The 72,089-nt window shown below is 31.9% G+C and overlaps 2 protein-coding genes across 2 annotated transcripts; both read left to right on the forward strand.

Moving 5' to 3' along the window:
• The first annotated feature begins 32,459 nt into the window (after positions 1-32,459).
• On the forward strand, positions 32,460-33,906 carry LOC132756332 (serum amyloid A-5 protein-like). The gene is made up of 3 exons (XM_060747379.1): positions 32,460-32,775; positions 33,068-33,178; positions 33,504-33,906. Exons 1-3 carry the CDS (start codon positions 32,519-32,521, stop codon positions 33,646-33,648), a joined length of 513 nt encoding a protein of 170 aa, XP_060603362.1. The 5' UTR covers positions 32,460-32,518; the 3' UTR covers positions 33,649-33,906.
• A 7,690-nt stretch (positions 33,907-41,596) lies between these two features.
• On the forward strand, positions 41,597-43,389 carry LOC132756333 (uncharacterized). Its single transcript, XM_060747380.1, has 3 exons — positions 41,597-42,199; positions 42,509-42,619; positions 42,958-43,389. Exons 1-3 carry the CDS (start codon positions 41,613-41,615, stop codon positions 43,100-43,102), a joined length of 843 nt encoding a protein of 280 aa, XP_060603363.1. The 5' UTR covers positions 41,597-41,612; the 3' UTR covers positions 43,103-43,389.
• The last annotated feature ends 28,700 nt before the right edge of the window (positions 43,390-72,089 follow it).

Here is a 72,089-nt window from a genome sequence, read left to right on the forward strand (position 1 = left end):
CACCATATTATGGGATTGCTAGTGCCATTTGCAATCGTTAATTATTTTCTTTGTTCACTGCACAATATTTTTTTTAATACATTGTAAAATTTTCCTGAAAATTATAATGAATCTGAAAGCATGACGATTAAGGCTTGAGAGATGTTGCACTTGTACATTATCTCTCGTGAATAGACTCAATCAAATCGAGTCTGCAATTTTAACATAAGTTTGTTTCCATTGCCCACGAAGGATCTCTGCTGTAAAACAGTTGTCCCGTTCTTCACATATTATGTAGTAATGTATGTGTACACAAAGCATTTCACAAACATGTTTAAAAACTGTTTAACCTACTTGCATACTATGTTTGGATAAATGACACATGTTAAAAACTGATATCAACCGGGTCCTTGTTTTTCTTCATGTATTCAAATACATTTTTTGTTTGCAAGTTCATTTAGATAATTTCTTCAAAAGTATATTGTTTTTATTATCGCAAGTTGATATAAATACCGCATATTTTGATGAACTGAAAACCCAGCTCTTATATCGCTTTATTGCATGCCTTTGTCAGAATTACAACTTTACCCTGCTGGAACCGTATGTGACTTAAATAACTAGCCTTTGCCACCAGTAAAGAGCCAGGACAGTCTACATGCAGTATGACCAGGCTCTATACTGTAGGCTCATTCACATAAAATTTTCTTCTTGATATCCCAAGAACTATAATGAACAGTTCTAAAAACCAGAAGCAGGACAATTCATTTTAGAAAATTTGGTCGGTTGAGGATTGAAAGGAACACAACCTCGATTGTTATAGTTGGAGGTTAAAACTTTGCGAAGTTGACAATTAATACAATGCAAGAATCAGGTTGTAGGTTGTAAGGAAAATCAAACTATATGTATTCTAAGCTTTACATCTGGTATGTAAAAGAACCAGGGCCATCTTTTAGAACGGGGTAACTACTGTATCATCTGCAGCGGGTGACGCAATATAGAAAAAAAGCACGCGACAGTTGAATAAAAAAACGACAAAAAAAGTAAACAACAACAACAAAAAAACATACAAACAATGTATGCATGTATTACTTAATGTAAGAAAGTATAAACGATCAATACGCTTTTTAACCCTTTAATTTATATAAAATATACATGTACATTTAAATTCATAACTGAATTTTATTCAGCCATATTAATTTTTCTCGCATTTATTATCATATCATGTAAATTTACAAATGTCATTTTAATACAGAGTGACCGGGTGCAAATCTATTTGTTAGATTGTATCGTATTTGTACATGCATCTCATATTTTGCATCAGGTTATTTTTATCAAAATTACAATACTGTACTTGCTTCCTATATCTATATAAGGAAACAAGTTGTACCTAAACTGACAGTCCGATGTTCAGATAAAAGATTTTTGCTAACCTGGACATTTTTTTCAAACAATTCGAATTTCCGTGTAAGCGTTTTAAGATGTCAATCTAAGCTTTAAAAATTCTGTTTTAACCATGCATTGTATAGAAATATAAGAATTCTCTTTTAATGGTATGTCTTGTTCGGTTATATCTTTCTCATAACACAAATATCATTGTTATGTCTAAAGTACATTATTTGTTATGTGGAAGCATTTGTTAATTTAATATATAAATACATTTACTAAATCAAAGTAATCACTAGCAAACTCTTCAGTGTCTTTTTCACCATAGCTGTTTGCATTAAATCAAAGATAAAACGTTCATCAGTATTTTGTTCATTTTATACTACCCATTTTCTTTTTATTCCTATTTGCAATATTTCATATGTGATTCTTTTGAAAATACCTCATTTTTGAATATGATAACAAAATTTATAAAGTCAAACGTAAAAACAAGTAATAAGGACACTGAAATAAATACTGTAAAATAGAAGTTGTCATACTTTGTGGAGTATGCTTATAGTTGAAAATGTGTTTTTTCTTAGCTACAAAAATATAATGTCATTGCTATGCAAGCATTGCTAACATTTTCTATATGTATCGACAACTTAGAAATAACATAAGCAAGTTAACCAGTTTTACTTCAGACGGGTATCTTTTTTTAAAGATACTTCTTGTAAGGAGTTTAAGGGTACTTCTACAAAAGAGGAAAAACTGGGTCAAATGACAAATCTTTTCATTTTTCTAAATTTGAACCTCTAATTGTTTAAAAAAACAATATGACTTTTTGAAACAAAGAAAAACGTTGTATTTGCGATTTAAGGTAGAACGCGACACTTTCGAGTAGCGTAGTACATAATACAAAAAAAAAAAAAAAAAAAAAAAAAAAAAAAAAAACAATGTTTCGGAACAAAATATTATTTTTCTATTTTAAGGAGGTTTTATCCGTTTATCAATGACCTTGTGCATGTGCTTCTCGCTTTAAGGCTATTTATTACCATTTTTATTTCATACAAACATTTTAGAAGTATTCTTTTTTAAAATCTAAACAATAATTTTTGCATTAGATACATAGGTTTATACACTTTAAAACCTTTCGCATCCTCGACGCTGTGGAGAGGTCTAATGACCTCTCGAATAAATAACCAGCCTACTTGTGACAATTTTTAATGACCCTGAATTTTGTTAGGAATGCAATAAAGTTTATTTTTGTCGGCGAATTCTTAGAAGCGATTAAATATATACTACTTAACTTTTGCTAAGCACCATATGTTTGAGTGTCAATATCTTTTTAAAAAAACTGTTTATTATGGTGGCTGATTTGGAACGTTTTTGTGAGTTGTGTTGGCGCTAGCGACAATAGGACAAAGCGCCAAACGGCGCGTTGTCCAACTTTCGTCATGTCGTCCTGTCGCTAACGATGTACGCGAAACGGCGCGTTGTTGTGCGGCGTGTTGTCGCGATGTCACATTGTCGCTCGGTTCGAATCGAAGGATTGGTTAAGCCAAGCGACAGGGCGACATCGCGACAACGCGCCGCACGACAACTCGCCGTTTGGCGTGCTTCGCTTGAGACAATACGACAGCGCGACAACGCGCTGTTTGGCGCTTTGTCGTGTCATGTAGCGACAAGACGAAAAGGCGATAACGACGCTATCGACACCGCAACGTGCAATGTACCAAATCACCCACCATAATTTTAAGCCCTGCAGCATCTCCAAATATCAAATTTTATTAATGAAATTCCTTATTGCTTTATCTATATACAGGTTCCTTGATATTGTATTGCACAACAGTCTGTATGTTGGTCGCATACCATAATCATTAATACACTTGTTACTATATATAGTAACAAAATTGCCTATGATTTCAACTGGGGCCGAGAACTAGTTATCAGCCCGCAGAACATGTGCACGTGCACAAACTGAAACAATGACGTCATATTTTACGTCATCAAACAGTTAACTGTAAAAGTGAAAGTAGGTTGTCAGCACGAATCGCTTTATTTTTATTATGAGAGCTTAAGCGTATTTAGTACAAACACATTTTTGTTACTATTGAAATTTGAAGAAATAATACGACAAATTCATTCCGAAAAAAAAGAAAATAAAATAAAACTTGCTTCTAGATTCTACTGCTTTGAACACACAAACAGTAACCATCTCTGCACAGAATAGTAGAAGAGTAGACAAGAATTTCAACGAAAGAACTTTGTTGTTTTTTTGTTGTTTTTTTTTTTTTAAATGCTACTATTAGATCTACCAAGTGTATTAAAGACATTAATACACGTCAGAGTAGGGCCGGAAGGTGATAGTCGGCCCTGAATGAATAATGGCCCTCGGACTAAAGCCCTCGGGTCCATTATTCATTTTGCGGGCCGATTATCACCTTCCGGCCCTCTCCTGCCGTGTATTAACCTCTTATTATCCATATCAATGATAAATGTCATCACCACTAGGACAATCATCATCATCATCACTACAAAAATTATCATCATAATCATCATTTCATTCAACAGTTCATTCTCTATGATCTCAGTCATCAAAACTTTCATCCCACAAAGTTTTTATGATAATAAGCATGAATCTGGAGATATGGCTTTTAATGAAAGGAATTAAGAGTTTTATAAGACGAACGGTATTGAAAAATAAAAGGGAAATAAGTCATGTGCAAGAGAAAAGCAGGCACTAGTATTTAAGAAGTGAAGTTTGTTTGGTATAAGATGTTAATAAGAGATTACACATAAGTGTTAGGACAGAGGTTATAAATGATTTTATTACCCTTCCAGATTTTTTTCCGCCTTTTTGATTGGATATTGATCACCCGAAAGAAATTGATATTACCGAGCCAGACGGGTAATATACACACTACATTTCCCCGTTGGGTACCCCACGTTGTAAACAACATGCGCTGTGGCGATGCGCTTACGGTTTGATCTTACACGATGTAAATTCCGATTTACAAGCATTTTTTAATTGTCAAATGATAAATATTTACCAAAATAGAGTAATAATACATATTCTCATCAGTATTGAAAACAAATATGACCTTGTGAAAACTTGATATTAATTCCAAAAAAGTGCGTTCAACAGACTACTCCTTTTCTCTTGTTTACATTCGTTACGTTCGAAAGAATATACGTCATGTATTTATGTGAAGTCATGTTGTGGTGAAAAGGTAGCCTAAAGGGAATCTTATTTCGACGTTTCAATCGTCTAAGCTCGACAGGGAAGGGTAATAAAATTATTATTTTGGTTTTGGAGTGATATATGTGGATATATTAACTGTCAAGATTTTATATCACCCGAGCCGTTATAAAAATAAAGTTCATGATTTTTGAGTGGGAAGAAATAAATCGATTTGTGATTTGAAGCGGGAGATAAGCTAATGTTAAGAAGGAAGCAAGAGTTTAATTCAAGTGACATTAGTGTTTGAAATTATTTTTTGTCCAATAGGATTGCAGTATTTCAAATGAATCGTAACACATTTACTTTGGTAAATCGGGTAACTGTTAATCAGTCTAGTAAATCGACTGTTTATAAAAATAATTTAAAACACTAAGCCGGTTAAAATTTATTAGTACGTATTTACAAAATTATATTGGTCGCGGGGCTGCGCCCCGCCTGACCAATTTCATTTTATAAATACGTACTATTAAACTTTAACCTATATCTAATGGCGTATAAGAAGAAATTTATTGTTTGATAGGAGGTAAATTCGGAAGTATCACTGTACGTGTTTAATAAAAGGTTATTAAGTTTTGAATGGAGGGAAGAAAGTATCTAAATAACAGAAAATTATTAAGTAAGGAATAAATAAGGTAAATTTTTAAGTGATAGTAACTGAGATTAATTAGAGGGGAATAATTCATTTAATAGGTATGCATAATGGAAAACGGATAGATTCTTGTGACCACTTGCTGTTGTTGCATGTTTTTTTAATACGTGGCTCAGGGCCGTCTAAACACTAACTTTTTATGTTTGAGCCGTTTCACACTATTAATTGCTGCACCCCCAGCTCAGCCCAGAGATACGTTTACTTATTGGGCTGGAATATTTTTATGACAGTTATAAGCATTATTGGGAGTAGTGTACTCCCTCTTCAAAATATTTATTTGATATCATCCTGTCTGAGATCTGCATCTGTTAACATGCTTGGATGACTGGAAGGTTAAAGGAGCACACTTGATTAGCTTAACTAATTTACAAAATAACAGTAAAAAGTACTTGTAGTAGCAAATAGGTGCTTTACGCAGTACAATATAATTAACTGTCTTTGTTTTTCCGATTCCTTTGCCGAAACCCTTATTTAAATTAATTGTAAGGAATTTTTGAATAACTGGTTTTACTACAAACTTGACTGTTTCTTTCATTTTCCAAGAATCTTCATAATGTAAACGTGACTGTATTCAAGTAACTTATTTACTCATTTCCCTCAGCATTAGTTTCTTGAAAATGCTCGAGACATTTAAAAACATTTGTCACTTCTTTTTAATAATCTTTTTTACATGGCTGTTGCATTTATATGCCATGAATATTCTTAAATTATAATGTTCTCCCTATACATGTATCTAAAAATGGATTCATTGATAGGAAAAATCCTTATTGAATTATAATAATAAATAATAATTCAACTTGATTATGTGAATTATAAATAAACAAAATGAAGAATATAGTTATTAAATTATCAAAAAGCTGCCATAAAAGAATAAGAAAGTCAAGGTCATAACACTATTTTCAACCTCAGATTTCAAAAGTTCCTCAGACTATGGGAGGGGACACCTACCCCGTTGTATATACAAGACAACACTAGATTAGGCTCTTTCTGTATTTGATAGTATATTACTGTATAGAATATAAACTGTGATAAACTCGGGGTACATTCAAGGAGATTGCCGATGCTGGTCCAAGCTTAAAAACACGCTTTTCGTCTATCATGTTAATTTCTCTATCTTTTGTCAAAATCTGCCACCAAGATGTCAGCCTCCCCACAGTCAACCCTGTTCTGTATCCACCCTGACTATTAGTGACTAATATACATGTATTTGCATGGGGTTTTTCAACACTAATTTATATGTTTCGGCCGTTTCACATTAACGTTTTGGCTGGGTCGTTTCAACACTAACTTCTATGTTTCGGCAGTTTCACATAAACGTTTTTGCTGGGCCGTTTCAATACTAACTCATATGCTTTGGTCGTTTAAACACTAATTTATATGTTTTGGCAGTTTCACATTATAAGTTAATGTTTTTGCTGGGGCCGTTTCAACACTAACTTCTATGTTTCAGCAGTTTCACATTAACGTTTTTGCTGAGGCCTTTTCAACACTAACTTATATGTTTCGGCAGTTTCACATTCACCTTGCTGAGGCCGTTTCAACACTAACTTCTATGTTTCGGCCGTTTCACATTAACGTTTTTGCTGAGGCCTTTTCAACACTAACTTATATGTTTCGACAGTTTCACATTAACGTTTTTGCTGAGGCCTTTTCAACACTAACTTCTATGTTTCGGCAGTTTCACATTAACGTTTTTGCTGAGGCCGTTTCAACACTAACTTATATGTTTCGGCAGTTTCACATTAACGTTTTGCTGAGGCCTTTTCAACACTAACTTATATGTTTCGGCAGTTTCACAGTAACGTTTTTACTGCGGCCGTTTCAACACTAACTTATATGTTTCGGCAGGTTCACATTAACGTTTTTGCTGAGGCCGTTTCAACACTAACATATGTTTGGGCAGTTTCACATTGATGTTTTTGCTGAGGCGGTTTCAACACTAACATATGTTTGGGCAGTTTCACATTAACGTTTTTGCTAAGGCCGTTTCAACACTAACTTATATGTTTCGACAGTTTCACATTAACATTTTTGCTGAGGCCGTTTCAACACTAACTTATATGCTAGAACCGTAAAGATGAAGGAAAAGACACATGACTGGTAGTAATTTGGGACTCTTGACTTTGTATTTAAAAACGATGGTGTTAAATAAAAAAACAAAAAAACATGTAGTTTAAGAAGTTAATCAAAGCTTTAATGACAGATTGCGTAGATACTTTTTGCATATGATTTAAAAACAAAATGTACAACAGTTAATAAATCTTGACTTGAATTTAAATGCTCGACAAATAAAATAGAAAATACCATTAAAGATCCTGTATGTTGTAATATAGGATGTAACAACACTTAAGTGAAATGTTATATAATAATGTACATAATTATTCTACTGAAACAATTTTCAAACATTCAAGAATATGTTTAATATGTTCTGCAAATGGTTAATCGCATGATTTGTAATCATTAAAATATATGCGCTTATATATTATTGAAAAATTTGTCTTAAACTTTATATAAAATAAATTTCTAATTACCTCCATTTATTTACATGAGATGTAAATTCGGTAATATCTTTACAAATAATGCTTTTTTGAATAATTCACAATATTGATAAATTTTCAATTTTACTATCAAATTTCTGATATAAAACCATGAAAAATAGTTACAGGATCTTTAAGTTTACATGCATTTTATTTATAGGTTCTCAAAGTAAAACAACAAGATTTGGTTCTGATTCTTTTGATGCTATGCTTTAAAAAAATAAAAAAATAGATTAAATATGATACTGCAATATCTAAGACTAACTTAATACAACTTATTTCTGGGCCGAAATTTGTTAAAATTTATGAAACCTTCATATTTATGCACTCATTGACAATAAGAACAACAGCAAAAGCAACAACAACATAAAAATGATGCTACATTGTAAAATGTTAAAATGATTTCACGAAAACATTCAATGGAGACACTGTAGTGGCCCTAGTGTGTTAGAACAACGTTATTTGCATGGTAGAGTGCCGGCGTAACGTGCTTGGGTACGTATGCAATGATGGTGGTGGTGTTGGTAGTTTTTAGCCACACATTGAATTAACCAGAGCAGAGCTCAGCCACCGCATCGTTCCTGGGCAAGCTGTCAAGCACTTTACCATAACAAGATGCCTTCACTTTCACAAGGAACTGATTACTTCTGCACATGCCAGAAGTATAGTGCGAATGACCGTAGAAGGGATTTCATGATCAATTACAACGTAAGTGGCCTGCACAGTCCTGGAATCGAACCAGAACCGCCCGATTCACATTCCTTCCTATTGAGCTAACCGGACGGCGCAAATGCAGTGAGAAAAAGAGCCGTGAGTGGCGCCATATAAGAGTGGCGCCATATCTAAAGTGCATACACAGCGGTTAAAAGGAAACATTTACATATTTTGATTGATTTTAGGTAATTTTGTCGAAGTAACCAATAATTAAATGAGTAAATAAGGGTATATTTTAATCTTTTTTTTTATTTCTAATATAAGAATCATCATGATTTAGAAAAATGTAAGCGTTTTGTGTGACAGCAGTTAAGTTATTTAATTTTTTGCTGAACAATTGATTAACTATAACTCTGAAATACTTTTAATTGATACATAACAGAATATGAAGATGGAAATGCATATCAAATGCATGGTTGATACTGATGACAAATTATTAAAGAACATTTGATAAAACTGCTAAGTTTGTCTACAAACGATACAGAGAAAATACACTTATTAAGCAAATCGGACAATAATTGATGTAAGCATTTTTTTCGGCAATTGTTCCATATAAGAACTTTTAGCATTACCGATCCATATGTAATGGAGATCTGGACCAGTGACCAGTGTGCAAATTTTCAGATCATTAGCACACTCCGTTTTTTTCCAGAACAATTATTCTAATTGTGAAAATGACCCAAAATTGAAAAGCATTGCAATTAGTTTAACTGAAATCGGGCTAAAAATAGAAGATAATTACAATTTTAAATTCATTACTGAGGATATTTTTTCTGCATAGCTTTCTGATTTAAATGCCCCAAGTGATCAATGTAAGAAATTTAGAAATTCAAGTTTATGCTTTTAGGCTTTTTGGCCTCAGTCGACTTACTTTAATGCAGACACTACGTACTGAGGTCGACCATTGATACAGATACAAAACCTCTTTGTAGACAACATTTTCACATTCAAAATAACGGATAACAAATAACACACAATGAAAGCAAATTAAAAACGTTTGTATAAACGTCTGAATAGAATCACAACTCAACTTGTCGCTCATTAGTTTCTAGGATTACACTAGGTAACTGTCAGTCACACTTTGGACTCGTTGCACTCTCGTCTGCTAGCACTGTAAATAGTATAAGAGAAACTTGTTGGCTAAAACAAGATGCCTCCAGATTCATGCCTTTTTAATGAAAGTTTTGACTTGCAATATACGTAAATTACCAAAGAAAGGTTAAACTATGCAAAAATGGCCCCTACTGCGTTAGTTATGCAGTGGAAATATGGTGATAAAAATAAAATTCCGGTTTCTAAAACCATAATAATAAATATAGAAATAATGTAGTGTTTGCTTTTGCCCCTATGAATTCACTTATTATAGGTGGACTTCTACTACATATATTGACAATAAACTTGTCAACAACTCCCAGCATTAAATTAATATTTGTTTACATGTTTAGTTTCTTAACGTAGGTTAGACCAGAATACCGCATCCATACTATTGTGTTCGAGGTCCTTATCCGAAGACTGACGGAAAGGGCCGAGTAGTTGCGATTGGATTCTTGTTTAAGGTAAATAGCCTGGATCATCCAGGATGGAATGCGTAGTGCACCTCCGACTTTGACTAGAGCAACTCTCAAAAAAGACTAAATATACATTAAATTTAATGCTCTTTTCTCACAATACCATCCGTGTGAGAATTATATGTATGACCAGTCGTTTCTAAGTAATGACATATCCCCTCGTATTACAAATCCAATATCCTATGCAGTGATCTCCCCTTATTTTTATCAATATTTTGATATTTTTTCATATTTTTCATATGGAAAACTTGTTCCGGTTAGGTGGTTTCCTGCTTACATCTGTTGGTGCATGGTTGAACGGGAAACCAGCCGCAATCGTGCCAATCGCAACTTTTCGGCCTTTTCCGTCACTCTTCGGATTAATGATAATAGCCGATGTATTTCCGATTGCAATCGTGACAATTCGGGCGATTCCGTCATACTGCGGAATCAGACGAAGTAATATTACGGAAATCTAAGCTATTTTAGTTACTTCGGTAATCCCAGTTTGTTTATATAAATAGGATTTCTATTTTTACTTGATTTATCGGTTTAAACCGTAAGAAATTGTTCCGTTTCAATTGTTTTTCAGGACGCAAAAGTTAGTTTCTTTTATAATTGATTTTTGTCTGTATTAGTTTTATACGCTGTAGTAGTATTCAGTCTTCAAAGGGTGGTCCTGCTTACCAAATCACGCATGATCGAGTTATATTTAGATCTACTGAACTTCTTGGTGAGGTGATCTAAAAATAGCCCATGCATATCACGTGCTGATCCAAACTCCTCGCAGCGGTTACTTCCCCTAGTCTGTACAGTTAAAGTAGCAAAGCGTGACGTAACAGCTGTGAGGAGTTTGGTGCTGATATCGTCTATTTGTGATCGTGTAACATAGTTGATACATGCTTATTAATTGGTACCACGTAAGTGCATTTACTTGTCTATAAAGCAAAGGAATGATTTCGCTGCGAAAAAGGGGAAATGGAATGTGCACACTTGTTTTCCTTCAGTATCACGTTAGTATTTTTTCGATTGATCATTTTCTTTATTTATTTAGTTTTATACAATAGAGAATAGATTTCAAATCGTTTTGACAAAAAATATTCGGTTTTCCAAAAAAAAAAAAAAAAACCCAACTAAATAAACCCTTTATGATATACAAATACCGTAATTAAAAAAAAATGTGATAATAAATTGAAACCAAAAAAACACACAATTTTAAAGGGTTGGGATGAAGGCACAACTGTGCAAGCCTTTCCTTTTAAAAGGAAACTTTATTAGCTTTTGAATTTATTTTTCATTATTTTGTATACTTTTGAAACTATAACGATCGTAAGATTTTCTATGTAACGGTCGATATTTACATTTGAATTTTGACCGTTACGTTCACTGTGAGGAGTTTGTAACAATTGTGACGCCATTATTGAAACAGGAAGAATAGAAAATTTTATCTGAATAAAACTTTATGCGTATCAAAACTAATGTTTCAATATGCCAATATGCCAAGTGCTACTTCTTTTAAAACAGAAGTAGTATGATTTTATTTTTTCAAATGGTATTTCATTTTTGTGCATAACTTACCATTATTCTGGTCGTAAGCGATGTACAAATTTCCGTTAGGACGACATCCACCACAGTAGCCTCCACAGTTGGCAGATATCACGCTGTTGTCCATGTTTCTTCGAAAATTTCTGATTTTTCCTCTAAAACCACTTGCAACCCATTTAACCTGAAGAAGAAGAATGCCGCCAGTTAATTTATTGTCATACTATCATTTCAAAATATTTTATAGAATAAATGTAATAGAAGGTTTTGTTTTATTATCACATTCGTTTTTTTGTGCCGTGTGGAGGTGTATGTTCGATCCTTGAAGATCGTTCAGCCCGACATTATCATTGTGTGTACATGTCTGTGGTATCTAGCTGGGTGGTTCCAGTATTCCTACTTGAATACAGTATAAACATCCAGAGGATATGTTCCTCCTTTTTAACTTTGTCTTTTGACAGTTTGTCTGTGATATTCAGGCTTCATAACATTTGAGCCGTGTCATGACAAAACAAACATAATGGGTTTGCGACCAGCATGGATCAAGAGCAGCCTGCGCATCCGCGCAGTCTGATCAGGATCCATGCTGTTCGCTTACAAACTCTATAACCAGTATAGAAACCGATAGCGAACAGCATGGATCCTGATCAGACTGCGCGGATGCGCAGGCTGGTCTGGATCCATGCTGGTCGCAAACCCATTATGTTGGTTTTGTCATGACACGGCTCATTTGGTCCAATTTCTGTTTAGAGGTCTGCCCTTGTTTTCTCGTTTAGGGCACACGTATTCTTTTGAATTGTTGATGTTTCTAAATTCAAAACTTCACCATATTCATGTTTAAATGTTGAGTTCTGCTTAAGCCGGTGCTAGGGGGCGTGGACGGTAACTTGCACTTTCAAGTGCCGTCCATGAACACACTCAATCAATCTGAGCTGGCAACATTTTTAATTTTGCAACATTTTTAATTTTGTCGTTTTTTGGCATTCCTTAGGGATTTTTTCCACACATATGATGTGTCTGTTCATGAGAGATAATGAAACAATGCAACATCTCTCAAGCCCCCTTACACCGTCTAATAAATGTAATCGAAGGCTTGTTCCCATTAGTAGTCATTAAACATTTTTGTTTCGAAATGTCACTGATTGTTTTATCGGTTAGGTATTTTCGTACTTCAATCACAAGATATCGCTGAATAACAACCAATCATAAAGTCTTCACCAGAAATAATATGGCTTAAAATATGTTATATGTATACCTCTTTCCTGAATTTCAGACCTGTGCCTTGCAAGGAAATACTGAAATATCCGTTCGAACAATAATGGCAACGACAACCACTGCCTGTTCCATACGGTAGCGCGGAAAGGTGTGGAGAACTTGTACTGAATATGGTGTCATAACGTATAATTTTTCCTTCCTGGAAATTATAATCCCGAAAAAAAAAAGCTAATCAATAATAGATATAAAGCATGATAGAACTCTAAAGCTGAAGAAAGAAGGCTGAACGTGCAGTAATGTGTCGTTAAGGTAGCAAAATGTAAATTAGTAGTATTGTGACTTCCTTACAAAAAACCAGTTCACTATAATTATAGATCAATTGCAAACAGAGCAAATAAGCAACATTTTGTTCTTCTATGTGGTACTTTTGTTGAAAACTGTAACAAAGTACCAAAAGTTTAAAGTTTTTGAGAAATAAAAATGAAAGCATTTGTGTGACATGATGGGCCTTTAATTATGTGTGATTTAGATAAAATAAAAAATAACATGAGTTTGAATTTGTAAACGACTAATTTGATACCATCATATCGACACGTATTTTCCTGTATCTCGTCAAACTTTCTTTGGACCGATATTTCCCAGCATTGAATCCATAATTGTATTTTTCATTTACTGAAATAAATAGTAATAATGTTTACAATACGACCCATCAATTTATACGATCTTATATATAATTGATACATCATTATTTCTTGTTATATGTATTATTATTTCTTTAAATTACATTTTAAAATGTGAATTAACGTGCACATTGTGTCATTATATAAACAACTATCGGAACACAAGAAAAGGAATCGGTAAATATTGATAAAAGTTTTTGAAAATCCCGACATGACGTTCGCTTTACAATACATGTACTCAGACAAAATAAGGTGCATTATTTTCAAGTATACACGACATTTAGTTATCTTTAAACTGATTTTTCTTTTCGAATTTATCGCTGAACATTGTATTGAAAAAAGCTGTCAGAGTAAAAGCTGAAACCTGAAATGTACTCTAGCGGTTCTTCTGTGGACATTCCAGCGCAGTATATTTTGACCATATGACCTCCGAGAACTCCCGAATAAAGCCAGTATTCACCATCAGTGTAGGAGGGGCTACTTAGTTTGACATCTTTACATGTCCATGGGACTGAATACACAACATCATACTAATATAATTCATACTTATATAATTCATAATAATAAAATTAATACTAATATGATTCATAATAATATAATTCAAACTGATATGGTTCACACAAATATAATCAATATAAATATAATTCATGCTTATATAATTCAAGGGAATATAATTCAAACAAATGTAACTTTTGCTAATAAATTTATTCTCATATAAATCGTTCTAATATAATTCATATTAATATAATTCATGCTTTCAAACAAATAGAATGAATACGAATCGTACTTCTATGATTCATGCTGATATAATTCATGCTTATATAATTCATGCCAATATAACTCATGCTAATATTCATACTTATATCAAACATACTTATATGATTCATACTTCTATGATTTATGCTTATATAATTCATGCTCGTATAATTCATGCTAATGAAATTCAAACTTATAAATTTACATTAATGTAAGTCACGCTAATATAATTTACGTTAAAAAAAATTCTACTTATATAATTTAAAAAAATTTTTATAGTTCATTTTAAATAAATTCATGTTAAAACAATTCAACTTTTTATTCATATTGATTAAATTTAGCTTTTCATAAATTTCGCAATATAATTAAATTTAAAAATTTATATTATAATTCATGATTATATAATCAATATTAATTAAATCCATGATAATAAAATTCATGCTTAGGACAATTAGAACTTTTGAAGGCTTTTCTCTATAACTACAAAGCCATTTTAGAGATGACTCAAGAAAAATTACACAAACTGATTTAATAGAACATCATATTGCTGTATGTTACTCAAAATAGAGAGAAATAAAATCTATAATGTAAGTAAAAAAACAAAAAAGGGCAAAATTTAAAATGTTGCAGGATGGGCAGTCAAAAAATTGAAAGTTACTGTAGACACACCTTTCCCTAATGCCGGCTTAAGCAGAATTCAACATTGCATTACAATATAGTAATTGTGAAATTTTGAATTTACAAACATTCGCAGGTGTGTATCATGTAAACTTAACTTTATTAAGTTCTGTCCATAGGACACTCGCATTCTTTAAACACTTGGGGATCTTACGCCGTTTTCCGTGATAAAAAGGGAAATTGTTTCAATAACGGGTTCATGATAATCGCTGATAAATCAAAGAAAGAAAGTACACAAAACAACAACAACAAAATAAAAAAAAAAACGAACAAACAAGAACACAATTTTGATAATCGCTGATAAATCAAAGAAAGAAAGAACACAAAACAACAACAACAACAACAACAACAAAATAAAAAACAAACGAACAAACAAGAACACAATTTTGATAATCGCTGATAAATCAAAGAAAGAAAGAACACAAAACAACAATAACAACAAAATAAAAAACAAACGAACAAACAAGAACACAATTTTGATAATCGCTGATAAATCAAAGAAAGAAAGAACACAAAACAACAACAACAACAATTAAAAAACAAACGAACAAACAAGAACACAATTTTACAATGCATTTTTTAAGGTGCAGAATAAACAAACAAATAATTGAAAAAGAATTTACCACAGATGATTACAGAAATAAAGTAATTTCCTGTTGATGAATTCTATAACATGTAAATATTTCATTAGATATATCTATACACTTAACGTCGGTAATAAGGTGTATGGACGGTAGCTAGCAACTACCACTTTCGTCTTTCGTCCATGAACAGTCTCAATCAAAGCGAGTCTTCAAAACTTTCAATTTTGCCGTTTTGTGTGTATTTAGGGATTCTGTTTACAGACATCTCTATTTATGTGACAAGTGACAAAATAAAGGAAATTTAAATTTTTTATTGTTCTTTCTTTTTTTAAATCTGAAATATCTATGAGTTACAAAACAAAAACAACAACAACAACAGCAGCAGCAACAACAAAAACAAAACATTTATAATGCATTTAATTTAACACGGTGTTATCTTTTGTTTTTCGACAACTGAGTTACATGCTTCATACAAAATCAAGAAATTAAAACAAGTTATTACTAAACAGACACTTCAAACCACTTGCTCCTCACCGCTGTGGGTTCGAATCCCGACATGGACTTTGGATTCTTTCATGTGAGGAAGCTATCCACCGTCGGTGGTTCTACTCAGGTGCCCGTTCGTGCCTGAAATAATGCACGGAAGGGCACCTGAGGTCTTCCTCCACCAGTAAAGCTGGAACGTCTCCGAATGACCTATACTGTGTCGGTCTGACGTAAAACCCAAAACAAAACAACAATAAAAAAAAAACAAAAACAAAAAAAACAACACACAACTACACAGACATTTAAGGGGATTTCCGTACTTATACATTTGCAGACATGCGAGGGACCTTTTTTATAAAATCTTTGGTTCGCTTTACACGGCCTTGAACTACAACTTCCAACCATTGCCTGTAAAAATGCCTGAAGAAAAATCAAAGACCATATATGAGCCGCGTCATGACAAACCAACATAATGGGTTTGCGACCAGCATGGATCCAGACCAGCCTGCGTATCCGCGCAGTCTGATCAGGATCCATGCTGTTCGCTATCAGTTTCTCTATTTGTTATAGGGTTTGCAAGCGAACATCATGGATCCTGATCAGACTGCGCGGATGCGCAGGCTGGTCTTGATCCATGCTGGTCGCAAACCCATTATGTTGGTTTTGTCGTGACGCGGCTCATATGTTACATTTAAGCGGCCATCAGCTTTTGTTTTCTAATGTAAAAACAAGTATTTCAGTAATTTTAGCTTTGAATAAAGTGCATCATATGTATATACGGTCGTTTCCAAAAATAAATGATCGGGAAATCAATTTAAATAAAGAGAGCAGACCGATAGAGAAGAGGTATCGAGGTTTATGTAAATTCATTTTTAACCTTAATTATTTTAATTTGAATATTAAATCATCCGATTTATCTAAAAATAACATATCTATCCTTAAGAAAAGCTGGAGGTCACTTAAAATGATTTATTCAATTACAAAAAATATTCAAATTTGTATTGACTGACAGAAAACCGGAACAAACCGAAGTCATTTAAGGTAAAATTCATATTGGAATTATTCAACACTTTGATTTTGACATTGGTGTCACTCTGTTATGGTGTAAAAAGTAATCACAAATGGAATAAAATAGAATAATTTGACCTTGATGGTCAAAGTTTATATAAAGGTAAAGATCAAACTTGAAAACTTAAACATTTCGGCTTTGACATAAGTGTTGATTTGTCCAAGTATAAGTCAAAATTGTAAATACATAAGACAGTTATAATAAGTTAGGAGTAAATTCACTTATGTGACTTTGACGGTCATTGCCATTTTAATGTCTTTTCAAAATCATTTAACGCAAGTGCATTTTGTCTAAGAATGACTTAAATCTTAAAAAATATCTAGGCATGGCCTTTTAACTAACTATCTGACAGTCGATGTCATTTAATTGTCTTATTTTAGTCAGCAGCGTGCTTGTCCAGGTTTGATTAGAATCTCTAAATAAATAACAATCAATTTTAGAGGGACAAACATTTAATGTCATGGTCATTTTTTTCTTGATGGTCTTGTCCTAAGGGCTGCTGTGTCTAGGTATAAAGACACACCACTGTTTATATTACACAAACTTTACCCAATTATAGCGAAATTTTGTGAATATTTTTCTTTTAAGGTCAAGGTTATTTCAAATTAAGGTCAAGTTCACTTTTGTCTTCTCTTAAGGTTTTTTAATTAAGTATTATGATAATCTATATATAGCATATTATAGAACACATTTAAATATTCGATTCCACTTCGGTTCTGACCGTGTAGTACGATAGTTAATATGGAGAGTAAATAACTGATGTTTTGAAGAAACGGAACAGCCAAAAATCCATCGAAGATTAATATATTGTGTGTATTGACCATATAATTAGTATGCAATTGACAGGTTATTAAAATCAAACAATAACAAAGTTATAGCCAGTTATAACATAAACCAACTTGTTAAAAATGACTTTGAATGTGCATTCTTGGCAACTTGAAGGTTTTGTCCAAAGGATTGCTAGGTCTACTCATGACGGTAACACGTTGAGAAATTAATGTATATACATAATAAAATTTAGACCAAAAAAAAAAGAAAGAAAAAAAAGAAGGCCAACTTTTAAAAAGTTTTCGACCGACATCGATAATGGTAACAGCAACGTCAACGATAGCATTACTGTAGCAGAGGTTCTCTCTTTTTTTGTTGTCTAAAAACGATTTTTAACAATAAATTTGAGACGTTGGATCAAATATCAGATGTTAAAGCAACTGCAGATGTTAAGGCAGCATGGCACCTGGTTAATCCTAATTTTCATGTAAATTGTATATACATGTATATACATTGTCAAACAAACAAAGAAAGTTATTTACACGTTGCAAATGGCACTAACAATACCAAATAAAGGTTACAATACACGTAAATTACCAAATAAAGGTTTAATATGAAACAATAGCCCTTACTGCAGTAGAAATATTGTAAAATATACTACAAAATTAGTCATTCTTTGCATATAACATGTAAATTATTACTTGAATTGTTAGTATTTTCACTTTTCTTAAAATGTTATTAGAGTTTGTTTTTTTTCAATGTTATTTTCTTGATTTTTTTGGCTGATTAGGAGGCACAAAACATTTAATCAAATTATTTCCCATCTGTGTACAAAGGCTTTAGTGAATGAATTAAGGTACTTACGCTAGGCAATTCGCTGATATCAGAGAAAATAGAGCCTCCTTTGGTCTCAAACTCCGATGGATCAACAGATGATCGGTCAGCATCGTTCAATTTACATATGTTCTCCTGCCTGTCAAAGTCAATAGATTTACATACAGACATTGACATACAGGTCTGCGCACATTCTTGGTGATTTAATATACCATTAAATTCACGCACTGAATGACCGATTAATGCTTTATTAAGATTGTCTTTGCTTATTTGAAATGGTTTACACGTGCTTGAATAAACAGTTCCGAGTAAAACAAAGTTAATAATTACGAATCCAGCAATCAAAGCCATAGTTTTAAACTGATGTAACGTTAGTTATTAGCCAACCAATACTGAAATGAAATCAGTATGGTGACCTATTTAAACACACGGGACACTCGCGTCACTATGATATGTAATGCAAGACCTCCGTTTTTATCGATACAGCGCATGCGCAAGTTCAAGGTCTTTATTGTAGCGCATGCGCAAGTTTTAGACCTTTGTGGCTTAAATGTCCAATCAAAATACAGGAATAAATGTCGTATCTTATTGAATTCTTATGTTCGTGAAGTTGGCATCCTAACAACCTAGCAGACTATTGAAAACTAAAGATATTACAAACATGAAAACCGTCAGAAATGAATCGGTAGCACTAACTTAGACCTTTCCATGTCTTATTTTAATATCATAATCTTTTTTTTAAGAAATCTAACTACGTATATCTTTTTCCACTCTGACGCTCCGAAATTTTTGAAGTTAGCAGCTTAGCAGACTAGCAGCCTATAGAAAACTAATGATAGTTCAAACATGAAAACCGTCGGAAATGAATCGGTAGCACTTACTTAGACCATTCCGCGTCTTTTTCAATATCATGATCTTTATTTTTGAAGATGTTGAACTTTTAAGATTTCTTTTTTTCTTCCTTTTTAAGATATTGAACTTGTTTTATTCGGACGCTTCGAAATTTGTGAAGTTAGCAGCCTCAAGACAACTAAGAATTGTACAAACATGAAAACTGTCGGAAATGCATCAGTGGCACTAAATTAGGGCCGACCACTGGTCATCGATGAGCGCAGAATGAGTTTTGTGTTCAGCTGTCCAGCGTCCCTAAAAAATCCTAATTTTTTTTTTGCTAAAATTCCTAAAAAATAAAAAATTCAAAGGGCATTCCTAAAAATGCCCCATTTTTCACATAAATTCCTATTGTTTTTTTTTTTTTTTAATCTTTTTTGATAAACATATCCCGAAACAACTATGTTTCAATCACAACCTAAATTTGAACACTTGTCAGATGTTATCAAAAAAAATATAATAAGAAACTGTTAAAAATGGAACAATGAAAATTGTATATCAAAATAGTCACCTGTTTAGAATTGTGATGAAATTTTTTAAGGACGTTACATTTTTATTGGCTACAGAGTTTTACCATTTACCTCAGTCTTAGGTGTATTTAAAGCAACTATTTACATGATGTACCACTAAATTTCATCAGACTTTATTTAGGGGTCCTTATTTATAAAATCTTAATTTATAATAAAGTTATTTTCAAGAGATGACTGTAGAACAGATCTTTTATAAGTGATGCCAGCTTGCAAATCTAGACAGGTTTCCATATTTGCTAATTATAAAGTGGGTAAGGTAAACGGGCAGTAATGATTGGATGCTTTAACCATTTTGCACCCCAATTAGCATACTAAGAAGTGACACCTTCAGCTGCCCTTTTTGTACACATTAACATGTACTGAACATATGTTATAACATATAATGTAAGTTTTTAAAATTGGAAAAAACAAACAGTTGAAAATCATTGAAAAAACTGACACTGTTAGGCGGAAAAGCGAACTATTTATTTTCTACAATTTTTAGTGGCCTGATCTATCTTGAACAAATTCTTCATAGGTGTATACCCTGCTGTTTGAATTTAAGTTTAAATATTCGTGGGAATGACTTGAGTGGGTCATATCGTTTTTATTTTTTTTTTATATTTTTTTTTTTAAGAAAGATCAAGACTTGTTGAAAATGTACCAACCTTTAAATGAATAAATAGTGATAAGAAATGCATTTATATCTAAAATAAATTTAAAGCATAATCATAGCTTAACTAATTGAATATTGGTTGTTAAGGGATACTTATAACTTTGAAAATGCTTTCATTCTAGTTATGCTTAAATGTAGTTTTTCAGCTCTTTCTAAAGGCAGTTGACCAGTGAATCTATTTATTCACTGGTGACTATGGAACACTGGTAACACCTTTGCTCGTATAACCGAACTAGAGCATTATTTGTGAGCTACTTTTGTGTCAAATATGCAAAGTTGAGCCCATATCATGGTCTTATGAGGCCATAATTTAGTTATAAAATTCCAAATTTTAGCCCTAAAATTTCTTAAAAATTGCCCAAAATTTGCCCTAATTTTTTTCAGAAGGTGCTGGACAGCCTGGTGTTGCTTAAAGAACGTTCAGCGCTCGCGCTAGAAACTTGCATTGCTAGAAGCAAGTGCATGCAACTGCCTACATTTGGATATAGCTCTGCCGGTATATATGCTGCAGCACAGATTCTTTAGTGGACGAAGCCTGCAACACCGTGTCTTCCAGCGTCCACATCCGCGTATAAAAGTTTCTTTTCTTTTCTTCTCATTGCGCACCTCAAGTCTCATGCATATAAAATGCTATATAACGCCATGCGGGTTTAAAGCAGCTGACCTCCAGAAGGTAGCAGAAAACTGCCATCTTACTAATATTTTAAAACCCCCTTCAATACATTATGTATTTAAAAGAAATCGAAATGACGCTTCAAAATGTTCATATTTTAACATTATTGCTCTGAAAACAACGGGAAATACCTTCTACGGAATTCTTTCATCTTAGTCTTTTCCCTAGTATCACGTGATTGTACAGGGCAATATCGCGACCTGTGCTCCGGAACGCACGGAATCCTGGATCGTATCAAACTTATAGTGAAACGAATAACTGCTTTTGTTTTTATATTTGTAGTAATTTATGGCACTAAAATTATAATTGCTTCATTATATCAGTATATATGGTGATCAATTTATCTTTAGGTTGAAATATGATTAGGGCCTACTCAATGACGAAAATTGATATATGACCAAGGGCATACCGGATATCGAGATTTTTCCGGACCACTGTTGTGACATGTGACCGTGTCAAATGAATTATCTTCTCCTATTTATATTGGCTACTGCGTTAGTAACGTAGTAGATTATGGAAAAGAAAAACCCGATACATTAACGCTTTTGTCACGATTCTTTCTTGAATAAAGGTGTTAGTAATGATGGGTTTATACAATAAACTTAACTAGATCAGTATTTACCATATTTCTTTTTTTCATTTTAACATCTGGAGGTGAGTGGCTTTAAACATGTATCCGAATAACGTAGGAAGTAGTCTTAGCACATTTTCTCGACTTAGTGACGATGTTCAACGCATATTTACTTTAGGTCTATAAATGTGTTTAAACATGAAGAGATATACAATGCATATGTTTAAACGGACATATAAATGAGCATAAAGATTATCTGAACTTAAGAACAATAGCCATTTGCTCCATGGATGCTGCCTCCGTGGCCTTGTAGACAGGGTTGATCAAAAAGTTCTTGGCTCGATGTACTTCCAGTAGTGTCAGATAAAAACCAACTTATGGTCTTACTTATCAATGCTTTTTGCCCACCTATCCTCCAACTTGTTTAACCCTTCAAAATAAAACTCTCTATTTTGGTCCTCAAAGAACTCATTGACCACCTCCATGACACCTTTATTGCTTCCAAAACGTCTACCACGAAGCTTGGTTTTCAGTTTCAGAAACAGGTAGAAGAAGAGGGGGCAAAGTCCGGAGAATATGGGAGATGGGGAAGAATTTTAAAGCCGCAGTCAGTTGCAGCAGCCATCGCAACTTGGAATGTGTGAGCTGGCGCATTGTCGTGCAAGAGCAGAACGCCTTGAGTCAGTTTGCCCCTCCTTTTACGCGCGATTTCTAGACGCAGACGTCTCAATTCGTCTGCATAGTACATACCGTTTATGGTACGACCTTGCTCAAGATAGTCAATCATGATTATCCCCTGACTATCTCAAAAATTGAAGCCGTCATCTTCCCTGCTGCTTCTTCTTCCTTCCTCTTGAATTTCTTCGGAGGGGTGAGCCAGGGTGTTTCAACTGCATGCTCTGTTGTTTGGATTCTGGATCGAAGTGATGCATCCGTATTACATCCTAGGTTACGATAAGGTCTATAAAATCAGGTTCATCCTCGTAGCGAGACAAAATATATCTTTAAAGGTCAAGCCTGGTCTGTTTCTGGTCATCAGTCAACTGTATGGGGACTATCTAGCCGAAACCTTTGACATGCCATAGACATCAGTCAGAATTGCCTGAACTGAACCAAAACCCACTTCCCTAGCAATGCTGTGCAGGTCTCGCCTTCTGTCGCAAATGGACAGATCGTGCACAGCTTCGGCAGTTTCATCGTTCGTGGCCTCTTTTCAGCAGCCCATTTTTTTCACAGTGCTATAGGAAGTTGACTCCTCAAATGTATCCATAAAGTATTCATGGATTTCTTTGGGGAACATCCCTGTCTTAATGACGGCTCTAATTTCAACTTTCTCCATTTGGTCTAAATGACACACCCTCTACTGATCAAAGTGGATTTTATGTTACTTAATCTGTATAAAACCGCGTGTAACTCGGCCAGTAATATTCAATAAGATATCAGTATCGACGTATCGTGTGTAAATGTCAGTGTAATGGTTAGAAGTATACCGGACGAAAACCTTTTAATCATACCTAGTACATAGAAAAATCACACATATATATGTAATTTAAACGATATATATGTAACTGAAACTGCACATATGTAATTTAAACCTCACATATGTTACTATGTAATGTAAAACGGTATGTAGCTAAAACGGTTAATATGTAACTAAACCGTTACATATGTAGCTAAAGCGGTTATTATGTAAAGAGAAAAAACGGTATATATGTAACAAAACGGCATATATTTAACTGTACATACTAGTATATAACTAAAACGACACTTATGTACTAAAATGTTAAATACCGTATAAGTGTTTTTTTTTCTGCGGGCTCCAAATTCTGCGGTTATGTAGCAAAAACGACATTTATGTTATATAAACAGCACATATGTAAGTAAAACGGCTCAACTGTATCTATAACGGTACATACATATCTAAAACGGCACATATGTAACTTAAAAGGTACACATGTAACTTAAATGGTGCATATGCTACTAAAACGGCACATATGAAACTAAAACGGCACATATGTTAGTAAAACGGCTCATATGTAACTAAAACGGTACATATGCAATTTTCAGGTACATCGGTTTATATGTAATTAAAAGGTACATTTTATATTCTTTTATTTCCTCCAATAGTTGAAGAGCATTACATTTATACATACAAAAATACAAATATTTACATGAAATGATAAAAAACAAAACATATCATAATAACTTAGCATGAGATGCTATTTCCTGAAGATTGAACATGTCGAAAAAAAATTACAGGATCAAAAATGATGGAAACTTAAATCTTATACAACAGGAGTTATAAAATAGTTTGCCGTCATGTTTTCTAACATGTTTTTATAGTGTCTTTTATAACAACATTGCCTTAGATATAATTATAACATATACTGTGAGATTCTCAAAGTGCGAAACGAAGCACATGAACACGATGCATAAGTGATTAAAGCGATAAAATGTAATTAAAAAAGAACATAATGTAACTAAGGCTCATAATAACTAAACGAAAAATAAAATGTATCTACCACGGGAAAAAACAATCAATATAAACAAACTTAAATCGATTCATTTAATGGGTTTTCACCTATATGAATGCTGAAATCAAATAAATTTAGGAAATAGATATCAATTCTGAGTGCATTGTTGTAGAATAATGCACGGTTTGAGTTCAAATGCGTAGTAATATAATCACGAAGGCCGATAGGCCTGAGTGATTAATTACAAAGCATTTGAACGAAAAACGTGCATTATTATACAATAATGCACGAAGAATTGATATCTATTTCCATTCTAACACGTCAAGAAAAAATATAATTATTATTATAAAGTTGGACTCTATGTTTGGTGGATAAATTTGTTTTCGCCTCAGAGTTTCCCATAGAAACGTTCTTTACAGGTTATTCCAGTGGGTTGAAAAAAACTGTCGATAAATATTACCGGTGTGTAAGAAACATTTTGAGAATAACAAATTTTTGGAAAACGTTGGTAAAACTTTGTTTGTTTATTTTATTTCACTCTATAATTTTTCAAGCGAAATACAAATTTTCAAAAAGTGAAATAAATGTAAAACTTAACTTGTTTTGCGACATTAAAATAGGGCGTACTTGATTTGATTGTTTTGCATGTGCTGTTTGGCGCTATATTGTGACGTCACGTAAACAACACTTTAAACGTCTGTACAGCGTTAACGACTGCATTAAAGATATTGGTGTTCGGATTCATTTTCTTAGTTAGACCATTTTCTTTCATTCTAGATAGCTTTCACAACAAAATTCGACAAAAAATGTTTTTATTTATCAGATTTTTTAAACAAAATGGCGCCCTCAATGTGAAAATAAACAGGGAGGTAATAAGAACGGCGAGTGCATTGTTGTAGAATAATGCACGCTTCCGACCTTCTTTGTTTATATAGAAAAAAATCCGATAGTGTTAGAATTTGAATTTTATAACGACATTTCTCATAAATGTTTTATCAAATTGACAATTGTTTCGTATATAACTTGTTTATTCAAATTCATAACATTGCCACTGTAATAGCAAACAACTTATATATCACCGGCTTTACTTATCAATCAAAAGGCCATTTTTACGTACAACTGGTAATTAATCATTTCTATACAACAATCATTGCAGTGGCTGCAATTAAGAATGTGTTTTAATTTAGGGGAAATGTTGGTTATCAATATCAAATGATATAACATTATTTTGATTAATATATTTCAGAGTCGTCATTGATTGCAATACTTTAATGATTGAGAATTAAATACTTCTTAAGTCAGTGCTAGGGGCAGTAACAGGTGCATAAAAACAGAGGCGATAAAATTGAGTATGCAATTTATTCATTTTTAAATATTTGTCTTTATCTCCTCCTTTCCAGAAGTTTCAATTCATTTTGCATGTCATTATCAACGTGGTAGTTCAGTTAGAGGATTAAAGATTAACAGACACCGGCGTCGGGGATTAAATCTTGTGGCGTTGTTTGTGGTATCTTCTTGCGTTTGGATAACTAGAAAACAACACACTGCTTATTCCATTCACAAAGTTTTAATGCCGTTCTTCCACTCTTTCCTCAAACCCCACTCTGGGTGATATAATTTCCCTTTTCACTTTACACCCGCTCGTCGTGAAGATGTTATGAAACTTACTTCTACTGAAGTCAACTAAACAAAATGATTAAATTGACCACATATATCAATTTAGATGAAACATTCAGATGTTTTGCAGTGGGATTTAGTTTGTTTTGATCTGGTAACACTCTTGATGTATGAGCCTTTCAAACACGCACCGTTTTTTTTTTTTCCCATACGGAAACACAAAAAGCGGAAACAACGTAACGCAAATAAGTTTTTTAAAGAAAAATTTTTTTTATTTTAAAACTTTTTAAAAAAATGGATTTTTCTTTTTTGTATAATTTACTGGCTTTTAACTTACATAGTGGCCTTCTATAGAGCAAGCAATGACCTCTTTATAATTAATGCATGTAATAGAATACGATCTTCCCAAACTAAGATTCATAATAAATTAAATATTTCTAAAGCAAAACACTTCTCAGCAACATTTAACATATTTTCCTCCTATTTAGGAATCCATTGCATGATCAAAAGTAAGTATATATCATTAATGACTTATTGTTTGAATAATTTTTCGAATTGATGGCTACACTCAAACATATTGATGAATATAAATAAAAATTATACCTATCCCAAGAGATATTCATCAAACACACATTTTTCCGGTACCTTATTCATTTAGTAATTAAAGAACAGCCCGAGCGAAGCTGGTTTTAATAAACGCAATTTGCATATTTTTAAAAAAATTCGTTTTTAAACACCTTTACCATTCTCATCAATTAAATGAATGGCTATAGTTTCCCAAAAGACTGATGAAAGAAAAATAAATTTCAGTCACAATTATAAATGCTAAAAATTAAATAAAAATTAAGAAGTAAGGTCCCCAATACATTTTTATAACTATTTTATGAGGCAACTTCAAAATCATTTTTTAAATAAAATTTTGAAAGGGCAAAAAATTTTCCCAAAACAAATGATTTATTTCCCTTTTAAATCGATGGGAAAACCCCCTTCGGCTTTTATTTACCGTTTTTGAGGAAAAAAAATTTTAAAAGTCAGAAAAAAACAATGAAAGAAAGAAACAAACGTACAAACAAAGAACAATGCATATCATTTAAATTGTCTAGTTTGCGTAGAATAACTCTGAACTTATACGAATTTACCGGAGTCAATACTCAACTGACGCTACGCTGATTTTCATTTCTATTGGTCGTTCGTGGCCGATTGATTAAGGTTGTTGACTTCAAACTACTTGTGTCTCACTGCCGTGGGTTCGAGTCGCGATAAAGACTTTGAATTCATTCATGTGAGGGAGCTATCCAGCTAGCTTACGGAACGTCGGACGGAAGGGCATCTAAGGTCTTTCTCCACCAGTAAAGTTGGTATGTCTCCATATGACCTGTACTATTGTGTGCGACGTACAAGTCATTCAAAACAAAATTAAAAGTTTTCAAAGTTGCCCCGTTCTTCACTTCAGTGTTATTATATTTTTCTAGTCCTTCGGGATCATAGATGCCAGCACTATTAAGTGTTGAGAATTGAGTACCACTCAAGCCGGTGCTAGGGGGCGTGAGGGATGTTGCACTTTTTCATTATCCCTCATATACAGACTCAGTCAAACCGCGTCTGCAATTTTCATGTAATTTTGTTGTGATTATTGCTTTTTAGAGATCACTTGGTTTCCAGATTTTCATATCCGGGCGTGCACTTATATATAATAAAATATGTATACGTGATATATAAGCACATTAATTAACGGAATTATTACTTTCACTTTAACAAAACATAATCAAGTCATTTATATTTTATACTGATGAAATTCAATTTTGGGCAATGAAAAAACCCTAGAAAAATTTCTTTAAATTTCATTTTTTTTGAAACATATTTTAAAATTTTCTTTTTTTTTTTTTATTCAAATAATTTATTATTTACTTGCTCAGATGTTAAAAAATGACTTCCGGAATGCTCCCCGTCGAATCGAAGGTTAAAAACAATTTTATTATAAGAAATAGTAAGAGTATCAAAAAATCATGTAGCGCACTGAAGAATGGCTATAGTACTTGAGATAATTGTAAAAAGAAGTTTATAGATTTATTGCCTGGATTAGACCTGAAAGCGGGATATGTGTTTTTCTCTGAATGCTCCCACTCGAACTTTTCCCGAGCCATAAAAGAAATAAGTTTGAAAACCTTCTTGAATATTTTTAACGTACCGGAACATAAACTGAGTGATGTTTACACATTTTTCTAGATTGATTTCAAATATTGTTCTAATGCTATGTGGAGTTTACCCCTAAATTTTCACATAAATAATGTGTTGGATGGGGTTTTTAACCGCTTTTATGTCTATCTCTAGTTATCACAATTATTGTTTCTGTTTGTGAAACCAAGGCCGGTTAACACAGTGTTTACAGTGCTTAATATTTTTCTTTTTCAAAATAGCTGTTTACATGAATTAAAGATTAAACGTTTATAAGTATTTTGTTCATTTTATACTATCCATTATCTTTTTTTTCAATATTTGCAATATTTCATATGTGATTCTTTAAATGATACTGTCGATATTGCATATGAGTATAAAATTTATAAAGTCAAACGTAAAAACAAGTAATAGGGACACTGTAATACAGTAATACTGTGAAATAGAAGTTGACTTACTTTGTAGAAACATCATTATCAATATGATTATAATTGAATTTTGTATATTTACAAAATGTTTAATTTTTTATGCCATTTTTATGCAAGCATTGTTAACATTTCTATATGTATCGACAACTTAGAAATAACATAAGCAAGTTAACCAGTTTTATCTTTTTTTAAAAGATACGTCTTGTTTGATATTTTAAGAGTATAACAAACATGCACATTGATACATTGTACTTCTACAAAAGAGGAAAAAAACTGGGTCAAATGACAAATCTTTTAATTTTTTTTTTAAATTTGTACCTCTAATTGTTTAAAAAAATGATTTTTGAAACAATAAAAATGTATTTGCAAACGACTTCCTGAAAGGTATTTTTAGTGAAACCACGCCTCTCGTAGCATGAGGAGTACAAATATAGTTTTTTTACATATGCACTTCCTTTTTCACCTGGTGAAACGTTTTCGTATTTAGTTAAACAAAATATACTGATGTACCTGTGTGAAAACACATTTGTGTAGCTTGTACAGAACGTTTATTGATATATCATGATCTATAAAATGTCATAAAACACTCAAATGAAATATATGAATTTTTTCTCGGGATACTTACCTTTTTATGATTTCAAATATTCATTTATAAACTTTCCTCGGGGTTTCTTAACTTTCTTTTATTAGATTTACATGTACCAAAGCAAAACAACAATTTCAAATAATTCCTTTAATTATTAAAAAAATATATTTGAGGAATCAACCATTTTTCACAAAACTATCATCAAATTAATTAAATTCGAGCAAACAATCCGATACTTATATTTTTAAATTTATTCCTTATTTTATTACTTATATTTTTCATCATTAAATTTCCTGTTCTACTTACGTTTCCCCTGAGGTTTCACAGAAATAATAAAGTATCTTTAGTGCCAGATACATTTGTATATGCGTTTGTATGTACTTACTTCGTCATTCACTCTAAAACGCGGACAGATTCAGACTTACTTAAAATAACCATTTTTTAAAAACATTATTCTAGTCATGCCCATTAAGATTCAATTTGGCAGCACAAAGTGGTGATTCTTTACCTCCGCACAAATAGCATTAATATGAGCCTAGAGAGCCGAAAAGTCGGTGACTGTGCATCAGCCAATTAGATCTAGAGAGTGAAGTAACATGTGACAATAATGAAGGTGGTAGCACTGATAAGGTATGTTGGTGTTAAGTAAAAAGCCTGATTTTCTGGTCGCCCCTGCCAACTCTCGTGAGCCATACTTACTAACTAACTCAATGCAATGCAGTTAGTTTTTATTTGATGGGGAAATCAACCCGCTCGTTTAGGCACAAAAGTGACTTTCGCTATCGAATTCGAACCCCGGACATGTCACTAGTCATGTTCTTAAAAGGTTGATTACCTCAGTGCAATTTCCACAGAATATTAGCCAAAGATCTGATTTTTGAACCGAAAGTAGGTCACTGTATAGTGTGAAACGCATAATAACCCGAAACAGTTATGGTGCGGTGAGTTAGCCCTGTCAAGGTCTATTAATTCCAAACAATGGGTCTGCCTTTCGTTCTACGTGCTAACACACCATTCGTCACCCTTGTCTCCTCTGTAGGGCCATTACCCTTAGCTTTAGTCAAAAGATCGACAGCTGGTCCAAAGGTTGTATTTTCGCCGCCCAACGTTCTTTAAATCCTCTGCCGATGCCCAGTCTCAACGACGTGCACGTACCGAGGCGAAGAGAGAACTTACTAACCCATCTATCTATCTATCTATCTATCTATCTTCCTTTGCTTTTTATTATAAATATTTAAATAAGTAGGGGACAACTACATTAAAATATATAACACTTTAATGTATTTCTCTGAGTATATTTCTTTAAATTTTGCATATCTTCCTGTTGTAAGTGTCCTAGCTGATCTATGAAAGAAATTCAAATTTTATGTTTTTAGGCTTTATGACCTCAGTGGAGTACCATTAAGGTTTCACACGTGCTCAATCACACTAGAAAACGTATCCTACTGGCAACAATGTGATTAACAAATAAATCATTTTAAAGAAAGTACATATTTTCTTTAGATAAAATAAATAGAGGATATTGAATGAGTGCAAGTTCACTTCTGAATTTATTGCAGGAAATGAAATAAATCCTATTTTGCGAGCCTCTGAAAAATTAAAAACTGAAATATTATTCTATTCAACGAGTTTCTTAAATTCAGGAATGAACTTAAACGAATTTAATATTCTATTTATCACATACCCAAAGTAAAGACCGTTTAAAATAAAAAAAGAGTCATTTTTCATTGACGCGCTTATAGTATTTATAACGCTTACATCATTTTAGCGCGTCTTCATACTATGTGTGTTTAACGCTAATGACGTTACTTCAAAATATATGCACGGCCGTGCCATACCGTTTTACAGACACGGGTGTGTGAAAAACATTAGTATTTGTATCTAATAGATATTTTTGAACATTATGTTCATTGCACGATGGCTCTTTGTCGGTACTTTAAATCACAGGCAAATGTTTTTAATGTTTTTAGAAATAAGGTTAATGGTTTCTGAAATATATTATTAAAGTAAACTATTTTAGTTTAGAAGGATAAACATTTTGTTATGATTAACCGTTTACCTATTAAAAAGTAAGAAATTGTTCAAGTGTCTTACATAAACAATGGGAATAAAATGAAATGTCTGTTAAACTGCATAGAATTTGAAGAGTAATTTACTTCCGTTACAAAATTTAAAGGAGAAAAAAATATACAGGGGGGTGAATTAAAAACGTATGCCAAGATTCTAAGATAAAAGGGAAGGTAGTTCTTTATATTAGTATTACAAGTATACGCAAGTTTAATGATTTCAGCCACAAGAAAAATAGAAGAAAAAATAAGAACACCGAAAACATTTCGGCAAGATCCTTTGTCAATTTAAGAAGTGTATTAATGATATATAGTTTAAAGTACCTTTTAGCACTGTCAAAATTATCGAACCTTTTGTAGCGTACAGTTATCTTATCGTACTAAAACCGATCGCACCCATAAATATTTGGACAACAAGACGTTAATTAAATATTTTTGCTTAAAGGTATTTGCTAGGCTACCTAATAATGAGTTTTTTAAATAAATTGCAGATAGAAAAAGCAACTAACATTCACGACACGGACTCTGATCATATGACTTTTTTACCAACACAAAAACTGATACAGCATATTTACCTTCATTTATCTTTTCTCTTTAGAACCTAAACGCCAATGATTTAGAGATATCATGCTCAGGTCACGGCCCCACATGATGCACACAAATTTATCTATTTCAAAAGTAAATTTTACAAAATATACTCACTCTGACGCGTGTTTACATGCTAATTTTCATTACTCCTTATCGTACCTTTTCACATCGATTAAAAAAAGAATCGTACCTATATACTTTCGGCCCACTTGAATATATCAGCAGTTTAAACAAGTAAGGTACACTAGTGCAAATATCATGATATTTTAAAACGGTATATGCGTGCAAAAAAATATGACTTCTTCATAGCATTGATAGCTAGATCAGACTTTTGATTTAATGTAAGCCGTAAATCAAGGTGGCAATCATGCGATCTTCGATGTATTAACCGCCTTCTCTTAAATCCGTCTGTGCATGTACAAAAATGTTTTCAAGGAAAAAAAACGATAAAAGATATTCTATTTACTATTGGATCCTTAGCCAATCGTAAATGCTGGTTTTTGCTTTCGGGGATTACCCTAGTACCCGGCATGAGTCACTTTCCTATATAAAAAGCTAAACCTTCACACGTATACTATTCCTTTCTATGTCGTCTACTTGGCGATATTATATCCATCAGAATGGGGTTTACAAGCATCACAACAGTTTTGTTGCTTTTCGTGACTTTCCTGGCGGTTGTACATCAGTCAGAAGCTTGGTGGAGTCGAAGGAGTGGCAGCACTAGTAGCAGTAGAGGAAGCAGTGGCAGCGGCGGAAACAGTGGCAGGAGTAGTAGCGGTAGTGGGGGCAGTGGCAGTGGTGGAAGTTTGTGGCAAAAATCAAATGATTATGTCTCTGGATTTAAAAATGGAGCTGGAGATATGCATAAAGCTTACAAGCAATTATTTTATTTTATGTGTTCCCTTTGTATACATGATTTCTACTTATTTAAAAAAATAGCATATGGAGCAAGCTTGATCATTTATATTGGACTGTAATTAATAAAATTACAATGATGTTATAGAATTGTAATAATGAAATGAATGTCAAATGATTGATTTATTTCTTTAAAACAACACCATAAATTGTTAGAAATATATGAACATATGGAGGACGACGATAACTAACGGATGAAACAATATGTATCAATATCACACAATCACATGTAAATATGACACATATTGTTGCAGAGACATGAAAGAAGCAAACTGGAAAAACTCTGACAAATACTTCCACGCAAGGGGAAATTATGACGCCGCACAACATGGAACTGGCGGGAAACATGCAGCAAAGGTCATCAGGTACCGGTTTTTGTTTATTTCAGCAAGGCATTGATATTATTTAATCAAATTCTGAATTTGCAAACATGCTTACGAATTGCTGTTTGTAGTGAATCGTAAGCTGTTTCTTTTTCTTCTGAGGACATGATTCTTTCCTATACTGGTATATGATTGCGTAAATCAAGCTATCTTTTTCTATTTTTATTGTTTTATGTGACAGGTTGTAGTTCAAATTTTAAAAATAAAAGTTGGACATGATTCTGTAAGTGCTTTTCAAGTATATTCATAATATATTCACAATTGTAAATAAGTTATTGTTTCTATTAAATATTGATATTTAATTCAGTGATCTACGTGAAGGTTATGGCTGGCTCAAGGGTGACAGTGCCGCAGACAGAGCCGCTGACCAAGAAGCTAATGAGCATGGCCGCAACGGAGGAGATCCGAATAAATATCGCCCAAAGGGACTACCGGACAAGTACAGGAGATAAAAATGTTTTGACTTTTGAGTTACATGGAGAAACTTTTGCACTGTATACAACTTTTTTATAACTTGTTTAGATTACCTTTAGATTTGTGATATCTTTATATACCTTTGTAATACAAATCTATTTTTGAAGTATTTCTAAAAATTACCGATAATAAAAACTTAAACCCATAAACATACAAACGAAGTGGCTTTATTTCCTACTCCTTGTTTTATAATAATTTTATGTCCAGCAGAATGAAATAAAAACGTACTCAGTGTATGCATGTTTTACTTTATTTATTCCATCTCAAATTTCTTCACATGTTTACCGTTTTGTGAAATCTCTCCATAAAAGAAGCAGACAATGTCTCTTTCTTTCCCTACTGTTTTATTTATTTATTGACATTGAAGTTTCCGACGCGCTCGCCATTATGATCAAGAACAGCTTAAATTTCGTAGGAAACAAGAAGTATCTTAATGGTAAAATTGAGCAAAACGTTATCCCATAAGAACACCCCAAAATGCAAAAAAAGTTTAATTGTTTTGCGGGCTTTTTAAATCAGAACAGTTGTTATTTATTATTATTTATTAATGCAGGTCCAAAAAGTAATAAGCCATGCACATATGATACACAATAACTGAATTGTATTAACCCTGTACGTGTGTTATATCACTTTTATTTTAGCTTACTATGTGACTAGGTAGTTCTTCAGTATTTCCCTGTTTTAATTTGTGGAAAGTCAATTTCGTGAAAAATAGCATCCATTCCAAGTGAAAAATTTTGAAAAAAAAAAACAAAAAAAAAACAACAACAACAAAAAAACCACCCTGCTTTTTTATTTCAGTTAGAAGCTGAGAAAAACTTCGACATTTTGTTTATATTGGATTACGTTTTTTTGCCGTTCTTGGCATTGTCAGTTCCGATATGCCGCTCAATATTTTATTCTCCACGCACAGTCACATTACTTTCTGTCAATTCTACTTCATAGTAGTGCAATATTTCATATAGGATTGAACCCGTTCAAAATATGAAAAGATAGCTCAGCAATAATAGTATGATAATAATCATACTAGTTCCACATCAAGAAACTGCATACATGTAATTGCATTGGGGATTAGGACGATCAGTTATAGACCTTGATTGGTGTATTGTAAGCATGGGGCAAAGTATGGATTTAGATAACTTATTCTTATTGATCTAGTGTTTAAACGAGAATAAAAAGGAACACAGAAACTCTCCTCTCTCAACAGTTTGTACTTCTATGGTAAAATAATGTTACCCTGTATCAAAATCTCTTAAAAGTTTGTTTGTTTGTTTGTTTTTCTATTTTTACGCCGATTGTAACACATTTTCGATCATATATCGTTCGTCAAACCATCTAATCAACTTTCCTTGACAGCATATCAGTACATATTGTTACACAATGTGATGCATAAGCAAGTTTTTATGATAACAATGGACATATTCGACTGATGTTTTTTCAATTGCATCAGATATTGGTGTTTTTTCAAACAAAAGTGTTTCTAGTTTTATGTTCATACTTAGCAAAAAATTATGTTTCCTCTTAAGTCCCTGTCATGGCTTTAAGTTATAATTCAAGTGAATAATCAAAGAAAGATTCCGAATTGATTAAATATAGAATGTAAATATCCACTATCGTGATTCTAACATTGCCCCTTTATCTGTTACTTCATTTCTGATGAGGAAATTAAATCATCAACACTTATTAGCATACATTTATTACCACACAAGATCAACCTAGCTGTTGCACTGAGTGTACATAAGCTGAATATTTCTATCGTAAACAGTTGTTAAGATTCTTGAAAATTCTGCTGCTGCAAAATAGAAAGGAACACTGTAAGCAAGGTACATGTAACAGGAGGTAAAGTTATAACTGAGGGTGGTATTTTGGCAGACAAAACATAATGAGAACAAATATGCCAAGTGCAAAATGTAAAATGTACTATGTAGAAGATGAAAATATAGAGATAGATTTAGAGCATTTTGTGTCAAAGTCAAGTACTGAAGTGTTTTATGAATGGCAGCCTTTAACTTTTGACGACCCTGTAAACGAAGATTCCCAAACGTTTTCCGTACTATTTATTTACGAATATAAGTCTTAAACTTCGCCGGAGTATGTTTATTTTATAATTTGGCTTGCTGACTTGCTTTTTATTTTATAGAATGCAATATATACTTTTATAAGTGCTAAATAGCGTCATATTATATCATTTTACCACAGCATGACTATATCTTCATTCTGGCCTGTGCCATGGAGTGCACCACGTATCTACTGCCTGTTTCACACAGTTGTCTCCATTGGCAGGTTGAAGTGCTCGGCAAATTTCTGAAATTACATGAGATTGCTCATTACCTACATAATTTTATTAAGTTAAAGATTGTTCATCTATAAAATTGAATACAGTAATTGTTTCTTTATCAAGTTCAGTCAAATAGATATTAATGTTTAAACATAATCAAGTTTACAGTTTCAGCTACATGTACATGAAATGGTCAAATATGTATTGTACATTCATTATCAGCATTTTTCTGTTCTTACGTTAATGTTATAAGCATTTATTTTCTCTCCTCTAAAATTTGACATATATTATTAAAGAGTTGAGCAAGTTGGTACAGGTCTGAGTTGACCCCTTACGACAATTCAGGGTCCAACTTTGGAGCCATTGGCATAAACTTTGATTGGCAAATTTGTTGGTGCAAACTAAAATTGACCCACACCTGCTCATGCTGTATAAGACCAAGTTCTCCTCAAAACATGCAGGTTTGCATGTGCCCAGTGCATGTTACATGTTACAATGATACTACACAAAAAAAAATCAGCTTAAAAGTTATACAACTTTGAAAAGAATAAAATTCAAAAGCAGATGCTAGGGTCAACTGAGCGAGGGACATATTATATTTCAAAATAGCTGTCAATACAATATTTGTTTAAAACCATGATATTTTCATTTGGGCAATATTTGGGTATATTTGGGTGTATTTGGGTATTTCATGCTGCTAGCAGGGACTTTCTCTATAGAAAAATTCTTTAAGATTATGCAGTTTTCACCAAAAAATGTCCAGTCCTACTAGGTTTTTCCTTGTACCAATCATCTACTATCTCACTGAAACCCACTGACTCTAGAGGAGGGCCCTCTATACTCACTATCATCAATGCATTGAGGACAGTGGATTTCAGTGATGCACAATTCTCCAACTTTATTCTCTTCATGGAGCTAAAGCCCCTCATAGAACATATTTTCAGGTTATGATTTTTTTTTCAACATAGTTTCTACATGTAAATTACATGATAATCCACGCCATGACCTTATCTACATTCTGGTCTTTGCCATGTAGTGCATCACTGCTGCCTGCTGCACACAGTTGTCTCCACTGGCAGGTTGAAGTGGTCAGCTAGTTTCTGAAATAACATGAGAAATAACATTGTTAGAAATTTTGTAAAACGTTGTTTTTAACCTATTCAACCATTTTGTCTTACCTAGATCATTCAATGAGAGGTAGTTGGTAGTGTGTGGAATTTCTTTCTTCGTCAGCCAGTAGAGGTTCTTGAAAGCGAAAACCCGTGTCATCTCCAGAAGAGAATTCATATCCTCAAGCTGGTGTGCAATATTCATGAGGGGGGGAGCCGATTTGCTTTTAACTGTTTTGCCGAAGATTGAGTGAATCTCTACAATCCATGTGCAAGCATCATCCACCCATGTAGCTGCACCAACTGCACAACAAACTGATTGTCGCTGGTGACGAATGCACAAAGTTCACATCATTCCTATAAACACAATAAAAACAAAAGATTTATATCATTAAAGATTGATACACTGAGACAGTTAAAATGTACTCACTTAAAATTATTTTATCTATGAACACACAGTCGAACAGTAATATAGTTGAGATTTACAACTGAAGACTGAATAATTTCTCATTTCGTATTATTATAGATAATTCATGTATCAAATTTTTTTTAACAATGAAGAGCTTTCTTATTAATAAATATATTAATCATTTCATATGCATTGTTTCCATTACATTTCAGCGACTGTCTGTCTCAAACTTAGGGACAGGACTTGAAGAGATAATTTTACTTTATTATTTGGGTTTACAGCGCACCAACAAACTGTTGGTCATAATGTAATGCCCTAGAAAGATATCCCACAAAAAATATTGTGGAGCCCACAGTAAAAGTTGTGGAGCGTTCCTTCCACAAGGAAATCTGTTGGACGTCTTCCCACGGAAAAAAAAACTGTGGAGCCACAAAATATCTGTGGAGCGTTCTTTCCACAAAGTTGCGGAATGTGTGGGGACTGTGGCATATAAATAGCCAGCTTTCCTTCAGTAGGGAGCTTCAACACCAAAATTTCACTTTGTGCACCGTTTTGGGGGTTTCCTTAAAATTCTCAATACTTTGGCATTCATCCGAAATTATTCTGGTGCACAACGTTTTTATTAGTTTATTTTGGGATTTTACGATTTTATGAAAGAATTGGACATTTATTTTTGTGAAGTACAAGTTTTATTTTGATAAGAAACTTTTTTGAGGGAACTTGAGATTGTAACTTAAAACAGTATTTTTATGAACGATTTTTGTGACATAATAACTTTGATCTACAGTTAATTTATATATTTGCTTATTTAAGCTGTTTAATAAACTTTAGAAACTTTAAAACGTATTTGTAATTTTTCCCTCCTGAATTTTTTTAACGTTGAAGTTCAAACTTTGTGAATGCTCAGCGGACAGTCAACTAGCAGTAGCAGACGGCGTGCTATGTAATCACGGAGAGCAGTCAAAAAGATATTTGCTGTCTACATGAGAAACAACACACAGTCACGTAGAGCAGTCAGAAAGGGTAGTTGCTGTCTACATGAGAACACAAAGTCACGGAAAGCAGTCATAAACTTTCCCAAATGTGAGATGCCCATTTGATGAAGTAACCAATAAAGATAAGCATGGTAAAATGTTAATTTTTGGATTAATGGATCCTCTTTGAACTTAAACTACAGACGAAAAAGTTTTGATTGTTGAAAAAATGAATATATTAAAAAAGATATGCACGATAATAAAATGTTATCTATCACTTTGGATTAGAGTTTTGATGCGTAGGACCATAAAGGTTGTACAACTCTTAACAGGTGTTAAAACCGGTAAACACAGTCTAGATCGATCTTATCTCATACACAACACCATTTGGCCTACAACCAATATGAACCAATTAATAATAAAAAATAAATATTATTCTGTGGATAAAATTAATTTAATGAACACCAAGACAATAATAACCTTCCGTTTTTTTCAGTCATTTTCCCAAACCCTAAAGCAAACTAAATCGCAGGGTTTACACAATTTTGCACTATGATTGCTAACGGGTTTTCTTTAAGCCAAGAAAACATGAATAAAAGAAACGGGGGAAGATAAGATATAAAATATATTTCACCGAATCGCCCGGGAACATGTTCTTTTTTTACGCTTAAGGCATAAAATAGGGGAAAAAATTCTCGATATTGCATAAGACTTCAACTTTTTAAGAAGGTTTTTTTTTGGGTTTATAAGTGGGTGTTTTTTGTTTATTTTTAATTCACCAACACAGAATACAATAGAGTTTTTGTGATCACCCTGTCCGTGTCTAACCCTTTTTCCCAATAAACAAATAGGAGAAACAGTTACATCATATCCTTAACAAAGGAAATTTGTAAAATAGCTCAAAGTGAAGGGTTGCAAAAAAAAGCCCGAAAAAGCAACGGGGGTAAAAAAACGAACCAATAAAATATAAATCAAACTAAAAAGAAATAAGCGCAAGGGGTTCTGAGACCATACCCCAAAAGTCATTAAAAAAAATACATTAAGACTATCTGAAAATGAAAAAACTTCTCCCATATTTTTCGTCGAATTTAAAAACAATAGAACTTTTTTGTGAAAGTCGAAAAATGTTATTTTATTTTTTCTAATAAAGCTGCCATTTTAAAATTAATAAACGGGAAAAGGGACTCCAAAAAGGGTTTTTTACAAAAGGGATAAAAACATTTTTTCATTTTACTTTTCCATTGAAAAAGGGTTTGTTTTTTTTTTGGAAGGAAAAAATATGTTTAACAGAGCAGTCACTGTTGTTTAAAATTTTTTCATGAAACCCCTGCCTTTTATCTATAATCGTCGGGGATATTAAATTAGGGATTGAAAAGGTTTTCAATCACCTTTGATCTGAATAAAAACGGAGCGGGTAATCTTTTTATAATAACTAACAAATGTTTTAATTTGACATCTTCCGGAAAACAATTTATTTCGGTAATATTTTGATTGAAAAATATGTCTGACAACATGGCCTAATTTTAAAATACACGTTAGCATACACTCATAACCAAAACCAAAATAACGTCAACAGTGTGCAATTTGTATTAAAACAATAATTTATATATAATTTATGTGATTTTATTTTTTATATCTATAGATTCACTTAATAATTTAAATAGACTTGAACACAATACAATTAAACAAACTAAGTAGATTGCATGCTTTATTCATATCATTTTCTCTTTATTTTACTTAAAAATGTATGAAAATAAAAAGGAATTGAAATGTTTTAGAAAGTTTTTAACTTGTTTTAACGACACATAAAAAGTTCGCCTTCTTTGCTCGATAGGGAGAGCATCAGTAGTAATTCAGAGGACGCGGGTTCCGTTCTCGGGCGAGATGAAATGAGCCGTGTCATGACAAAACCAACATAATGGGTTTGCGGCCAGCATGGATCCAGACCAGCCTGCGCATCCGCGCAGTCTGATCAGGATCCATGCTGTTCGCTATCAGTTTCTCTACTTGTTATACGGTTTGTAAGCGAACAGCATGGATCCTGATCAGACTGAGCGGATGCGCAGGCTGGTCTGGATCCATGCTGGTCGCAAACCCATTATGTTGGTTTTGTCATGACACGGCTCAAATTATTTTTGTGACAATTGTTCTTACATTGAGTCTGATCGTCTTTATCTTTTACTGCTGATTCAAAAATCATATGGGATTAGTAATTTAGTCACTTTCGGAGTGAACGGAAATTACTGGTTTAATTATGCTGGAAAGCCGGATAGGTGGACTTTTCGACGAGATATGACCAAAAATGTGTTAAGATTGGCGAAAAATCAGATAAACAAAAAGATCCAAATATACTCACGATCCCAGGGTTGTCTGATTTTTCAATAAATTGCAATTTCAATGGAGACGTTATCGGTAGTAAGTATCTTGAAATGTAATTAGAAACCCTTCGATATATACAATATAATAGTTAAGTAAAATTAAAAAAAATAAATAACTATGGTAAAAAATCGGAGCACTCATTCATGTTTTACTTATTTATATGTTAAAGTAGGCTTAGATTCGTACAATATAAAATCACGGTAGCATGGTTGTAATTATGGCAACCCTAAAAATAATAATATAAAAATATTCGTTTCTGCCAATATTTTGATACAAGGCAGTATGAGAGCCTGAGTATTGGTCGGATCCAAGATCCTTAGGTTGAGTGGTAGATACTTTTACTTGAGGCCATTTCCACCATCTCTTTGGAATTTCTTCGATAAAAACAATCTGTTTTCACTGAGAAATAACGAAAAACTGACTGAGAAAGAACTTAAAGTTGACTTAAAAAGACACAAAACAATTGAAGTTATTCGGCCGAATTTTTGAATAAAATTTAACAAATACTTGTTCTCTGCAATATGCATAGCCACGCCTCTCACAACATAGGTACACTCTTTCTATCTGGCTGAACTGTCTCTTATAACTGTTTATTATTATAAATGTATTAAAATATAAACACACGAACCTGCTCTTAAACACAGTTTAATATGTCCAACTTGAAGAAAATATGTTTTAAAAGTGACATTCTACTCCCATTTAAAATATAAAAAAAATATGTGCAAACCTAATTAATAATATTTTATTTTGTTACCAGTGCAAAAAGGACACTTTTTGAACAACATTCGTCAAAATGAGGGTTACAAATATCAAAATGTTGTTGCTTTACGTGACATTCATGATGATTATTGATCAGCTCAATGCATTTCGGGTAAGACGAAGTAGTGGGGAGAGCAGTGGCAGTAACAACAGTGGTCTTAGAGGGGGCAAAGAATTGAACAAAAATGGAAATAGTGAGAGCAGCGGCGGTATCAATGAAAACAGCACAAGTGGGAGCAGTGACAGAAGCAGCAGTGGCAGTATTAGCAGCAAAGACCTTAGAATAAGTGACATTAGCAGTAGTAGCAGCAGCAGTAGTAGTAGCAGCCGTAGTTCTGTCATCAACAGTAGCAGCAATGACAGAGGTGTTAAAAGTAGCAGTAGCATAAGCACCAGTAGCATAAGCACAAGTAGTGGCATTAGTATCAGTGACATTAGCACCAATGACATTAGCATCAGTAGTGGTATTAGCACCAATGGCATTAGCACCACAATTGGCATTAGCACGAATGGAATAGGGAATAATGGCATAAGCACCAATGGCATAAGCAGCAGTGGCAGTGGTAGAAATTGGTTACGAGATTTTATAGAGGGAGCGAAGGAGATGCATAAAGCCTATACGTAATTTTGCTCTCTGTGTATTTCTTTTCATATACATACATTTTATAACTGTTTATCATTTTAAGATAGATTAACAATCAAATGCCTTCAACGCATTTGAAAACTCGGTTGAAACAGTATATATAGTCTTATGAAACTCGCTCAACGTTCTCAAGCTGTCCATGGCCAACTTCGAATAGATTATATGAATTAAAAATAAATAACAATACCACAATATGAAGACGATAACAAACAGATGAAACAATGGGTATCAATATCACAATATCACATATGTCGAGTTGTAAGTAAATATGACATATATTGTTGCAGAGACATGATAGAGGCCAACTGGAAAGACTCTGACAAGTACTTCCACGCCAGGGGCAATTATGACGCCGCACAACATGGAACTGGTGGGAGACATGCAGCAAAGGTCATCAGGTACCGGTTTATTTGTTTCAGCAAGGCATCGATATTATCTAATCAAATATTTGAATTTGCAAACATGTTAACGAATTGCTATTTGTAATAAATCGTTTGGCTGTTTCTCTATTCTTCTTATTACATGATTCTTTCCGATACTGGTATATGATTGCGTAAACCAAGCTACTTTTTTCAAAAAAAAAAATTGTACATTATATGCGGTGTATGACGCTATGTGTGTTCCTGACAGTTTGTTGTTCAAATTTTAAGAACAAAAGTGCTTTGTTAAGTATTCATAATACATTCACAATTGTTATTAAGTTATTTTTCAGTTTAAATATTGATATTTATTTCAGTGATCTACGTGAAGCTTATGGCTGGCTCAAGGGTGACAGTGCCGCAGACAGAGCCGCTGACCAAGAAGCTAATAAGCATGGCCGCAACGGAGGAGATCCGAATGAATATCGCCCAAATGGACTGCCGGACAAGTACAAGAGATAGATTGTTTTTGAATCTTCAGTTACAAACTTCTATATTGTATACAGCTATTGTTTTATAACTTGTCTTTAATTACCTTAATGTAACATGTATATAATTATATATGTGTGTGTGTGTTTCTCGTCATATGTCACAATAATAAACGTTACACATGCCCTGTAGGAGCTTTGTACAAAGCTTTATGGATTGCAGATATAAAAATTCTTCAAAACATATCCTGCGGACACCAATAATTTAAAACAAAATCGATGGTTAAAAGGGGACATAATTCTATCAATAATAATTTATCTAAAAACAGCAAAAATGGAATTGAACAGTGTTTTAATATAACGTACAACAATGCCAAATATAAACTCAATCACTGAAATTCTTCATTAGTTATCCTGCTGAAACTGATAGCTCCATAGAAAACTACAGTTAAAAGGGGGCAAAACTCAATAATAGTTGGTTGATTACCGCAAAAAATCGGACTTGTCCATTGTTTTGATATGACATACTAAACTGCCATATATAAACACAATCATTTATAGCCTTCAAAAGTTATGCCGCGGAAACCAATAATTTCACAGAAAATTCAGTTAAATCGAGGAATAATTCTAAAAAATTAATAAGTTTATTGCAGCTAAATATCGAATATGAACTGTGTTTTGATACAATTTACTAACATGTTAAATTTAAACACAATCATTGTACTCATTCAAAAGTAATGATGTGGAAACTCTCGTCTACGGACAGGCGAACAAACAGACAACGCCATACCATAATACACCTCTAAATTTCTTCGGGCATATAAAAACTGTTTTTCTGCAATACTTATACGGTAATCTTTTTGTGCCATCCTGCCAACCCCGTCCCAATTGTTTTTCTCCAAAAACTGTCAAACTGTTGCTTATTTCAGGCTGGCTTTTCGCGCTGACAACCACATTTTCCAGATCATGCTAATTTTCACTAAAACTTTGAACATGTATTTAAAGGTAAAATATTTTCAGAGAGCAAAGGAAATAATTTATGTAAATAACCAAATAAAAGTCAAAATTTGCATTAGAAAAAAATTTACTGCGTTGGTCACGCAGTATATCAATATGGTGATAAATACTGCAAAATCAGTCATTCATTGCATGTTAATTATTAGTTCAATTGTAAAATATTTCACTTTTCTTAAAATCTTAATTAGCACATTTTTCTTAAGGTTGACATTATTGTTTTTTATCTAGAGACATCCGGCTTTAAACACAGCAATATGAATGATCTCTAAAACATTTAATAAACCATCATAGGATTATGATGTCTTGGGAACAAAATAATAACAGTATTTTGTAAACTCCTTAAATATTTTATTGTTCGGAAATATCAAGATTCAAATTAATTTCCCCGAAATAATCATGCTTTTCAAAATACCACCGCTTTTGGAATAATTGCATTCATAGAATATTAATATTTTTACCACAATTTTATGCTAATAGCCTATGAGATTTGCATTCTATCCTTTGCATGCTGGGAAAATTGTCGCCTGCTAAAATGTGAATTTCATCCACTAATCTCAAAATCTAGGAAATAAAGTGAGAGATCTCTTGCTGAAGAAAAAGGGTATTTTTCCGATCGGTGACTTGTTTTTTCTCAATATAAAGTGCATAATTGTTCGTAAAAGAACATCATTTTCTGCTTACAATCGTTTTAACACCATCTATCTCATTCCGTTGCGGATAAACTAAAAAAACATAACATAACATAACATAACATATTCTTTATTTGGCATAAAACGACAATATACATTTATAGCCAATAAGTAAACAATCATGTAATGTAAGAACATGATATACAATATAAATACCATAATGTTTTACAGAGAAAGTTCTTGTTGCTACAAAATTTGAATAAATTTAAGTTCCTGTTATCTTACAATAGAAGAACATCATTGATAATATAAAGACCTTGACAAAGTTGAAATGTTGTATTTGGTGCTACAAAACTTGAATAAATTTAAGATGCTAACTGTTGTCATTTCTTTCTTAAAATGGAAAAATACAAAATTTGACAAGATACTAACTGTTTCAGTTTTTTCTTAAGATGAAAAATACAAAAAAAATTGACAACTGAATAAATTTAACCTACTAATTGTTTGTTCAACTCTTTCTTTAAATGAGAAATACGAAAAATTTGACAAGTAAAGTAATAACTGTTGTCCTTTTTTTTCATGTGAAAAATACAAAATAATATATATGACAAAGACAAAAATATACTAAATGTTGTCAGTTCTTTCTTTAAATGAAAAATACAAAAAATTTGACAGGTTATTCAACATTTGAGTATTTGTTGTAGACATTAGTTTTTTCAAATTTATGAATTGCATGGCAACGACAATAGTATGGTTTTCAAATATTTGCGACGTAAACTATAGTATTTGGGGCAAACTAGCAAAAAATGGAATTCATTTTCTATCACGTTTAAATTGCAATCGTACATAGTCTGTTTTCTCGCGCTACGTTTTCGTATCGACCCGTTTCTAATTGCTAGGTTATGGGATGACAATCTAATTTTTGTAAGTGATATTCGAAATTGTTTTATGTTAACTTTATTAAATAGTCTTTCAGTTTCGAGTGAGCGTTTATAGATGCTGTATGACGATAGTCTACTAGAATTTCTTATATTACTATACCATTCTTGCTTTAAATGTCCAATACTTCTATTTTTAACTTGTTGAAAATTGATTGTTATATGTTCTTGATTAATCCATATGTTCGACATTCCTATATCATTTAAAATCTGTTTTAATTTGGCATGCCCAGTTGTTTACCACCATAAGAAAGACCGTTTTCTGCATCAAATTTAAGACATTATACATACGTTTTAAGCAGACAGGTCATTTTGTAAACTAATTAATTTTGTCCAATATTTTAACATTATATAAATTTACGATGTATTCGCATTGGATGTCTACCGGTTTCGCCATAAAGACCATCCAAGTTTGTTGCTTTCTTAACACATAAGACTTTTCTGAGAAATTTACAATGGATCGTTTCTATATTTTTTTTCCTTCTTGATATCCATAAAACTTCAGCAACCATAGTTTAAAAAACTGAGCTACCATACTATCAAAAAGTTTAAATTTGTCTCCAATAGATAATTCTAATGATTAAAACACTGTAAATAAATTATGCAATGAAAACGAAGCATTTGTGCTAATTTCTTTGAGTTCTATTCCAATGTCCATTTTTAAATAATTAATCCAAGATATTTAAAAAAATTTACGTTTTCCAGAACTATTCATTATATACGAAATTGTAACTTGTATGTCTGCCTTTTTCAAAAAATCATAATTTTTGTTTTATTAGTATTAACTTTAAGTCCCCAAGTTTGACAATATACTTGTAAATCATTTAGCATAGATTGGAGTGCCATAGGCGTATGTGCAAATAAAACGGCGTCATCCGCGAAGAGCAGCAGAGATATTTTAGCGTCGTCGATTTTTAAAAAGGTCTTCTATATTGGAATTATATTTCTACTATATCATTCACGAAGTATAAAAAATAATAATGTGGAACTGGGTCCCCTTGTTTTGCGCCAATATTTGAATCGAAAAAAGACGAGACTGTATTGTTATATCTAATAGCAGCTTTAACGGATGCGTACATACATCTTATAGCCGTTACAAATTTTGAACTTACATTTTCTGACAATAATTTCTTGAAAAATAAATGTTCGATCCAATTGTCAAAACATTTTCGAAATCGAGGGAAACAGCAATATAATTTTTTCTTTCTGATAATGACTTAACGATTATAGAGTGTAAAAGAAATATGGCAATCCGTTTGGATTTTCCCTTCTGGAAAAACCATTACTTGATTGTCAATAATTTACTATGTTTAACGGACCACTTCGTTAGACGATTAAGTAAAATTGAGAATAAATTTTTGCAATTATATTAATGACGGGTTATGCGCCCTTAATTCTTATGGATCCTCAATCATTTCCCCCTTAAAAATTGGTACAATAATACTGCTCCCCAATTATTGTATATTCCCCCATTTCGAAAATCTATTATAATTGCCTAATGAAAAAGTGAAATAATATCAAAAAGAATGTTTATAATCTCCGCAATAACAGAATTCCGCCCCCGCGCTTTTATTATTATTTGGGAAAAAACTGCCCTCTTTTATTCCGAATGATTAGCGCTATCTAAATCTCATCTTTTATAACATGTGGATTCGTAAACTTGATCTCTGTCATTCGTTCCACTCTATATAAATTCTTAAAATGACTAAATAATCAGAAAATTTTATCATAGCATGAACAGTTTTGCCGTATTGTTCTTAACCCTTTCCATGAATTTGCGCGGTGCACTTACTTAATTTCGTAAGCGTTTTACTTCGCCCCAATGTATATATTTTGTACTTTTTCTTATCGTTGATTTATACATATTTTTACGTAAATATTGTTGTCTAGGTTATCATTGTTTATCTTTTAAAATAAGTTCCTATTTCTCTTAAACTCAATCTGTATATTAGCAAAATTGTTTATCAAACACGTTTATTTTCTAGACTGCATTCGCGAGTTTTTGACTTAAAAATGGGCCGCCCTCTTACCAAATATCATTTGCGCCGAAGATTTTTAAACTATTAAAACAAATAAATCCGTCACTTCATTTATATCCTCGTTATTTTAACTCTATCTGTAAGTCTTTGAGAATATATTTTCTTCGTCTTGCAATAATAAATTAGTTTAAAATTCTATTATTTATCGTCATCCCATTTTAATTATTATTTCTGTTTTTAGATTCATCGTTTAATGGTTGGGCAAGACTGTTACTTAGAATATTAAGCGAATACCCGACTGTGATCAGAAATTCATTCGGTTGCTAAAACTGAAAAATCTGTGACACAATCAAAATATTGAATATTTAAAAGCAAGTAGAGCCACTACACTCGATCCATTCAATTGTAATGGTATGTAAATTCACCTGTACCAAGGTCATCGTGTAGTTCTACCGGTTACCAATGACGAAGACGTTGATTGGCATACTCAATCAAGCGCCTCCCCTTTTATCAATTACCTGTATGCGCGTGAGTTGTCGCGTACGGAATACGGATGGGTGATTCGATAATATATCGTTCACATATACATGTCATAATCTAATTATTTCCGAAAAATCAGAGGTACGACATTAAAAATCACCTTAACTAACATTTTACCCCTGTTAATTTATACTTCTCATAACCCAGTTTTCTATTGCCCTTCAAAAAACGTCAAAAATTCATAATTGTCAACAATACAAAATTATGGATAATACGTATTCAAATATAAAACACTTTTCATTCCGAATGCAAAAAAGATTCTTACCAAGTTCTACCCATATAAGTCCATTTTGATTTTTTTCCACTATTTTTATATTATTTCCTAGAAATTGTTTAAAATACACACTTATACCACCACTATATCTGCTATATGTTATGTTATGTTATGTTATGTATTGCCAATAATTGTAAAGTAGAATAAAATGGGATGTATTGACAAATACTGTAAAACAGGAAAATAATGATTCGTATTGACAATAATTTAAAAACAGGCAAACCTGGTGTGATTAATATTTATTGTAAAACAGAAATAATGCGGTTAAATATGACAACAATTGTTAAATTAAGAATAATGGGCATGTTATGACAATAACTGTAAAGCAAAAGATAAATATTATGATTTGACAATAATTTTGAGAAACAAAAAGTATTCTATTTTATTGACAATAATTTGAAAAAGAAACAGGAAAAATAAATGTAGTATTGATTAAAATTGTGAAACAAAAATAATGGTTTGTATTGACATAATTATAAAACTATAAAAAAATAACGCTACATTATAATAGTTAAAGGAAAAAATCATGTTATGTATTGACAATATTAATAACTTGGAAATAATCGTATGTAAAAGAAAGGGGCCAAAGAAAATGTAAATCAGAGGTATTGACAATTATTGAAAACAGGAAAAAATAGTCTTATGTTTTTGACAATAATTGTTAAAACAGAAAATAATGGCATGTTTTTTGACTAAAATTGTAAAACAAAATAATTGAATGTTATTGACAATATTTGTTGTACTGTAACAGATAATAATGGAAACACAACCGTAAAATATAGTCAATATGTATTTCAAACGTAAACAGAGCTTGAAAAAAAAAAACGGAGTTGCTTAATTTTTTGATAAATATTCTTAAATGTTGTTTGGACATTCGGTGGTTCTACTCAGGTACCTGTTTGTGTATCAAGTAACCATAATTTTAATAACATTTATGTGCAGGTATTATTTAACAAACTTTCTAAAACTAGTATCAAAATTTAAAACGCTATAACACATAAATTTTTGTCTTTACTTTTGCGTTCCTTTAATTTTTTTTTGATCATATTATTTCAAATAATAGCAATAAGTTGGGCATCCTTACTTGAGATGCGTTATATATATACATTTAAATGAAAGGTACCTGTTTGTATATAAATATTGCCACGAATTTAATTGGCCAAGAATAAAAAAAAGTAAGGTAAAGAATTTTTATTGTTTTAACGTAGCCACCAGTCATATGGCGACTTCCCCAGCCTTTTTACGGTGGGGAAGAAAACATCAGATGCCCCTCTGAGTACCAATTACCTTTTGCAGACACAAAATTAGGTACATTACATTTATATGTATGCCCGATTTAAATTCTTGTGAATATTACTGTATATTCCCAAAACTTATCTTCCCTAAGTTAGGGATGTCCAACCCGTATTTCTATTCATTTGAATAATATGATCAAAACAAAATTGACGAACACAAAAAAGACAATAATGTATGTTTATTGTGTATCGGGATTTGATACTTTAGTTTTAGAAAATACATGTACATAATATTTTCAAGAATAAAAAACAGATACTTTAAAAAGAATCTATAAATGCATAAGTCCTTTTTATGACTATAGTCAATTACATTTAACAAATGAAATAATATAAATTTAGAAGACAAACTCAAAATCAAATGATCCAGACGGTGCTATGGTACAGGGCGGTTAAGTTTTTTTTTACATAATTTTTAAAAAAAAAAAAAAAACACAGGTTGCTTCAAATTTGTCACATCGAATAAAGCATTTGTAATTTCAACATTGAAATGATGTTTGTCATAAGGAGAGGGTAAAATTGTAAATATTTGCAAGTACCAGATAATAATTATTTTTTGCTGTCAAGGGATTGCCTTTAATAAGGTTTGATTACCAAATAATTGACAATAAAAAACATTTTTGAAAACTACCCTTACTTATAAAAAAGACTGCCCACTCATGTTTATGATGTAACCATACTGACATATTTTAAACGGTATTTATATAACAAACAACAAATAAAAGATACATCAGCAGTGAAATTGATAATTCTATTTCATATGAAATAAAAAAAACTAAATGCATGTATCAAAAAGCATCATTGTTAACATAGTGTAAATCTATTTGAAAGATCCTGATATTGTTGTTAATTGAGGTTGTATACCCACACTTAAGTTGAAATTATAATTATATTATTATAATTATGGGCCTAATAAAACAATTTTCAAACATCGAAAGAATATTGTAAAATATGTACCTGCAAATATTCGATACATAATTAAATCTGAAATCATATTAAAATAAGCATTCATTTTCCTTTATTGAATGAAAAATTTGATCAGACTTTATATAAAATATTTTTTTAATTACCTCCCTATATATTTACATAAATTAAAATCTCCGGTAATTATTGTTTATACATAATTTGCTTTTTGGAAACCTTACAACAATTGATATATCTTAATTTTTGAGCATCATATTTTAATTGAATATAAAACCATAGAAAAAATTGTTGTGTTACAGGATCTTTAACAAGAATAAAACCCAAAGTGTCAAACTCATTACCATTACGCAATGGATTGTGTTGTTGGCGTTCTTATTTTTAAAGTTAGAAGTTTTATTGCATTATAACATGAAAATTATAATGTTCTGAAATTACTCTTTTTTATTTCTAATGGGAAAAAATATTACGAGTTTTTAAAGTCAATTCACTCCTCAATACCATCCACATCCCATCATCACATTAATGCACCAATTTTCAACATTTGACCATACGTTTCTTAGTCTGGTCCAAACTTTTTAAGGGAAAGTCGGATAGCTTCAATAAAAGTTTTAAAAAATAACATATAAAAGAAAGAACAACACATGGACCACGCTGTTTTCCTATCTCTAAAAAGATCGTAAGTTACGTAGACTTACAAATCCAGAAGTTTTTTTGGGCCCCTCTGTTGCTAAATACAACCCGGTAACTATTACAACCAAAAGTTTCATTCCTAACCATACATGGGTTTATGAATAACACCCGATTTATATAATTTGGCCCGGTACAATTACTGCCCACAGTTATTATATGATAAAACCAGTCCAGCCCATTAACAACCAATCCTTCCCGGTATATTACAACGCACAAGTTTACTATAATTTACAACCCGGTAAAAAGAACCAAGTTTAACATTGAATATACCTGTATATGCAACCAAGCCTTCATAAAAAATTATACCGGTATTGTACAACCAAAGTTTTATATAATCTATACATGTAAAACAACCAAGTGTACATAACCGTTATACCGGTAAATAGAACCAAGTTTATATTATTATACAGGTTATTATATAACTAATTCAATTTTCCGTTACAGAAACTGTATTTATACTGTTCATGTTTCAAGGGGGTCCTTTGGTTTGTCAACAATATATTTTTTCTTCTTTTGATATTCTTACTTAATAATGAAATTACACACACATTGTTTCTTTTGAATTGTTTTTTGTTATTTTATCACAATTCCTTGCCAGCTGCAAAGCAGTTGCTTTAAGTCTTGCTGGAATCTTTGGATGCTAGTGAGGTTAGATTAAAGAAATTAAAAGGTGTTTATTTAAGTAAAAGAAAATAATGTCGATACCATGGACAAAGATTGAATAACTTTCAAACCCAAGATTTAAGGCAAATATAGTCAAGTTTCGGATTAGTGATAGTATCATATATGGGAGTACACAAATACAGGTGGAACATTCCTGTAAACTATACTTAAACTGGGGTGAATTTTTGTCAAATGTCTTCTGCTTACTGCCAAACAACAACAGGTGACTTCCTTTTTCCCAAAAAGGGAACTACAATAGTAATAACATTGCATATTGTTATCCCAACGAAAGGGAAATACACAAAAGGACATATTACGTCTGAGAATTATGTGTAATTGTATATCCTGAGTTAGAGTAGAAGTCGGTACATCGTAAAGTTGCATCACACAGGTTTCACCCCAGCAAGTAAAATTCAAAAGTTGAAATAAAGGCAAATTTTGCTCTTCTGCCAGCCCCCTTTGTATTGAATTTTAATGGAAAACAAATACTCAACGTTCTTTCAGCACAAATACAAACAATGATCCAAGCTGAAAGCTCTGGTGAAAAATTGTAGAATATTCCGCTTAATATGCATTCAAAGGACAGTGTAATGTGTATGTGATAATTCCTCCATGGATTATAGATCACATTTACAGTTAATCTATATAGCATACAAAAAATGTCAGATGCTGATAAAAATGTAAAGTACATTGAACATGCTAGCTTTCTTGTATTTTGTCCTTTGATCCAAACAGTAAGAGAGATTAAATTTCCTAAAAGTCCTACAACAAACACACATACTTGAATAAAGAACGACACTTTTTTTAAGTTTTCTAAAGATAAATGTTTATCATTCATGCCTGCTAGGTATACATCATAATCGTCCAGGTTTGAAATGTTCATTTTACAAAATATTAGTACAACACTGTTAAAAGAATTGAATATAGGTTCCGATGTTTAAATAGTTACTCTATATGAATTCTTCGTCAAACCTTTATATTAAATCAAAAAGTATTCACTTACTGGAGAGTCAAAAAATGCCATTTAATACTTATAATGGTTATTTTTCATACTACGGTAGGATATCTGAAAATTACACATTTTCAACATTGTATTCTTTGCATATTTTTGCAAAATTTCAAATAAAAAATATCAGTTTATTTGTAGTAAATATTATCAGATCGTATTTAAAACAATTCGGACATGGAAAGAAATATTGCTTTGTAAATGCATGCATGTCTTTAAAGACTGAAGAAAAGAATTGATATGATTTTGAGTACAGATAGATATCATGCTATTTATTCGTCTAGATTGGTCTGTTAAAAAAATGAAAAAAGGGTCAAATAATCAATTTAAATCATTTGGTATGAAAATTGTTTGTCATAATAATTTTTTGTTTCACATTATAACTCGTTGTCGTCTCTCTTATCAAATCAATATGATTACTATGAAAAGTATTGTTTCAGCTCTTTTGCTTACGTTGTCTAACAGTTTAAATTTAGAACAAAGTGAGCTTCTACCATTCTTGTTTATATGGTAACTTAAGATATAAATAACATGCCACTATTTAAAAAAAAAGATTTGTCAGACATCAAACTAACTGTTAGTTATTTGTTTTGTCAAACTAAATACTTTCTTGTTTTCAGTTTCTTTTGCCAGACTACACACGCCTTATTTTTCAGTTTCTTTTATCAGACTACACACGTCTTGTTTTCAATTTCCTTTTTCAGACTACACACGCCTTGTTTTCACCTACTTTTGTCAGCTTTTGTCAGACTACAGATGCCTTATTTTCAGTTTCTTTTGCCAAACTACACACGCCTTGTTTTCAGTTTATTTTGCCAGACTTCACATGCTTGTTTTCAATTTCTTTTGTCAGACTACAAACGTCTTGTTTTCAGTTTCTTTTGTCAGACTACACACGCCTTGTTTTCAGTTTCTTCACCAGACTAGACTCGCCTTGTTTTCAGTTTCTTCACCAGACTACACACGCCTTGTTTTCTGTTTCTTTTGCCAGACTTCACACATCTTGTTTTCAGTTTCTTTTGCCAGACTACACACGTCTTGTTTTTAGTTTCTTTTGTCAGGCTACACACACCTTGTTTACAGTTTCTTTTGCCGGACTACTTACGCCCTTTTTTCAGTTTCTTTTATCAGTCTACACACATCTTGTTTTCACCTTCCTTTGTCAGACTACACAACCTTGTTTTCAGTTTCTTTTGTCAGACTACACACGTCTTGTTTTAAGTTTCTTTTATCAGACTACACACATATTGTTTTTCAGTTTCTCTTTCCGGACTGCACACGTCCTGTTTTTAGTTTCTTTTGTCTGACTATACACGTCATGTTTTTAATTTTTTTTCACTTACGACTTGTTTTTTGCCGGATTTCACGCTGTTTTTCTATTTATTTTTCTGTCTGATTTCATCAATTCTTTTTTAACTGATGTCATGAGTTATAAAATTATTTATTGCTAAAACAAAATTTCCAGAGCTTTTAATTATATGCATTTCAGACAGATGTTCTTGATTATAGTAATGAAACAGTAGATATAAAATAATCAAGATATATATAAAAACACCTGCTTCTTTAAATTAGTATCACCATGTCACATTTTCTCAACGTTGATAAAATAGATTTTCCAAATTGGTAATTCACTACTTTAACTCGTTGTTAGTATGTTGTATTTTTTTCCAACTTTGAAATTGAATCTGGTCAGATAAAATGTTCATTTGAAATCACAATAACTGTATGATTTCTTTCACAATAATTTACTTTTAATTTATCAATGTTCGGTTACTGACAAATACTGTAACAAATCCAAACTATGAGGCAAAATCATTTTTTTCACAATTCACAAGCACATTTTAGGAGAACTGTCATGTTCTTCTGACAACTGCGGAATCATTTATATATACTCACTGAAAGTAGTTTTTATAATTACTTGAAAAAAAGATGTTTACGCTTGCTAACATTTAAAACCGGATCTCATTAATTAAATATTTATATTTGGTATTTCCAGTCTTAAAGGCACATTATAAACCATCAGAAAGTATTACATTTCCTCTTCATCAGAAAGGGCAAACATATGTACACAAATGTACAACATTTTGATAATGAATTAAGAGCATTATACACGATTATCACTTAAAGAAAATAGCAATGAATGTGAAGTAACCTGCCATGAAATTAGTCATTTGTAAACAAAGTGGTATTCTGACTTCCATACAAACTTCTCAATCAATATAACTGTGAAAAGTTCTTAATGCAAAAGTAGCAATGGATGGTTCAGGTATATGACAAAATAATATTTTATGAAATATTTTTATACAATTTATCAACAGTAAAATTATATTGGTTCCATTATTATATTGCTGATTCCCGAAATAATTGAAACATAGAATGTTTTTGTTATTTAAACACATGAAAAATGTAAGAAAACAGAATAAAATGTTAGGAACAAAATCTAATTTTCCTATTTTAAGTAGTGATTTATCCGTTTAGCAATGACTTTGTGCATGTGCCACTCGCTTTAAGGCAATTTATTTTCATTTTTATTTCATACAAAAATTTTGGAAGTTTACTTTTTTAAAATCCAATCAATAATTTGTGCATTGTAGCTTTATACACATACACTTTAATTCAAAAAGAAGAAAAATGATTGTTCATGTAAACAACAAAGATAGTAACGTTTTGGAAACTGTAACATTTAACCAAATAAAAAAATCAGAAATATTCGTATATACGTTTTTTGGCATACTTGGCCTTCAGTTTCGTATCATTGTACATAACTATACGTAATTTCGCTTAAAGTGCTGATTGACATAACTATTGACATTTGTGGCAATGGTAAAACGGATTATTGGTGAGAGAATAATAAGGTTACTCTAATCCCATCTGTTTCATTTGTGCACTTTAATAATTTCAATAACCTAGTAGTCTAATAAGATATTTCAGAGCGCAAAGCCTAAAAATATATTCCATGTATAAACTGAGAAACACACCAAGAAAAAGTTTAGAACCTTTTATTTATATTTATAAAATGACAGTATTTGAGGCTTAATAGTTTTTGTATGAGAGGTGCATAATTATATATAATCATAAGTTCATATACATGGATTAATGTCATTGAATCAATTTGTTTGTTTTTCTTTTTTTAACTCGTTGAAGTATATTGTATTGTTAAGTAATTATTAAAAGTTGTTTTAAACAGATAAACCTCAATTTACGAAAATGATTATCACTGTTTTTTTTATGTGATATCTTACTTAAAGACGATTCAGTATATAATTTTATTTTGTATCCGGTGACTTACATGCCCATTGTGCTGTGCTTGGTTTTTTCTATTCATAATTTCATAGTTTATATACACTGTATATATATCTTTATGTTATTGTCATAAGTCACAATAATAAACGAATTACTTACTTCTTTATACATAGAACCATGTCGTATAAGGACTTACGACCATGCCATGTAAAAGCTTTGTACAAAGCCTTATGAATTGTAGAGAAAAAATGCTTCAAAATACATTCTGTGGACACCAACAATTTAACAATAAATCAATGGTTAAAAGGGGACATAACTATCAGTAATGATTTGATTACAACAAAAATTGAAACTTTTGTCTTTTAGTGAGGAATTATTATAGTATTTGTTTTAATATAATACACAAAAATGCCAAATATAAACTCAATCGCTGAAATTCTTCAATAGTTATACTGTGGAAACTAATAGCTCCATAGAAACTCCATTTAAAAAGGGGGCATAACTCTCAATATTAGTTGGATGATTACCGCAAAAAAGACTAGTCCAGTGTTTTTGTATGACATACCAAAATGTCATATATAAACACAATCATTTATAGCCTTCAAAAGTTATGCCGCGGAAACCAATAATTTCACAGAAAATTCAGTTAAATCGGCGAATAACTCTAAAAAAGTTATCAGTTGATTGCAGCTAACTTTCGAAAATGATCTGTGTTTTGATAAATATACTAACATGTTACATTTAACACAATCTCGGAAACCATCTGTTCATAATTATTATATAATGTAATTATAAACTATTGCTTTCTTCTAACGTCCTTTTAAAATATTATCTCATCAAATTTAAAATTTATACTATAAATGTAATGTGAAAATCTTATGTCTCCTTTTATTTAATCTTATGTTTCCTTTTATTAAATGTTTAAAGATTTATTGTATGATGTGTATGTGCATGGTTATGTATGATTATATGATTGTATGTTTCGTAGATTTATTAATAAATGGGGTTCCACATTTGTGTACCTGAAGCTATAAAAAAAATAATAATAACACAATCAGTAAAGTAATGATATGGAAGCCATTGTCTACGGCATGCGGACAAACGGACAACGCCATAGCATAATACACCTTTAAGTTTCTTCGGGCGTATGAAAACTGTGTTTCTGCAATGTTTATATGGGAATCTTTATGTGCCATCCTGCCAGCCCCGTTCCGATCTTTTTTTGTTGTTGTTTTTTTTAAAAGAACGGTAAAACTGTTGCTTATTCCAGCTGTGGCAGTCAGCGCTGACAACCACATTTTCCAGATTCATGCTAATTTTCATTAAAACTTTGAACATGTATTTAAAGGTAAAACATTGTCAGTGAGCAAAGGAAGTAATTTATACATTGCAAACTGCTTATGTTATTACACATCAATATCCAAATAATAGCCAAAATATAGTCAAAATATGCAATAGAAAAAAACTTTACTGCGTTGGTCACGCAGTATATCAATATGGTGATAAATACTGTAAAATCAGTCATTCATTGCATGTTACATGTAAAGTATTAGTTCAATTGTAAAATATTTTTACTTTTCTTAAAATCTTTATTAGTACATTTTTCTTAAGGTTTATATTCTTGATTCTTGTATTGTTTATTATCTAGAGGCATCCGGCTTAAAACATGCAAAGCAATATGAATGATATCTAAAAAACATTTAATAAAATAGAGAGAATAAGAATCCCCAAAGAAAGCCCAACACGCCAAAATTGAAAATGTTGCAGATTCGATTTGATTGAGCCTGTTCATGGACGGTACTGTCAAGTTCAAAAGAACCGGCCACCCCTTAGCACCTTAAGCAGAATTCAACATTTAACATTAACTGGTAATTTTTTTTTTTAAACATCCGCAGATGTGTTAATATGACGGTTAAACTGGAACCTTCAATGAGACACGTGAGTGCCATTCCTTGAAAAGCGGCATATGGTCCCCAAGTAAAAATATGCGTGTGCCCTAAACGAGAAAACAATTGGCTGAACTAAATAAAATGGAATTTTGAAAGGGGATCAGAGGTTATGAAGCCTGTATATCACAGATAAGACGTCGAAAGACAGGCCACATATCCTAAAGGTAATTCAACAGTATCTAATTCAGGAATACTGGAACCACCCAACAAGAAAATAGCCGATTAGAAAGAACTAAATAACCACAAGTACAACAATAATGTCGTGCTGAACGATCTTTAAGGATCAGAAATATAACATCTCTGATTGAAACCATCAAATTTATCAAATGTAGGACAATTCAAGATGATGGTTTAAAGGAGTATTACAAAATGATCACATCCCTTTACTAACGCCATAATTGGTATTTTGCAAACATTAAATGATGCGTTAAATTAGTATTACAAAATAAACAAACCTTTTCACGAACGTCGTAATTAGTATTTTGTTGTTTTTGCAAACATTAAATGATGCGTTAAATTAGTATTACAAAATGAACAAACCTTTTCACGAACGTCGTAATTAGTATTTTGTTGTTAGCAAACATTTAAGCATGGCATACTAACATGCTTTTTCTATGGGTGGTGGGGAAAGGTTTATGATGTCTTAGGAACAAAATAATAACACTATTTTGTAAATTCCTTAAATATTTTATTGTTCGGAAATATCAAGATCAAAGTAATTTTCCCCGAAATAATCATGCTTTCAAATGCCAAAACTTTTGAAATAATTGCATTCATAGAATATTAATAGTTTTACGACAATTTTATGTTAATAGCATCTGAGATTTGCATTCTATCCTTTGCATAATGGGAAAATTTCGCCTGCTAAAATGTCGTGAACGTCGCTTTTGAATTTCATCCAATAATCTCAAAATCAAGCAAATAAAGTGAGAGATCTCTTAGTGAAGAAAGATGGTCGTTTTTTCGATCGGTGTTTTGTATTTTTTCAATATAAAGTATATAATTGTTCGTAAAATATCACCATTTTCTGCTGTCAATCGTTTAAACACCATCTCTCTGATTCCGTTGCGGATAAACTAAAAAAGCGAAGAAAAAATATTGAAAATTACATGCACTTGTTTCGTTCTTCACCGTTTATTAATGTTAATTAAATATGCCATGTTTAATTGATTTTGACGATCGACACCGTTTGACAGTTTGCGGAAGAAGTAATGAGCGAGGTTCCCTGCATACACTCGCATGTCAATTAACGAGTTGGGTAACTGTTCAATCAATATATTCTGATGTCAGATCAGTTGCTTCAAAACATTGCGAGAGAGGGTGAATTTTTTTTTGATATTAGTCAGTGTGTATTTTGCACGGTTTTTCAGTTTAGCATATATGTATGGAAGCCTTGGAGGGTCACTTTTGAGTTTCGACTTACGGATGTTTTACTTTTGACTTTCGACTTTTGATTTGTGACTTACGTCTTATGACTTTTGGATAACCCATTTTACACGTGCTTTAGAAGCTGAAAGCAGCAACTTTGGTTTCAGGTATGTTTTTTAAACGTTTTAAATAATTTCAGTGAGATTTGTCATAGAGGAAAGGATGTGTTACGGGGGGAATTTAATGTTATTTGATATAATTCCATAGTGGTAATATATCACAGACTTTAATTCCAAAAATGTGACTTTGTGTTTTGTGCAATCTGATGTGTTCTAAATATGTTCATTATATTAGTGCTTATACATATTTTGTCCTCATCACAAAATCTGTCCATGAGTAACAAACAAATTTTTACAAGTAGACAGGGAATATAAGTTTTACGTATTAAAATAACATGGTGCAAAGTATTAAACATGTATCGCAATTCAGCATTTTATTGAGCTAACACAGACTCGATCAGTATTTCTCTAAAGTTCTTTGATAGGGTTGACCAATTTCATAAAGAACGGCATGTGCTATGTTTATACACACAAGTACAAAGTTGATTGAGCACCATTTGCATTTAGCATTAATATCTTATTTCGTTGTATATTTTAACAATTGAGAAAAGAACACTTAAGAGCAAACCTAGATATAGGACCAGCTAGAACAAAATATCCTACAAGCATTTTAAATGTTATATTTTCTCGCATCCATCAATTTTTAAAAGACGGAGCTAAGAGATTTACCGATTTTATATACTATTTCAGACACAACTGCTGGACAAAAGGTAACGAGGATGAAAACCTTGATGTTGATCTGTATCTTCATCTTATACTGTTCGGCATTACCAAAGCTACCATGCCAAGATACCTACCCTCAACATCTATAGCAAAGAAAACTCTGCTGAAAATAGAGAATTTTCTGGTACGGCATGGCATTACGACGTCATTTTGTACAGTGAATAGACTTTTTAAACGAACGGCGTAATGTAATATATATACTCCTTTTGAGACTGATGTTATACACAGAGAAATACAAACCAGTGGGCAATGCATAGTATACCGTACACTATGGTGTAGGTTTATGCTGGATAACCACATGTACGTCAAGGGGGACGACGTCACGGAAATAATAACAGATGATATTGAGATGCGGAAAGCTCATCGCCAAAGGACCAGTTTTAAATGACATATGAACGGTAAACTTAAACCATAAGGATTTTGTATTCATGGCGCTGTGAATGGTTATAATCAAAAATGATATGGTTAGAGTTTTCGGACTCAAATAACAACCCACACCTTATTGCAAGATACTTAAAGACACCTTTACTGAACATTATCAAGAACACCCCACCCAAATACTACGTTGTAATGTTGGTACGGAAACTGCATTGCTTTACTATTGCAGCAATACTTCAGACACGATTCTACAGATCGGATTGCTGGTACTCGGAGCATTGAAGCTGGAGAAAGCACATCTAACCAACGCATTGAGAAGTGGTGGTGTACATTACGATAAAATGGAATCAATTGGTGGATTAATTTTTTCAAAGACTTACGCGATTCATGTGTATTTAATGATCTGGACCCGATGAAATGTGAGAACTTAAAAGTTTGCTTCATGAACCTCATACAAACCGAGTTAGACCGGATTGCACATGAAATAAGGCAACAAACCAGTTCTTCTGTCATTTCTGGTAAACCTGACACAATGTTTTTTTACCAGGTGTGTATGAAACTCACGACTTCGGCAATGCAGTTAACTTGAGAGACGTATATATTTGCAAAGAACCTGTATTCACGTCCAAAAAGACAAGGTGGGGAATTCGTAGAATTAGCACCCCTTCTGAAGCCTTCTATTGATACCATTGGACCCTGATTTAGCTCTACAACTGTGTACCAAGTTGAACGATTTAATTTTGAGAATAGATTTAATATAAATACGCTTTAAAACGACTAATAATGACTTTGTTTCGTGTTATTGATATATACTAGGTTTCTATAGGTTAAGTTAAAAAAAATGATGTTTTAAAATCATAAAGACGATAGTTAACGATTTCACTTCATTATATGGTTGTTTTAAGATATTGGTTTGGAAATATTTAGCAAAATGTTTAAAATATATTTGTGAGTTATCATTTAAGTTATAACCACTCTATTTGCATTATAAGGCATTGTAAAATTAACAACATTGTTGAGTGGTATACCTAAAGGACACCTGTATGCAAAATTTAAGCAAAATTTACCGTACAATGCCGTAAGGATTTTGAGTGCAGGCATTATTATGAGTCAGAACATATACATTAAAAATGCTTTTTAAAAGAAATACATGTATTGTAAAAAAGATCCGTTGTCATCTAATCATTATCATGTTTTGATAATATATCTATATTATATCTATATATCTAATATATAACGTAATATCATGTTTTGCAAGTGATGTTTGTTTAGATGCAAATAATAACATTCAAGTAATGAACTATGCATGTTAAATGCATGACTATTCTCGGCACGATAGAAATATGCATGGAAATCTTTTTTTTCTACCCCACCCATTTGAGCATTTTCTATTATATCATTCTAAATTTAAAAAGCACTAAAATTACATTTAGTCAAAGTATCAAAGTATTTGTATCAAAGTTTTCTAAAATCTTTCTAGGAGTATACTGATTCATTCTGTGAAATATGGCTAGTTTGTAATATACATGTATAAAGCATTGAAAATGTTATATGTCGAATTTGCTCTTAGATTTAGCATAAATTAGGCAATGAATATCTGTAAAAAAATGTTAATGATAGAAAACAAGCATATTTTTCCATCTAAATATAGCTAGAAAAATACAATGATACTGAAGAAAAAAATGAAGAAAAAAAAGTTGGCTACTATGGGATTCGAACCCACAACTTTCTAATTTCATGCAACTAATGTAAATACTCTTGAAATGGAGGAATTGCATTACAAAGGTCATACCTTAACATGTCATTTCTTAAACAGTCTTTGCATGTAATTTTTCACGAAAAGCATACGTGTAGTGAGAATCTTCCTAAAGCTATTTAAAAAGAAAAATCAAATCTAAACACATTTATTGTACAAGTTTATGGTTTTTCCAACTGAGAAGCCTGTAAATATTAATTTGTAAAGTTTTTACATCACAATATAGGTATGTGCAATTTTGTGACTTTTTACGTAAAATACATGCAGTATTTCTTTTTGGTTTTGGCATAGGTGATACGAGATTAACTGCACTATATGAATCGACTTCTGGTTGTATCTCTTCTATCAAGCACTGGTTACAAAACGGCTGCCCGACTAGGAATAGAACCTCGGTATCCTGCGTGACTGGCAGGGACACTTTCCACTATGTCAAATGTCACAGGGGGAGAAAGATGTGCAGCCATACCGGAATTCGAACCCGGACCCCCTTACTGGGCTAGTTCTGTCCCGACCGCGATTGCACATCTTCTACTGAATATATTCGTACCGTGACATATAAGTTATACGTGTAATTTCAAGTATGTGTAATTAGATTCAAACGTCTTATTCATTCGCATCAAGTAGCAACCATACTTTTTTATGATGTATTATGGTATTTAAAAGGAATATACATGTATAATTATGAATGTTATTTCTAAAATAAATAATTGATCTTTGTTATAAAATGCTGACTTATTTTCTCGTTTTTTAGGTTTTGCCTTGTGACTTTTCACTTATAATTTATCACTTTTTACTTATGACTTTTATCTTTTGACTTTTGACTTATAACTTTTGCTATTTTCTGCTACTCTTTGCCTTGGTATAAACATTAGTTTTACTTATTTTTAGATTAATGAAAATAAGCATATTTTTGATGCAATCACCAAACGCAAAGGAGCACATCAGCCGAGAGTGGTGTTGAAATCATATAATGTTTACAAGTATATTTCGCAAGCAGCCTCATTTTTGCATTATAAAATCCTCATTTGTTGACAATTTATTATTGTGTTATTGTAACTTTGTTAGAACAAAAAAAAAAACTTGTAATTTACCACCGCAATAAACAATATATAAATGTTACAGAGATTGTTTTAAATCTATGTAGAGATAGTGTTCCATTAAAATTATAAGTAAGAGGTTAAAATGAGCAAAGTAGAAAATAGAATAGCAATCACTATAGAAGTAAACTGTGTGGGAACCAGCCAACTCCCTCAACAGACAACCAAAAATATACCTCTACCGAGAGACCACACTACCAAACGTTTTTGCCTCACGGTCTAGACCGTGACAGATTTGCAGAGCTGTCAATACTGTTTTGGAATAAATACGTTTAAACAGATAACAACAAACATTGTTTTATTCTTCAAACGTGCTTTATTTTTTGTTTAACAAAATTTTTGTCTTATAAGAAAACAAATGTATTAGATATGTAAAAACAAACTGCATTTGAGCTTCATTATATTTAATTTAAAAAAAGAGAAAAGAAATACAGAGGTAAAGCATTTTGTTTCTGAAATAGCACATATGCCTTACTTAAAAACACTAAGAAACAGTTAAAAATAAACAGTGACAAGCAACAAAAACTTCAAGTATTTTACGTCACAGAAGACATATATACATGCAATTATTTCTACAAAACAACACATTGTTGATACGTTACTGGTGGAAAACTAAGAAATCATGAGTGTTTCTAACGAAGCTTTTTTGAAAAGATAAGATAAATTACGTAAACTGGCAACGCTAGAGTGACTGTATTATTATTGAAGTCAATGATTTTTAAAGATCATTTTCCAGAGCGTTATTTCTTCATTTCTAAATGTTCAAAAGAGAGAAAAAGAAAAAAACAACACAGTCTCTAGCTAAAAATTTCCAAGTTAACTTTAAGAAAATGTAAACATTGTATAAATATATATTTTAAATAACGTTACATGTTTTTTGGGTTTTTTTCGAAGAATGACCGACTTTATATGTAATTGAAAATCTCATAGTCTTTTTTGTAATGAGCTTACCCCAACCCAACAGCATGGTTCGAAAAAGGGAATGTGTAACTTAGGAGAACGATTAAATGTTATAATCAATTTTATTTTCAAACACAATGCACTCTATCTCGCCGAGACATATCTGCCCAGTAAATTCAAGTTGAATACCAACATATTTTGAGATAATTATGAGTTTAACAAAATCTAAGAATGAAAAAAAAAAACAAAAAAAACACACACACAACAAAGGGGAGTTTCTAAATGTTTGTTAGCTATAATAGCAAGAAGTATGTTTCTTTCTGCCTCGCCAAGCTATATGAACATGCAAAGTTTTGATTTCGAATTTACAAAGACCAAATACTGAAATTATGAAAGCCAGAATTATGAATTTCATGATTTTTTACACTTTTCTCTGTCTCACCATAACCTGTCTATCGATACGAGTTTTATACTATATTGGTGATATGGACAGGATAAGACGTTTCCAATAAAGCGTCCACAATAAGTGATGGGGTTAAAACTTGAAAATTATCGAGCGTCTGAAACAAGTGTGAAAAAGTAACACTCGTATTCCGAAAAATGACTGAATAATTCCATAGACAATAACGAATAAAACCAAATCACCAGTGTTTGGACATTGTGCATTTGCTAAACTGTACTACTTTCCACTCGGAAGGCACGCTGTTTTTTAATGAAACCTCTTTGTCTTCTAAAACTGACTCCCGAAAACTTGACAAATTGTATTACTGATGCTTCTTGCAACTGCTTTGTATAGATGAAACCATTCGACAGCACGTCCTTCATTTCCTACAGGTAGCTTTACTAGAAATAAAAATTAAAAACATTAAAAGTATGTTTTTATCTCAATTGAAATGAAATACATATATATATATATATATATATATATATATATAATATATATATATATATATATATATATATACAAATTGAAATACCAAAAAAAACCCTTAATACATTACTGTATACAAAAGTTTATATAGAAAATAACAAGTACTTTATACTTGGTAGGTGTCCTAAGTTGTTGATACTTAACGAGTGTATAAAGTTTCAATATTATATCATAACTGGTTTATGGGACCATATTTCATAAAACCTTCTGACAAAAACATTTAAGCTTTTAAAAATGGGCATAAGTATGTCAAACTGTAAGCCACTCATACGAAACTTGGTCATTGACCTAAGATGTTAACACTTGATATGTGTTTTAAAGTTTCAAAGGAATCGTTAAAATAGTTTTTTGAAAAACCATTTTTCATGAAAATTCTAAACCATAAATACAAAGTCGAAAAAAGAGGCCTTATTTTGATAACAATGAAAATTCAGAGATTTCTAACTAAGAGCGTGTCCTAAACAAGTGTGTAAAGATTCAAAAAACTGTATGATTTATTGTTTTTTTGAAATACCATTTTTCATGAACTTCTTAACTATAAATTTTCTTGTCAAAATAAGGCAGGCCTATAATTTGATCTATATTCAATATAAGAAGAATGAACTACGAGTGAAAACTGATTGAAACTGCAGCAAACAACAATGCGAGACTTATTTGGATTTTAAAACTGGAACCCATATAAAAATAAAGCGTTTGATTCATACGCTGTATGTCAATTTGAGATTATATATGCCTGTTCCGGAAATCAAAATGAAAAATGGATACCAAATGCAATGTCATGCAAGCAAAGTATTTTTCTTTTCCTAAATCAATTAAAAAGGCTTATATAAGAATAACATTCTGTTCTTGCTTATATGAGCCCACATGTTTTGTTTTTTAAATTAATAAGTCACCAGGAAACTATGTAAATGAACTTACCTCGTCTGAAATCGTTTGTCATATTCTGCCATATTATCCTTGGACATTATGAGGCAAGCACGTGGGACAATGACAAAATCCATTAGTAAAAAAAATCAAAAGTCATAAATCAAAAGTCACAAATCAAAAGTCATAAGAAAATAGTAAAATAAATCTATAAGTCGAAACTCGAAAGTGACCCTCCAAGGCTTCCATATATAGTGTACACGGGTATATATATTTAAGGTTTGTGTAATTTATTACTGGTCATTTTACCTGACAACTCCGAACAAGTTAATCTTAACTTCATAGGTTTTGTGTTTGTCAAATTAATTCTTTTATTTTAAAAAAAAGAACAGAAGGGGGGGGGGGAGAACAATTATCATAGAATTATTTTTTAGTTAATCGATGGAAACTGTTTTATGATGTATTTTACGTCAATGTTCATTGTTTTGCATTTTTCTGAGGTACAAAGTCTTGAATCTTTTTACAGAAGTGTTTTCAGTATTTTACTTATAAAATATATTGTCAGTAAATTCAAATTTGACATAAATAGCGCAAGCGGTGTTTATGCAATAAGAATGTGGTCTCACATTCAACGATCTATCTTTCACACAGTGAAGCAGGCTTCTCAGAGAAATTAATTAAAAGAAAAGGAACGAAATGTTTTGATCTACTGTTTTTTTTCCTGTTACGAGACTTTAAATTTTTCAAATTATTAAAGTAGAACATTGAGGCAAAGACGTATTCTATTATCATTTGTGTGACCAAAAATTATTATATTAAACATGAATGATTTTATGATAATAAACACGCACTTCTGGTCATGCAAACTGAGTGTGTTGTATTTTTATTTAAGTGTAAGTGAGACGGACCAGTCTAATGCAAGGACTTGTCGATGACAGAATCGGATGGTGTTGTAACAGTTTGCTGAAGAAAATGGTAATTATTTCAAAAATTCATACACATTATATACAGTAAAAACAAACAAAATATGTCGATTAAATGACAACCAAGCTATGTGGGCCTCTCGAGAATATTTTCATTGGGTAAGAGCTTTGTCCTTTATAGTGTTGCAACGTAAAAGATCCCAGCTAATGTAACAGAATCAGACAAATCTTGTTATAAAGAAAGTTCCGGACAAAAGTGTTTTTTTTTTACAAAACACTATACATGAAATATATAAGAGGAACGAAGAGTCGATTAAAAAAAGATCCATGCTATGAGGGCCTCTCGATGCCATTACCCTTGGATTAGAGGTATATATTTACTTAATGGTGAAACAGAAAGTAATGGTTGAAATATTGTAAAACAGAAAAGTAATAGTATGCATAGACAATAATTGTAAAACAGGAAAAGAGTGGTATGTATTGCCAATAATAGTGAAGTAGAATATAATGGGATGTATTGACAAATACTGTAAAACAGGAAAGTAATGATTCGTATTGACAATAATTTAAACACAGGCAAACCTGGTGTGGTTAATAATATTCTAAAACAGAAATAAAGCGGTAAATATTGACAACAATTGTTTAATAAGAATAATGGCATGTACTGACAATTACTGTAAAGCAAAACATAATAGTATGTATTGACAATAATTTTGAAACAGAAAGTAATACTATCTCTTGACAACAACTGAAAAAGAAACAACAGAAAATAATGGTATGTATTAAAAAAAAAAGTGAAACAAAAATAATGGTATGTATTGCTAGTAATTATAAAACTGAAAAAAAAAAACGCTACATTAGTTGTAAAGGAAAAAATTATGTTATGTATTGACAATATTTTAATAACTGGAAATATAATGCAAAAAAATGTAAATCAGAGGTATTGATAATTATTGAAAACAGGAAAATAGTCGTATGTATTGACAACTAGAACTATCGCTGAATGCGATTCATTCCCCCACCAATGTCCTTGACAGAAGACAACTTGGAAAGGTGGTTAAGGGAATAACTTTAGTTGCACAAATACATAAAAAGAAATTATCTCTGGTGAAAAAAGACTAATTGTGTACAGGTAATAGTATAAATATATATTATCAAATCATGTTCGAAACAGTTACAAATAACCTTTCATTTTTGTCCAATGTACTGAACATTTTATAAGTCAATTTTTTTTACCTTTAAGTGTGGCCTTGACCTTAAGCTGGCACAAGGGTAAGATGGGTTCTGCACATTGCCCAGTAAGGGTGAACATTGGAGTAAAGTTTGAAGAAAAATCCTTCCATTAGTATAAGAATTTATAGAGCGGACACGACATATTGTCTAGTATTGAATGTATGTAAATTAAAAACTTAAAAGACTTTGTCAAAATGCAATACAGAGTTATGAAACTTGACCTGCATATCTTATTTGTGACACCTCATAAATCTTTTAAGTTTCAAGCAAATACCTTGCTTGTTTCAGAAATATCCAAAAACATTTTAAAAATTTTAAAAATATTTTTTAAATCAATTTTTTAAAATAAGACCTTTAACCGCAAAAGGGGACAAAGGGGTTTTGAATTAAACCCTTTTTGAAAGGAAAAATTTTAGCCCAAAAATTAAAAAAAATTTCAATTTGTGTAGGGCTTACAGAGCGGGCACGACATACTGTTTTAATATTTATTGTTTGATTTTTGGGCCCAAAAATTTTTCCCGTTACTGACAAATCCTGGAATTTTCCCTTTTTAGGTGGGAAAATTTGAGCCAAGTTTTAAAAAAATCCTTTTAATTAGTGTAGGACTTACAGAGCGGAACCCAAAAAATTTTAAATTTAATTGTGTTTGATATTGACCTTCAATTTTGACCTTGGGCCTTGAGGAAAAAAACATGGGGGAACATTTAATTTGCCATCCCCTTGGGGTGAACATTTACCAATTTAAAAAAATCCTTAAATTGGGTACGGGATTTAAAAATGGCATAAAAGGGAGTCGGACGGAGGGAAGACCAAACCGCGAAAAGCGAAAAAAATTAAAGACACCCCCACATTTTGGGGTGGGGAAAAAAAAAAACAAAAATAAGGCATTTTTTGACAAAAATTGTCAAACAAAAAAATTAAATGTTTTGAAATATTTGTTAAAAACAAAAATTTGAAGTATCGATAAAAAAAAAAAGGTTTAAAAAAAAATGGGTTTTCATTTTTTTGAAAAATTCTTAAATGTTTTTTTGGGCTTTGTGGTTCTACTCGGGTATCTGTTTTTTTATCAAAACTTTATTTTATAACATTTTTGTGCATTAAATTTAAATTTTCTAAAAACTTAAAATACAATAAACTTTACATTTGGTTCCCAAAATTTTATTTTTAAAATTATTCAAAAAATAGCAAAAATTTTGGGGCCTTTTCAAGAGCATTATAATATATAACAAACATTTTAAAGTAAGGTACTGTTTTTTAAAAAAAATTTTCCCAAAAATTTAAATTCAAAAACTAAAAAGTAAGGTAAAAAATTTTTTATTTGTTTTAACGTAGCAACAGTCTATGGCGTCTTTCAGTCTTCTGGTGGGGGGAAATCTTCAGATGCCCCTTATAATTATTAAAAACACACATTACCTTACATTTTAAAATTTGGGCGAATTTTAAATTTTTGTGAATATACTTTTTAAAAAAAATAATTCCCTTAAGTAAGGATGCCAAGTATTTTTATTATTTGAATAAAATATCAAACAAATTACGAACACAAAAAAAACAATAATTTTTTATTTTGGGTTTATTTTCTAGTTTAGAAAGTTTTTTAAAAAATATTGCACATAATATTTTTAAAAAAAACAGATACTTTAAAAAAAACTATAATCATAAATCTTTTAGGCATAGTCAATTACATTTTAAAAAATAAAATATAAAAAAGGGGGACAGATTTAGAATCAATATCAAGACGGGGCTTTTGGTACAGGGAGTTAATTTTTTTTTTATTTTTAAAATTTTTTAAAAAAAACAGTTGCTTAAAAATTTACATCGAATAAAAGCATTTTTAGTTTCAACATTGAAAAAATGTTTTTTCATAAAAGGGGGGGGGGGGGGGGATTTTAACTGTATAAGTAAAAAAATTGCAAGCCAAAAAGAAATAATTATTTTGCGTAAAAGCCCCTTTAAAAAATTTCTTTAAAAAATTGACAATAAAAATCATTAAAAAAAAGATATAAAAAACACTACCTTTAAATTTTAAAAAAAATTTCCCCCCAAGTTTAAGATTTTAAACCCTAATGACAGATTCTAAACGATTTTTAAATAACAAAAGAAATAAAGGATACATCACAAAATAAAATTTATAATAAACATTAAAATTTAAAAAAAAAAATAAATCAAGTATTAAAAAAATCAAATTTTTTAACCCTGTGGTAAAACATTACAAAGTGTCAACTATACATGAAGCATGGATGGTGTTGTTTGGCCCTCTATTTTAAGTTTTAATTTTTTTGCCCAAAAACATTAAAAAAAATTTTCCCCAAAACTACTTTTATTACATATGGGAAAAATTTTAGAAAGTATTCCCATCCTAAAACCCGGCAAGAAAACCCGGAAATGTGTTTACTTTAAAAAGGGCAAAACCAAAAAAAATTGTAAAAAATGACCCCCGTTTAAAAAAATACTATAATTAAGAGAAGGCCGGAAACCCAGATTCGAGCCTAAAAAGGGAAAGGGGTTAAATTTTCCCGGGGGTTGTGAAAACAATTGGCCAGACAATTAAAAAAAACCTTTATCACTATTTCACGTTTGTATTAAGCTTCAAAATGAGACCCCAATCCCAAGTCTCTAGCCCTCACCCGTTCATGAAAATATCTATCAGGGAAACGAGCGAATTCCGTGCTAAAAATCCTTGGTAGACCAAAATTTGCGGCACAACAAATTCGGTACGTAAACAGGTAAACATTAGACTAATACATGTTTTTTCAGCTGAGTACCGGGTCAAAATCACTTGAATTTACTAAATAATATTACTAAACTTCTTTGAAATGAACGACCAAATTCACAACTGTCAGTAGCATTCTGATACACACGAGATTTCGATTTCAAACATTTCACGGTCTTTCAATCGCTTTCCTACGCCATCTTAGGCATCCTTTGTGTGAAACGTTGCGGTTTTCGTTGCTTATTGGCCAATCAGAAAAACCGTTTCCCCAAAAAACGAAAAGCCCGATTGACCCAATGGCGTAGAAAGGGAAACTTAAAAACCCCTGGAAAGGGTTTTAAATTTGAAAATTTTTCGTGTTCAGATGCACAACGGGTTTTGTGGGGGCCCAACCTTTTGAATTTTTGTAATTATTTAGTAAATTCAAGGATTTCCCCCTCCAACAAGTTTTCCATTTTTAAAGTACCAACGTTTTCCGCTTTTTCTACCCAAAGGGTTTTTTGCCCGAATTTTGCCCCTTTCTAAGATATTTCAGAAAAGGGGAGGGCTGGGCCCCCGGGTTGGGCCATTTTTTAAGCCTTTAAAACAAAAGTGAAATAGTGATAAAAGGTTTTTTTTTAAATTGGTTTTTTGGCCCCCAATTTTTTTTTTCACAACGGCCGGGGGAAAACCGCCACCCAAATTTGGGGTTTCCGGCCCCCTCTTAAATTAAAAGGAATTTTTTAAAGGGGGAAATTTTTTACATTTTTTTTTTGGTTTTTTTACACTTTTAAGATAACACAGGTTTTTTTATCAATCGGTCAATTTTTTTTTCCCAGGTCCATCCGGCCTTGCTCCTCAAACCATCCCGAATCATCAAATAAGCAATTTTAAAT

This window comes from Ruditapes philippinarum, unplaced genomic scaffold (genome assembly GCF_026571515.1).
Source record: "Ruditapes philippinarum isolate M1 unplaced genomic scaffold, ASM2657151v2 ctg9584_1_1_1_1, whole genome shotgun sequence".
NCBI classification, from domain to species: Eukaryota; Metazoa; Mollusca; class Bivalvia; order Venerida; family Veneridae; genus Ruditapes; species Ruditapes philippinarum.

Bases quoted from the DNA above. Each gene is read 5' to 3' on its own strand.
- LOC132756332 (XM_060747379.1), top strand. From the start codon at position 32,519: ATGGGGTTTACAAGCATCACAACAGTTTTGTTGCTTTTCGTGACTTTC. The intron at 32,776-33,067 runs GCAATTATTTTA...ATATTGTTGCAG, and splicing joins GATATGCATAAAGCTTACAA to AGACATGAAAGAAGCAAACT. The intron at 33,179-33,503 runs GTACCGGTTTTT...TATTTAATTCAG, and splicing joins CATGCAGCAAAGGTCATCAG to TGATCTACGTGAAGGTTATG.
- LOC132756333 (XM_060747380.1), top strand. From the start codon at position 41,613: ATGAGGGTTACAAATATCAAAATGTTGTTGCTTTACGTGACATTCATG. The intron at 42,200-42,508 runs GTAATTTTGCTC...ATATTGTTGCAG, and splicing joins GAGATGCATAAAGCCTATAC to AGACATGATAGAGGCCAACT. The intron at 42,620-42,957 runs GTACCGGTTTAT...TATTTATTTCAG, and splicing joins CATGCAGCAAAGGTCATCAG to TGATCTACGTGAAGCTTATG.